This window comes from Bolinopsis microptera, chromosome 5 (genome assembly GCF_026151205.1).
Source record: "Bolinopsis microptera isolate Bmic1 chromosome 5, MBARI_Bmic_1.0, whole genome shotgun sequence".
In the NCBI taxonomy this organism is placed as follows: Eukaryota; Metazoa; Ctenophora; class Tentaculata; order Lobata; family Bolinopsidae; genus Bolinopsis; species Bolinopsis microptera.
Genome location: NC_087076.1, coordinates 23451503 through 23523591, shown reverse-complemented (window position 1 = coordinate 23523591; position 72089 = coordinate 23451503). Strand labels below are relative to the sequence as shown.

The 72089-nt window shown below is 38.7% G+C and overlaps 5 protein-coding genes across 5 annotated transcripts; 2 read left to right on the top strand and 3 right to left on the bottom strand.

Annotated features, from left to right (window-relative positions):
* Nucleotides 1-1979: 1979 nt before the first annotated feature.
* On the bottom strand, nucleotides 1980-3224 carry LOC134815573 (craniofacial development protein 2-like). Its single transcript, XM_063824113.1, has one exon. It carries the CDS (start codon nucleotides 3222-3224, stop codon nucleotides 1980-1982), a length of 1245 nt encoding a protein of 414 aa, XP_063680183.1.
* Nucleotides 3225-4790: 1566 nt separating this feature from the next.
* On the bottom strand, nucleotides 4791-5780 carry LOC134815572 (somatostatin receptor type 5-like). The gene has a single exon (XM_063824112.1). It carries the CDS (start codon nucleotides 5778-5780, stop codon nucleotides 4791-4793), a length of 990 nt encoding a protein of 329 aa, XP_063680182.1.
* Nucleotides 5781-21822: 16042 nt separating this feature from the next.
* Nucleotides 21823-37757, top strand: LOC134815571 (uncharacterized). Its single transcript, XM_063824110.1, has 2 exons — nucleotides 21823-22518; nucleotides 37563-37757. Exons 1-2 carry the CDS (start codon nucleotides 21823-21825, stop codon nucleotides 37755-37757), a joined length of 891 nt encoding a protein of 296 aa, XP_063680180.1.
* Nucleotides 37758-38787: 1030 nt separating this feature from the next.
* On the top strand, nucleotides 38788-39454 carry LOC134815570 (uncharacterized). Its single transcript, XM_063824109.1, has 2 exons — nucleotides 38788-38842; nucleotides 39117-39454. The coding sequence occupies exons 1-2, from the start codon at nucleotides 38788-38790 to the stop codon at nucleotides 39452-39454; spliced, it is 393 nt and encodes a 130-aa protein (XP_063680179.1).
* Nucleotides 39455-64885: 25431 nt separating this feature from the next.
* On the bottom strand, nucleotides 64886-70544 carry LOC134815568 (adhesion G-protein coupled receptor D1-like). The gene is made up of 4 exons (XM_063824108.1): nucleotides 70527-70544; nucleotides 70167-70384; nucleotides 65221-65383; nucleotides 64886-64897 (listed from the first exon to the last, which is right to left on the bottom strand). Exons 1-4 carry the CDS (start codon nucleotides 70542-70544, stop codon nucleotides 64886-64888), a joined length of 411 nt encoding a protein of 136 aa, XP_063680178.1.
* Nucleotides 70545-72089: the final 1545 nt, after the last annotated feature.

Here is a 72089-nt window from a genome sequence, read left to right as displayed (position 1 = left end):
TTTGGACGGACATTACATGAACGGACATAATTATGAACGGACATTAATATGAACGCTCGACTGACTTACTGACTTAAGGCGGGTAGTATTCCCGAGATCCATTGACAACAGTTCTCCACAGCTTTCTGTCCTCCATCAGTCTAGCTATCTCATCTACTGATTTCAGCCCAGTATCTGCTTTTAGGTTATCTAGTAGTGTTAGGTAAGGTCGCCCCCTGTTAGTATGCCCATGACTCGGCTTCCAGAGGATCAGTTTGTTCAGTGTCAGCTCCGGATGTCAGTGAGCATGACCTGCAAGTCTGAGCCTTCGTTGGGTTATCTTGGAGCTGACTTTAGGAAGATCACCGTACAGACTGTGGTTGCTGACATGGTCTCGATATTGATTGATGTTAAGGGCCATTCTTAACATTCGTGTATAGCAACCATCAACCATCTTCTCCAGCCTTTTCGTCATAGTCCAAGTCTCAGAACCGTATAGAAGCACCGACTCGACTAGTGCTGTGAACACTCTGGTCTTGATAGACTTTCTAAGGTTAGATTTCCAAAGTTTTTTGAGAGTGTGGCATGCTCCCCATGCTCTTCCTTTCCTAACCCTGATATCACTCTCACTGTCTCTGATTCTAGAACCAAGATAGGTAAAGTCTTCCACGTGCTCTATTGTGTTGTTACCCAGGGACTTGATGGTATCAGGGTTCTCGATGTTCTGAGTAATGAATTTGGTTTTCCCTTCGTTCATTTTAAGTCCCACTGTAGCAGCAACTCTTTCTACCTCTAGCATCAGCATCTCTGCCTCCTTTACAGTATCTGCTATCAGAGCAATGTCATCTGCAAAACCAGTGTCTGTTATCTTCTCCGCCTTGACTCTCCTACTCCGATAAGGCTTAATGGTAAATCCTATTTCAGGATGCTTGCTTAAGGCTTGTCTCATGCAATAGTCAAGGGCTATAATGAACAAGTATGGTGCTAATGTATCCCCTTGAAGAACTCCTGCCAGGATATCAAATAGCTCGGTATCCCCATCTGGTGTTATAACTTTGCCCTTCGTGTTGACATAGAGAAGATTAATGATATCTACAATACTGTCCGGTATTCCATAGGCCTTAAGTATTTGCATAAAAATTCCCCGGTGAAGTGAATCAAAGGCCTTCTTAAAATCAACAAACACCATAGCTACCGGTAAATTTCTCTGTCTAGCCCCCTCTAGAATCCTTCTGAGTGCCAAGATGTGACTAGTAGTGGACCGTCCTTCCCGAAAACCATTCTGAGTGTCCCTAAGTACCCCCTCTATAGCCGGCTGGATCCTATTAAGCACCATTCTATTAAGAGTCTTAGCTACGAGAGAAGTCAAAGATATCCCCCTCCAGTTTCCAGGGTTGGTCAAGTCTCCCTTTTTGGGGACCGGGATGATGTTACTTATCCTCCACTGATCTGGCGCAATACCATCTGTCAGGGCTTTGTTGCAGAATGACAGCACGATTTCATCCAGGTCGCATCTTTTGAGGACTTCAGGTGGTATGCCGTCATCACCTGGTGCTTTACCTTCTTTTATCCTGTGTTTAGCAGCTTTAAGCTCATCCACAGTAAAAGGTTCTGTACTGATGCTGAGTCCTTCAAATTGATTCATGATCCTAGGATGCTCGTTTTCCACATCCGGTATACTCCCTAATAGATTCGTGAAATGCCCAAGCCAATTTTTCTTCCTTTCTTCGGCTCCGTTGCCCCTTATTTGAGTTGCCCCCTTGGCCTTCCTGCCAGTTATCTCATTAATGACATTCCAACTTTCTTTGTTTTTGCATCTGTCTGCAGCCATTTCGACCCTTCTAACCTTGGCAACTAGATCTTCTTCAAAGATGTCCTGGTACACCTGATCCAGTTCAGTTTTTAGTAGCTTAACAGACAGTCGACTGTCTTCACTAGGATCCCGGTGATAGACAGTCTCTGCTTGCTGCAAGGCTGTACGCACGCTTTGAACTCGCTGATCACCCGCATAAAGCAGAGTACCGATTCTTGACTTCTACCGCATATCTCTTCTGAAGGTCTTCATCCGATTTAAGTGCTCCCCAATTATACCAGGTTTTCTTGGGTTGCTTTTTTGCTCGTCGAAGAGATAGCTTGATCTTAGACAAAACAAGTCTATGATCAGTACCCAGTGTACTAAAGAAGCTGTAGACTTCAGTATTTTTGACACTGTTCCTCCACTTCTTCCTCACTAGAATAAAGTCTAACTGAGACTTATTCAGGGTTCCATCCGATAGGTGAGTCCACATCTTACCCCGCTTCTTTCTGAACCTGGTGTTTGTAATCTCCAGATTACATTCCAGGGCAGTATCCCGAAGCAGTTCCCCATTTCTGTTGGTTCTCTCATGGAAATACCAACCAAAGTCATTCTCGTCCCTCTTTGATAGGTGAGCGTTAAAATCCCCAATCATCTCCAAGAAGTTGTGAGCAGGGATCTGTGAGACTGCACAACACCTTAGATCGGTATGAAACTTCTCTGCTGCTTCTACACTATCTGCCTCCGTAGGTCCGTAGACACAGACGAAGGTTGGTTTAGGATTACCATTTAGAGATATCTTAAGGATTCTCTCCGTTACTGGTGTTATCTCCGTAGTTGCGTCAAATGCCTTGCTAGTTAGGATGAATCCCACTCCGCCCACTGCTGCCTGGGCCCGATTCCTAGTAGCTGATGAAGTAATTAGATAGCTGCTCTTGCCAACTCTCTCTACTTTGACAGGCTCTTCATGGACTATCCTGTGCTCTTGGATACCTACAATCTCTGCTCCACTCTTCTCGAAAAGATGTACCATCTCCAGTTTCCTCTGAGCAGTTCTTATCGTTCTAGTGTTAAGAGTGCCTACCCAGGTAATGTCGGTACATGAAAATAAACTTTTTTTGTTGTTTTCGTTTATGTTGGGTGTTTCAGGTTGATTAGGCTCATCATTCACCAACCTTCCATTCGGATTTAAGTTGGTGAAATCATTACCACCTTCACGTCCAGAAACAAAAGTAGGGGCTGATACCCTAGTGCTGTAAGAACTATTCATCATGTTTCTTTTCTGTTGGCTATGTGACACGTGAGCCACCTGCGCCACTGGAATGGCTCTCTTGATAGCTACTTCATCAGTAGATGTTCCCACATACAGTAAATAAAACGGAAAGATGACAGATGGTGCTCCCATAGTTCCGGAATCTGTTACATCTTCATTAACCCAAATCACCATCATCACGGGCTTGTTCTGAGGATGCCCGGCTTTTTTTCGGGGGTGCACCCCTAGATCCGCTGTGTTCAGTTACAACTCCATCACTGAAGTTGCATGCAGCCCCACCTCGAGCAGGATGTGGCTCTTCACCACGCACAGACGGTCTGAATGTACAGAGTTGAATCTGCAGCATCCTAGGTTTACCCGTAATAGAGCAAAACCTTTGGGGTCTAAACGCTCGAAGGCATTCAAAACCATCAAAAATCCGAACTTTTTTCAATTTTTTGACGGTTTTTTGATTTCAGCAAATGATTTTTAAATCCATTTTTTATACAGTAAGTAAGAAAAGGAGTCATTAAGCAGTAAAAAATGTTAAAATATGTGTACATGATCAGTGTCTAATGTCACATATCATCTTTATCAAATGGGGTTTCGTGCATGAAATAGTCCATGCTTCTGTGATTTCTAGCTTTATGGAAACCTTTTTTATCAAACTACCCCGGTCCTGCATTTCAGTGTTAACTTTTACAAGCCATTCGGCGTGAATCGGTTTTATCTTAGACAATTTTAGGTTAACCTTAACATCACGTGGAGCTTTCCTAGCACTGTTTCATTACCTCCCCTCAGTAATATGAACTATAATAACGTCGGACAATGTCCTTGGCAACACGATTTACCGTAATATCTAGAGGCTGGAACAAGTTTGTCATGTTGGCGGGGACTATAGCTCATGAACTATGTTTTTGAGTGCCATAATTTCGTTGACTTTTTCCGCCAAGTGACCCTTGATAACATCATATACTAGTAGAGTTTTATGTGCCTCCGGCAGACCAAAGAGAACCTTTCCGTCGTTAACTTACGGCACAATAAAGTTCCCATAGTTGTCATATTCTGGACAAAAAGTTCGAAATGGAAAAATTTTTGAAAAAATTTCAACGGACTTTAACTTGGACGGACATTAATTGAACGGACTTTATTTGAACGGACATTAAGATGAACGCTAGGGCCTCCAGCGTTCAAGTAATGTCCGTCCAAATAAGGTCCGATAAGGTATACTTATAGTTATAGACTAACAAGGAAACTTTCCAAAAAATTTAGAGCATATCCAACCATCAGACATTGTGTTACAGCTAAAAGCAGCGTATTTTGCCCCATTTTCATCACTATAGAAATAAAACAACCTCTGAGATTAAAAAATTTAAGAATTATATACGTAAATCTACATTTTACGACGAAACGTTCATTATGCCAATGAAATATAATCACAACGATCATTATACATATAAATCAATGGTCCTTAAAGGAAACAAATTGTTCGCTATAATTTGAGCCTATCAAAAATACAATTTCGACACGTACCAGGGCTTAAAATGACAATCATACCACAATCATACCACATACTTATTTTCTTCAATTCATAAAGTTATTTATTTTATCACCATCAGACAGTATCAAGAACTAAAGGCATTGCAAAGGTTTTTAAAATGCCATTGCCATGCACATTGTGTGCATTGCCCCACTTCTCTCCCTCGATAAGAAGCATAGACCAGCAAGCAGGGTATAACCTGGGTAGGAGGCAACGTTCCAGTATTAAGGCAGTAGTCTATCTCGCTCTCTCGCCTGCTGAGCGGTGCGCTGATCTCCGCTGGAAACAAAACGTCTCCTGATGGAAGCAAAAACCACCCTGATCCTAGACTTCAGGAACTCCTGGAAGCTGGTGAGACTGGCTGTGTAGATGAAGAAGTTAGCAGGGGCTTGCAGATACAATATGAACATTGCAAACCTAGTATATGCAATGTAGGAAGTCGGAGTAGACTCTGGCTGGTTTTTTGGATGTTCAAATAGGTTAACAATTAACGGGACAGTTGCTATGGCATAAACCACCACAGTGAGAAGGACCGTTCTGATCCCCTGCCATTGGAGACCTCCAGCTCTTCTATCTGCAATCTTTTTTGCCAGGAATAGTAGCATAACGCTGCTCACTGTGATGATCCCTGTAGTGATGAGTCCGACTCCTCCTATAACTACTCCAAAGACATAATCAATCTTGGACTTATCAGCTGGAAGTGCATAGTCGCAATTGTAGCTCACGTAGCTGAAGTAAGCACCCTTTTCGGCAGCCACGAGCACTCCAAAAGAAGACATGCATGAAAACATGACCAGGGTCGTCAGATGACCTGCTCTCTTTGAAAAATGAACTGCTCTCAGTGGATATTTCACGATCAGGAACTTGGCAAATGTAAGGGCACCGATGAGAAGAGCGATTGTTCCCCCAAAGCTGCCCGAAATGAAGAATCCTGCAGAGCAAAGGAAGTCACCGAAGACCCAGACATTGGCAACAAGTGAAACTGCACCAGGCAGGAGTCTAACGATGGAGATGACCAAATCAGCGACAGCAATGTACTGGATGAATACCACCATTATCTTGTGAAGCTTTATAGCGTTGTACCTCATAGAGCCAATGAGGATGAGGGTGTCTCCTATCAGGGATGATAGGAAAATGAAGGACGTGTATGCAGAGAGAACATACCTTTCAGCTTTGTCATGAATTCCAAATCTTGTGTAATTTTCGTACTTCATTTCGCGACTGGAAGTCGTACTTTAAAGTAAGCACTGACACAAACACAGGCCGGGTCACAAATGAGAAATGCAAAATTATTTAACCGCGGACTTGGACTTTTAGTAGTATGTCGTAGGTACATGACAAAAAATTTCTGGGGACCCCAGGCTATTAAGTTCATAAATATGGATTCGGCAGAATGACAGGCTGAGCACCGCCCAGTAATATTATACCCCTTACAGTCTAGTAGCAGGGTGTATTGCATGGAGTGTGCACTGTGCACTTCGATGTACTGAGTTTCTTGCTACTCAATTGGGAATTAAATAGGTCACTCAAATATTTATATACAAGCTATGAAGCAACATAGGGTCTATTATATTGCTTGAGTTTAGAGATATTTATTAAAATTGGTTTACCTTCGCTTCGTGCATCCAAAAATAATAACATCAAACAAAATCCTTCCAGCTATTTTAGGCGGTCTTCGGCTCCGTCTTTCAACCTTTCAATCTTTGGTTACCTCAAACTAATAATTCTAGTTTTTTGTAGCATCCTCTGAATGCTACCTCTTGCTTTCCAATTTCTAGCATTTGGATCACTTTGGATCTTCCCGGCTGTATCTAACATTTTCCAGCAACAAAACTACATCAAAGTGCACACTCAACTACACCGCTGCTACTGGAGTATTTACTGTTTTTCCAGGCATTAATGATTAAGACTCATCGAAAGTCGTTCAGCAGGCATATTTTAAATTCAAAACATTCTGATTCAATGTCAAAGATGACAGGAATAATGAATAGTACGAGGTGCAGTGTGCACGATAAAAATAAACTTGCTCGGATTTTCAAAATGTTTGTACCATTGTTTTTTAAAGAGTATAAGCCTTTTCACAATACCAAATTTGTTACACCTTTTTGGAATTATCAGTGAGTTTCGCATAGGTGCCATATTTGAGCTTTTGGAGCTTCAGTAAGTGTAAAAGTCCGTAATTTGACGAAATTCGTTGATTTTCTGTTTTCGTCGTATTATTTTGGCATATATTTGGTTCCTAGAATGAGATCATTTTAAAAATTTGTAAAGACCTTCCAATTGGACTTTAAAAACTTTAAAAAGGGGTTGCAAAAGGCCGGTCACAAAAGGCTCTTTCTCCGGCCGGAGTGCACCAGAGAGAGGTATACAACGTTTAGCAAGATTCGATTAATCAGTAATCACTCTGCACTCGACTGTACGTAGCTATGTAGAGTTTCTGTAACGTGAAGTTAGAGATATGTCTGTAGTAGTGAACCCTTCAATCCTTGTCTTGTGTGTGGTTCTATCATGGTCCTGGGATGTAACAGGTAAGTGATGCACATTGAAGTAATGTATCTTCAAGTGAAATAATATAAGGGACAATTATAATGCAATGTAAAGGTCTAAGAGAGCTGGGCCCTTCACGAACTTACACACTTACTCTGGCTCTAATACTCACGTGGCGTTTGTTCTCTTATTTATGGTAAATCTTACCTGGGAATCTCAGGTACCTGGTACATCTACTAGTACATCTACTGTTGGCTTTCTTCACTATATAGCCTTTCCCTCCGGTTGCCATGTCCATTGTTCGATTTCGCGATACTAAGTATATTAGAATCAATGAAACAATAAGTTTTGAATATTAATGAATACACACAAGGGTATATCGCTGTGATATAATTTCACAATTCAGCTGCCAGATGTCTTGCTACTACTTATAGAATTAGAATAGAACCTCAGATATAAATTATAAAATGCAATGCTTTTAATAGCTACATTTTCTTCGACACCTTAGAAGCCTTGATCGTTTACAAGAACGTGGACCATTAATAAAGAGCCTGGTCAGATTGCCCCACATAACTGAATTGTGAAATTTTATAACAGCGATATACCCTTGTGTGCACTCATTAATATTTAATATTCATTATATTTCGTCGCAATGTATAGTGCCCTGGACCTATGCGGTAAGTTTGATCTTACCTGGGGACCCTGCATAGTGATTAGTCGTCTACCTCACACAGATACTCTTATGTAGTAAGATTATGATTTATATGGCAGAATCGTTCATATATACTGCCAGCCATAAATAAAAGAGAATTAATATGTAGACGGGGGGGGGGGAGTACACTACAGACAGTTGAGCTTTTACTGCTTTTCACAAATTCTTCAACGACCTCTACAACCAAAAGTGCAAGGATCCATCCCACCGTGAACTTCAAGCCCACAACGCAAGCAATGATGGGAGCAGCCACCCTGACCTACCAACTGAAGTGGAAAATCTTAACATGGAGTTCACTCTACAAGAGCTTGAAAAGGTGATCAACAAACTCAAAAACAACAAGAGCGTATCACTGGACCTAATATCGAACGAGATGCTCAAGAACTCCAAACTTTGCCTAAGGAAAGTTCTTCTCAAGTTGTTCAACGGCTGCCTGGAACAGGGGACTTACCCATGGAATTGTTCGATAACCACCCCTCTCCACAAGAAGGGCGACAAACAGAACCCTGACAACTACAGGGCGATAACTGTTGGAAGCTGTCTAGGGAAGCTATTTGCTTCTGTTCTCCTTGAAAGACTTATCGACTTCCGCAAAGTTATCTGCCCCGATTTCCCCCACCAACTTGGCTTCAGAGCTGGTGCACAGTGCTCGGATCACATCCTTACAATTACCACAATCATTGAGAAATACACGAAAAAGCTCAAAAAGAGAGTGTTTGCTTGTTTTGTTGACTACCGGAAAGCGTTCGATACGGTGTGCAGAGAAGCACTCATGTATAAGCTCAATCACCTTGGTATCGGAGGGAACTTCTTCGCTTGCCTTAAGAACATGTACAGCAACTCGGTGACCCGCATCAAACTGATCCAAAAACTATCGGAGACCATTGATGTCACCATTGGAACAGAGCAGGGGCATCCAATGTCTCCTGAATTGTTTAAGATATACATCTACGACCTCTCCATCCATCTAGCAGCCCTAGAAGATCTCTCTGTCCCTGAACTTAATGGCTTCCCAGTCAACCACCTGCTCTGGGCCGACGATCTCATCCTTTTAGCTCTTGACCACCAAAGCCTTCAGAAAGAGCTTAACTGCCTAAATGATTTTGCAAACAAATGGGAGCTATCTATCAACATTGATAAGACTAAAATAATGGTCTTCAACTCAAGCTCGCGGGTGCTAAACTGCTCGTACGGGTTCAAGCTTGGACAGCTCGACATCTCTCCAACAAGGTCCTACTGCTATTTAGGTATCCAGCTCAGCCTCAATGGATCTTTTAAATGCGCCATGAACGAACTGAGGAAGAAGGCGCTTCGAGCATTCTTTTCGATAAAACGCATGGTAGACACCAGAGCTCTGACCACCAAAACCATGCTAAAGCTAATTGACTATCTGGTGAAACCGGTAGCAACTTACGCCTGTCAGATATGGCTACCCTCGACTCACCTCATGAAAGAAATGGCGCGTGAACCCAGCCAAAGACACAACCTATCAAAAGTTGCAGCAAAAGACACTCTTGAGACAACACACCTCAAAATGCTCAAATGGGTACTGGGTGTGCACAAGTTACGGGGATACAGGAAGGATGCCCTGGGCCCTCTCAGTTCTGCCACAATGCCTCAGATACTTTAGAAGACTTTCCAGAGCTTCTTCTGAGACGAACAGTGTCAATTTTTTAGTATCTCAAGCGTTTCAGGAACAGAAAAATCTTAACCTCTCCTGGTACGAGAAACTTAGCTCTGTGGCTCATTATGAAACAGAAGCAGCTCATGGCACCATGAGGGATGTCTTTATCAATGACTGGAGGGTGGACCTGGGATCGCAAACCAAGATGCAGTTCTACAACAAAATCAGGCCAGGTAGTGCAGTTGGTTAGCCAGCTTTGCAATCGTGAGATTGCGGGTTCAAATCCCACTGCCTGCCTGGTCGTGGGGTGAGTGTCGTTGACATTCAGCTAAGGATCGTGAGTGGTCTATGCAGCCCCCCGGTCTACTCAGCCGAATACTCGAGAAATCGGGTGTGAGGGTTAAATGAGGAGCTGCACATTGCAGCAAAGTCTCGGGCAAAGAAAGTATGGTACACACTACCTTAACCGTCACTGGCTAAAAACAAATCCTTCGGCTTCCTGTAATTGGCTGGTTGCACTTGTGTAACAATATGGCTGTTGGAATACTCCGAAGTAAAATAAGTGTCTAGATAAAAAAAAGGAGGAATTCGGAGAAGAGCAGTACCTCGATCTGAAGAGCAGGCAATTCCGAACGAATACAGCTAAAATCCGCTCCAGCAGCCACGACCTGATGATAGAAAGAGGGCGTTACACGAAGGAGGCCGGAGTCTGGCCAAGAGCATGCAGATTCTGCTGCGATAGGGATCACGTTCTCGGCTTCGAATACCTTCCCTTCTTTGAAGGCACGATTATTGAAGACGAGGAACACTGCCTTACTGGGTGCCCCATGTACCACTCAGTACGATCTTCTCTCTCAGATGACCTTAAAGGGCTTTTACTTCTCAGGAACTACAAAGACATGATGAATTCAGCCCACATAGAAGAACTGGGCAAGTTTCTCAGCAGCTGTCATCGCATCAGAAATCCGAAAAAGACACCAACATCGTCTTCCACTCGATCTAACACATCCGGTAACGATTCCGAGTCACTGTCTTAAGGACATTTTAACTACCCCAGTGGCCCTTAAACGAGTGTTCGAACTGTTTTCATTTGGAGTTACAGTTGCATAATTTACGCCCGTCTTTGAGTTTGTGTGTAATCTTTCCTGATAGTGTATTTTTGACTTTTGGAGTAATTTTGTGAATTTTATGAACCATTCCTGCATAATTTATTACCTTGTCGGTGCATTATCCACTTTAACCAGGTTAAATTATTATATTTGATCTTATTTCTTTTTCGTTCAGATTGTAGTGAAGTTATTTTTTTTTTAACGTGTTTTGGGTCTTATTTATGATTTTCTTTAAAATTATTTTATTTATTTCATTGATGATTGTCACGACGGGTTCGTTAGTGTTCCCCCTGACTATTTAAGTTTAATTCCAGTTTAATTCCAGTTTACTGAGATAAAAAGAGAAATATGTAGACAGGTGAGCTTTTACTGAAATACAAAGAGAAATATGTAGACAGTTGAGCTTTTACTGAAATACAAAGAGAAATATGTAGACAGTTGAGCTTTTACTGAAATACAAAGAGAAATATGTAGACAGGTGAGCTTTTACTGAAACACAAAAAGAATAATGACAATGTACCAACACGATAAAGAGTTTAGCTAGATTCAAGCCGCTAGACACATACTATTTGCAGTCGAGATTTCTTCACGGCTGTGGATACTGGATATTGACTTAGATCATCTTGTTATATTGTCATCTTGTTATGTCGTGATCTTACCTTTAGTTTTGAGAAATACCCGGCTGAATGGCTGATGTTATTCAGTGGGAGCGGGACTGCCTGTATCCCGTGCAGTTTGGGTGGTTTAGTCCCAGAAAGTGGCATTACATTGCTATTTGATACAGTTTACCGGTATTTGTTGTATCTTGAATCTTAGTGGAAGAAGCCCGCACTTATGTGTTGCATCTGGTAGAAATGTACATATGGATATATTGGATGTCATAAATTATAGGCCAGGTTGTTGAAATTAAATGGCGAGTTTTCCCATCCCTCCGTGGCGTTAAAGAAACTTTTAGTTTGCCCTTTCAGTTACTGTCACTGTCACAAGGGTGGGACATTGTCAGCCTAGCCACTATATACGGAGAATAAACAGGAGTGTTATAAAGTTTTTAAAGTAATTGTTCAATATTATTACTACACAGCTCGTAAAGTACACAGGGGATTTATTTAACCCCAGTAGTTTCGCTCTTCATAACATCGCATTGTTTATCGTCCCTGGAATATAATTATAGCTGTGCTAATTGATAAATGTACATGCTGTGTCTTCTTGTCTGTCTTCATGTCTAATTAACATCAAGTTGCTGTCGTTTCACGACATTACATTATATTATATTAAAAGAGATAATTATTTGATTATAGCTGAGTAACAAGACTGAAAGCAAAAACATTGTACATTTTAGAAAATCCTTACAGTTTTGACGGGGTTTTAGTCTTAATTTCTATACTACGATATATATCATACGTATAATATCAGTGCATATTTGAACGGGTGATACTTGTGGAATATTTGTTCCAAATATTCCAAGACCGTCGACGAGTCAGCTCGGCGCGCGTCTTGTACCTATTGGTACCTATTAGTAGGTTATTTTCTTACAATGCAGGTATAATTAAGATCCATTAACTTAATTGAGGGTGATTAGTCTTAATACTGGCTCTGACTCTCTCTACTTAAGGAAAGTTCGCACGAGTTGGACCACGTTTTTAAGATATGCATAATATGATATTTCACATTTTCATATTTCAACTAATTGAGGGTGACATGATTAGTCGTACTACTAAATATCTATGTGGTTACTATGGTTACTATTTGGTTACTATATTGTCTGATATAAGACTCGGTACACTTTTAATAATTGTAATCTGACTTTTGTCTTGAGCATGTGCTCACACGTCAGCAGTGATGTTTTCATTCATGCTTCTATGGCATTTTTTGTATATTGTTAATTTTTGTGTGATTGTTTTTGTGTTTCCAAGCCCGGCATGGGATATATGATTTTCCCATTCTGCCGTTATACTTTGGCACATTACATTCTAATGGTGCAGTTTCCTTCAAATTTAAGACCAGGTGACTGCCAGTCACCTTAGAATGTAATGTGCCAAAGTTGGAAAATGCTTAACATCCTCAAAACCTTCATATAACATGAATTCTAAAATCGTGGTTATAAAAACTTTGACAATGCAGGACTGCAAGATACTATGTCATTATACTATTATAGTTGTTGAATGCCGATGGATCTACCAAAAATAGGTTTCTCAGTAGACCAAACAGATAGTTGATACTGTATGATTCCGACAACAAGAGTGCTGCGGCCCGCCAGCTGACAGCTCACCTAATCACTTGTTAGACTCTGCCACAGCCAAGCGACTAATAGTGAGGGGTTAAGGTACCATACTGCATACGGGAATAACTCTCTCCATTTAACCACCGAGAACAGGTCCTAGCCAACTCCGACGTGCTCCAACTCCAAAAGGGGTCCATAATAAAACACAAGGTTTTATTTTAAAATCCATCATATGTCCTTACTCGTTATTAACGATCTTTAGGTAAGATATATTAAGGTCGCCCCTTCATGCTTTGCATCAAAAAGGCAATTGTCACTTGATAATAATTGATAATAATTGGTGGAAATGGGTTGTATTTTTTATTGGATGTGGATATATTTTAAAAGCATAATTGATGTTTTGAGGGCGGGGGTTTCCAAATGATTACACTAGTGTAATTTTGACACAATAGCTATGTGTAAAACTGATTACGGATGGGGGGGGGGGGGGGGGGGGGTGAAAATAGTCCAAAAAGTGATTACGTTATATGTGAACGACCCCTTAATATAGAGTCAGAAACTATTTCCACCATTTTAAGAGCCCAAAGCACATTTGTAAAATTACACCGTTAAGATACTTCGACAAATAAAGTTCGCCAGAAATCACACTTGTCGAACTTTGGTACGTGACGAACTAAAGTTCAGGTAGCGTACTCTAGTTCGATAAATATTTTCCTTCGATTTTCTGTTTGTGATCCAAACTGGCAAGAATGACCGTCGGCCATTATACGAAAATAGTATAATATTAAGGGGTATTAATATAATAGTAATACCCTTTTACTATTACACCCACTTGAAACTATTTTTTCTTCATTTAGAAATTTTGCAGGGCTTCTAAAACTTGACCAAATCGATAAAAAAGTCAAAAGGGTTACATTAAATGAATTTAAAAAGCAAGCGACCGATCTCATTCTCAGTATCATTTTGAATCTGAGAACGGTAATTAAAATTGATATCATTTCTTTTTGTTTGGGAAAAGGAGACTCTGATGGCGACGGTCCACTGGGTTTGGTAAAAATTAAAATCAATGAATAAGAGGTCATGGCTTTTGTTCACCAATCTGTTCGGTCGTGGTGCTGGCTTTTAATAATGAAAATTATCTTTATGTTTTATCATACAAGTGAAACACTTAAAATAGGCTGACATACGGATATATCCATGGTATAATCATGATCGGTTTTGTTCACATTTTCTATTATTCACTGTACCATAAAACGATTCGTTTTTATGCCTAGCTTTTCTGCTAATTTCTGCCAATGAATAGTATGCTAATATTTATGCTAATTATATGCTAATTAATATAATTTAATACTTTCAACACTACTATATAACAAATAAAAAAATTTAGGCATGTACGATGGCATGACGGGGTAGGAAGTACAGCCGATCTCCTGGTATGCGGGTACGCTGGGGTTCCTGAAGTTCACCCTTGAGTTAGGCTCCTCTCGCCCAGTGCTTGCACTGGGCAGCAACGCCCTCAAACACGCTGTAAGCTGATCTTTTACTTTGATTTTATCCATAATTTTGCTTTCAATGATAACATGATTGATGTTAGTCACACATTTACAACTCTGATATTGATTATTGCCCCTCTTATCATTATTCTAGCTAAAGTTTCACTGGCAAAATTTACTTACGCTTGGCAAAATTTACCTAGAACCACTTGTACCATTACCCATTTTCTCTTGCCCTTTCTCCTTCAGGTAGTGTTTAGTGTTGTGTGTGGTTGCCTACTCTGGGGTGTTATGGATGGTTCCCTGGCAAACTTTGCTGCCAGACTCGACAATCTCTGATAATAATGATAAACCTTGAAGAGATTTTCGACTATGTTAAAGCTGCTTCAATTGAGGATCTGCAAAATATCCTCAACTGTGTCCAGAACGAGCTCCCTAAGCGTGAGGGAAAGGTGGACAACTTTGTTTTGCACCTAGAGGACTTCTGTGGTGATGATGTCCTCCTTGATGCAGTATGGGTGGAGTGTGGGTCCTTGAAGATGAACACTGGGGGGAGAAACAAGGCTCAAACCGCTTGGTTATGCTCGCAGGATCAGGCCTATACGTACCCGGACACAAACCCAGTACACTCACCACAGGATATCAGTAGTTTCCCTAACTTCAAAAGGCTGCTGAGTCTCGTTAACTCAAGCACAGAGATAACTGGACCTTTTGGACTCCTGTCTGGTGATCAAGTACAATAACAACCAGTCCAGCACCTCGTTACACTGTGACGACGAGACACTCATCGACCAGGAGAAATCGATATGCTCTTTCTCCCTGGGGTGTGAACGGACACTTGAGTTTTACGAGGGTACAAAGAAGAATCCTAAATGTGCCAAAGCGATAAGGATGAAGAACAACAGCCTTGTCGTAATGAGGCCTGGGACACAGCAGAATCTGAAGCATGCGGTGCGTGCAGAGCTGGCTACTGGTACGAAGGAGGATGGTCAAGACCAAGTGCGATACTCCCTGTCTTTTCGCGCAATCGTGAAAACTGGCAGCCAGGCCAGCTCTGAAACCAACAGTGCCAGTGAGACTAGTACACCTGCTTGTGGCATTAAAGTCAAAGAACCTGTGCAGAAAGTCACGTTGGTTGCTGGAGACTCTTTTGCTCAGAGATTGGACTCGGACAAGCTGGGAAAAGGGAAAGTCAAAGTCGATAATGTTGCACAAGGTGGAGCAAAGATGGACAAGGTCCAGAAGCAGCTTGAGGACTATTCTGCTGCACATCCCGATGTTCAGGTTGATAAACTTTTAATTAGTGTTGGTACGAACGATATTAGACGGGTAGACGATGTAGGCATAGTTAGAGGGCCTCTGAAGCAACTCTTTAGTAAGATATGCCAATTAATTCCTTATTGTAAGGTTTATGTTCAATCTTTATTGCCATTACCCTTAACGTCTGATGATGATAGATTAACTAACAAGAGGATAATAGACTTTAATAGGATTTTATATAATGAGTGTGTATTCAGGATGTTCTTCTTTATGGATGTCTTTTATCCCTTCACTAAATTCAAGAGAACTTATAAGGAACCCGTTAGGAGATTTGACCCGTTATTTGAGAGCAATGGTATTCACCCTAATCCTCAGAAAGGAATGGGGGTGTTGGCTAGGTCTTATATTCGTGCCATACACAGTAGATATTTTAATCCCTTTGTATATCAATAGTTTAACCTGAGCTGTATTATGGACCTTGTATAGCTAGTTATATGCAGATGTAGTCTGGCAAGTATACTTACCTGTAAATTACCGTAGACGTGGTACAGGTAGTATCTTTGACATTTTAGACAGCTGCATTGATCCTAGCTTCTTTTTATATATATTCTATGTTTTATTCATATGCCATTTCTCACTCATCATCATCACTAGTGCGGGGGTTAGTGGGTTGGCTTTTTCTAGAGTCACATATGATTGCCGAGCCTTTGTACCAACATATCCAGTGCCTAACCTGTGCCGATATTTTACTGTATATTTCCTTCTACACTTAGCAAATATGTATTATTTCCGGAATGATTATAGTTTCGACGGCCTTTACAATTTCTGCCATGTTACAATTTATAGGAATTTAAACTTTTTATCTACTGGTAGAGCTGGTTTTGCACTAACTGGATGCATAATTTGGTTGTTCTTGTTGAATGGTATTTTGATAGTTTTTGTAAATCCTGGAATCGTAAACCCAGGACCCCCTCTTATAGATATTAGGTTGGGGAATAGTAAGGTATTGAATGTTTACTTTCAGAATGTTCAAGGCCTTATTCCCTTCGGTGAGCTTAATAATGCCCACCCAATGCTTGATAACACCAAATGTCTTGAGCTTTCAACTTATTTTAATGAGGCAAATATAGATATTGCAATACTTAACGAAACTTGGTTTAAAAACTCCATAGCTGATAGCGAATTCCTGCACCCTGATAAATATAAGATATTTCGCTCTGACAGATCTAAGAAAACTCATCCACCTGATCCCTCTAATCCGACCCGGTTTAGGAGAAATGGTGGCGGGTTCATGATTGCTGTGAGAGCAGACCTTCAATTATCTTCGAAAGAAATCCGACTTAAAGAGGGGGCTGAGATTCTTGCTGTGGAGTTTACAACATCAACGGGCATTAAATTTGTTATCTGTACATGTTATCGTGTTGGTACACTGGGCTTTGCAAATCATGAAAAAATTCTTGGATCTCTGAAAACTCTTCTTCGGAGAAGAGGGCTAAGCAAAGTATTTATCCTAGGAGATTTCAACCTGACTGGAGTCTCCTGGTCTACCTTGGCCGGCTCCTGTCCTATTGAGCAGATTTTTGTTGAATCTTTTGTAGACCTTGGCCTTCGGCAATGTGTACTTACACCCACCCATTGCAAAGGCAAAACACTGGACCTTTTGCTCACAAACTCTGACTCTAATATCAGTGACCTAATGGTAGGTGAGCGAGATAGCGTCTGTAAGTCTGATCATTTTCCAATCAACTTTAAGATCAACATTAAGGTAAATAGGAAGAAGCCGGTTAAGCGTATGTGCTATAACTATAAAAACGTGAACTGGGAGAGGCTAAACCATGAACTCCGGCACACAGACTGGAATGCATTGCTTAGTGGCACAGAACCTGAAATTGGGTGGAAAAAATTTAAGGAAAAACTTTTCAATATCACTGACAAATTCATCAAGAAATGCTCAGTTAAGACAGATGGACAAGATCCATGGTTTGACTCAGAGTGCTATGATGCATGGCGCAAGAAAATAAGACTGCATAAAGATAGACATAAAAGCGATAGAGCCCAAATAGCGTTCTCCCTTGCCAGGAAAAACTTCAAAAATGTGGTTGCTCAAAAAATGCGAGAAACATTAAATGAATCAGATGATAGCGCTCTAATTGTAACAAAAAAAATTCTGGTCATATGTAAAATCAAAAACAGCTAGTCAAAGAATTCCTGAGTTTGTAAGCTACAAAGGCATTTTCCGCAACTGCCCAGAGGACCAGGCCAACTTATTTAATGGCTTTTTCTTCGAGCAGTTCTCTGAAGCATCATTATACGACATAGATATTGATTATTCAAACGATTGGCGCTTTGATATTGCATTTGACCACCAAAGGGTTCGCAAAATCCTTTCCAATATTAACCCTAACAAAGCTTATGGGCCTGATGGTATTCATGGGAAACTTTTGAAAAACTGTGCTGTTGGGCTTGCATACCCATTATCACTACTAGTAGGAACCCGTCTAACCCTAAAGTGGTGTCAAGACTCAAGAGACTAAATAATTATTACCTATTTAATTCGCGTTTTTGACACCACTTGGGGGTCCAAATTTTGGGCTCTAAAACTCCTATTTCTTGGCCAATTTTTTATTTTTTCATGCTGATTTGAAGGCCATTAAAGCATTTGACCCAGTCAAAAAAGTTTCAGTTGTATATCTTTTAAGGTTTTTTGCGGAAAGTCGTGTTAAAGTTGATGCCGTGGTGTCAGTAAAATGGCACAGATAAATATATATATATACTATTTTCCTAATATCTCCTAATATAACTTTGATCGAACAAGCCTAAATTCATGATGCACTATAAACTTGATTTGAGACAGAAATTTTAGACAATTTATCTGCTTACGTGTAATTTCAAACTCTTATCAGTTACCATGTCTTTTATCTAATTTTTATCAGCAGATTTATAATAACATAAACCCGCCACGCAAAGGGTTTATATAACAGATCATCCCGCGCTAGCGGGATGATCTGATAAACACATACGAGTGCGCGCAGCGCACGAGTTTTGTGTTAATATGTAATCCCGAAGCGCCAGCTGAGGGATTACATTTATTTAGCCCTGAGCGTGAAGTGTTTATGGATTATAATTATCTCCGGCGATTTCGACAAGGGATTTATACTTTAGAACACGATTGGAAAGCAGTTCATCAATCTGAATGTCAAACCGATCTGTCATAGTGGAGCAATAGCTTGAACGTTAGCATGCAGGAACAAGAGCTGGAAGGAGAGCAAGCAAAACAATACTATTTTTAGGGCACGGACAAGGGTAGCTGGCTAGTCGCCAACTTCTCACGCCACGCGTTGGAGAAATTCCAAGAATTAGCTGCTTTGGCAACGTTCCCAGGAATTTGCGTGTAAAAGAAGTGGACGGTTACGATGTTTCATATCACGTGGTGCGCTTTCGTGTCACGTGGTATAGACTCGGCGTATGCTATTGGTGGCACGTGGTACGCACGTGACGCGCCCACGTGATCGCGCGTCTAACTGTTCTACTATTATCGAGTTCTAATCAGCAGTATCATTGATTATTGTAAGTCGGAGAATTGAATGATAAACATCAGTTACGACTAAAAAGCGGGCCGGGTTTATACAAATTTCCGGGGCGGGATGATATCACCTTGAGATGTTTATCTAACAGCGGGCCGGGCTGAGTGATAATATGATCCCGCGTCGAAATCCCGGAGATATTTATAAATCTGCTGTTCATTTGTAGTTATTACCTTGCTAGTTATGAGTAAATTTTTGCCTTCCATCAATTGAGTGCAGCTTTCAGTTTTAAAATTTTCAGTTTATTCAGATTTTTCGTTTTCGATATTGCAAATTTTTAATAAATCATGTTCAGATTATGGTGATAATGGATGTAAAGGTACTTCAACCGAATTAACAATCCAACCGTGTGTATGACGTGTCCCAGTAGCCAATCATAATATATATATATATATATATTTCATGGCTGGACTTCTACACAATAAAAGAAAGCGGTTGTGATTAGATCTTCGAAAGTCTTTGCATCGTTTATTTACATCAATTCTCAAATTACTTGTTATATAGTAGTGTTGAAAGTATTAATCGATATATATATATATCGTCTCGCTTTATATATAGTAACATTATTTCATTCATGTTACAACATTGGGACATTACCTAGGGAGTGGAAACTGGGACACGTTGTACCCATATATAAAAAAGGTGATAAACATGAGGTTTCAAATTATAGGCCAATATCCCTTACATGCTTAATCACCAAAGTTCTTGAACGCATAATTAAAGATGAGTTACTTGCACTTACTAACTTACATGATCAACGATAAACAACACGGTTTTCGAGCTGAAAGATCATGTGCAACTAATCTTGTAGGTCTATGTGACAGCCTAGCTCTCTCACTGAATGAAAATATGAGAACAGATGTAGTCTATTTTGATTTTGCCAAAGCCTTTGACTTAGTTAACCATGATCTTAAATTATTTAAGCTAAAGAGCAAATTTGGTATTGATGGGAGGCTACTGAAATTTCTCACTGATTATCTAAGAGACAGGCAACAACAGGTCTTGATAAGTGGTAAATTTTCTTCCATGAGAAACGCCCAATCTGGTGTACCAAAAGGGTCAATTTTGGGACCTTTGTTGTTCATTATGTTCATTGATGATATATCAGTGGGGATTTCACCAGGCACACAACTGTCACTGTATGCCGATGATACTAAAATTTGGCGTGAGATTGTTTCGGAGTCTGATATCCTGCGACTGCAGAAGGACATTGATTATCTCCATGACTGGTCACTTTCTAATAAAATGAGATTTCATCCCGATAAATTTAAGGTCCTCACCGTCGCAGGAAGGATATCCGAGACAGTTTCCCTCCTTAGTGTCCTACCACTCTTTAACTTTGTATACTCCATGGGAAGAATCGCACTTGACTATGTCGATCATGAAAAGGATCTGGGTGTTTTTGTGACCAAGAATCTCGACTGGCAAGACCAGTGATCTAAAGTCCTTTCAAAGGCCAACCAAAAATTAGGCATGGCAAGGAGAAATTGCTATTTTGTTCAAGATGTAAATCGTCGTAGAGTACTGTATCTCACTTTAATGAGAAGTCAATTTGAGCATTGCTCAGTTATATGGAGACCGGTCACCAAATCCCAGATAAGCAAGCTGGAGGGCCTCCAAAAGCGTGCTATTAAGTGGATTCTTCGCGAGGAGTATATGAGTTATCCACCATCCACATACATTCAAAAATGCAGACAGCTTAAGATTATGCCCATAGAAGACCGCTTCGACTTTCTTGAGCTTATTTTCTTCTTTAAAATTGTGAAGCAACATATTCCTGTCACTTTACCCTCATATTTGCAACCATTTCAAGGCCACTCAAGGTTAAGAAATAGCCACATGGACCCCTTATGTTTTGTAAGCTCGATCTTACCACGAGCAAGCTCTAACGCTTTTGCTAAGAACTTTTACTTTAGGACCCATTCCAAATGGAATCATATTCCTCTAGCTATACGTGAGATAGAGACTATTTCTGAGTTCAAAAGCAAATTGACCTCCTACATGTGGGATAAAATTCTGCCGGAGGACTTTGATTATGATCTAGATTATTCCCTCGAGACAGAGATGTGAGGCAGTTTACCTAACGCTAAAAATATGTTCATAAGAGTTTAAATCCCTGTTGTCTGTATTTCTCATTTCTCATTTTAGTGCATATCATCACATCATGGATTTCACTTTATTATATGATTTTATTGCTTTTGATATGTTTGTGTGTTTCTATTTGAAATTCTATTTTAAATTCAAGATTTTCGTGGGCCCATACTTGTGCAGGAGGTGCATTTTGCTCTCAACATCTGTGTTTTGGTGACCCTCAGGTCCTTTGATTACATACATTTTGTCTTAGAAAATCTGATTTTATCGGAGTCTTATACTTAACTTTTGAGAAAATTTAATGTTGTTCATTCATTGTGTAAATTTGTATGTAATTGATCGATTTGAAAGATTTCAATAAAAAATATGCTAATTTTTATCCTAATAACATTCTAATAATATGCTAATAATATCCTAACGAGTTGTTATTTTAGGAATCACGGGTCAGATGGTATCAACGATATATTCCACCACACAGCAATAATAGTATACTAATACTACTACTATAGTAGTACTACTAGTAGTAGCAACAAGATGCAGACAAATAATTGGGAAGGTTCAGCCACACTGTCAACTTCTTCCTTCACCTCCACAAACTGGGAGGATATTGATCGTAAAACTCTTCATGGAATAACGGACAATTACGTAGAGCGGACTATTTTGATAACTTGGGCGATGACAGTTTTAGTTTTGTCACTGATTGGAGACAGCATAATACTAGTGAGCACTGTAAAGTATAACGCTATAAAGCTGCACAAGGTAATAGTAGCTGTGATGCAGAACCTTGCAGTTATTGACATTCTGCTCGCTCTGTTCGAAGTGTTACCCACCACCGTGGCACTGGTTGCAGACGGTGGGGTGGTCGGAGTGTTCCTCGGACATGTTGGCATCCACACCAAGAACATGTGTGTTTCAGCGACTGTGCTGTTGAACTGTGCCATGACAATCCTAAAGCTGGTATATTTAAAGTATCCTCTGAGAACTGCAGGGTTGTCAGCAGTGCTTGGTCACAAGATATGCGCGGCTCTGTGGAGTCTGATGTTGTGTTTCTATCTGCCCCTCATCGTGGGCAGCATGTTGTTCATCAGGGACGATATCTACTTCGACTACAAATCTTACACGTTCTCCTACAACGAACACTTTGCTCCAATATGGTTGAACTGGTACACTTTAATCTGCTCTAGTGTTCTTCTCATTACTCCCTGTCTTGTCCTCGTGGTCACATCCGTCCTCATCTTCGTAGTAGCGCACAAAGCAGCATCTCGACATGGGGGGAGACTGCGGAGAGAGGGTGCTGTAACAGTGCTGCTAACAGTGGGGGTCTTCTTTATCTCCTTCCTGCCTATCTGTCTGGTAGACCTGGTCTGGAACGTTAACAAACGTTTTCATTTCAATATCACATTCCTTAGGGCGGTACATTTCCTTACTTACTTAAACATTATGGCTAACTTTTTTGTGTATTCCCTTACCGTGAGAAGCTTTAGAGCGTTTTTGAGTAAGAAAATATCACACATCTTCTTTTTGTTTGGTTTATCCAAAGGTAAAGGGCCAATAACGGGATCGTTCACAAACAAGGGTTCAAATCAATTAAAGTACAACAGGTCTAGGACAGGATCTTGCCCCAACTTATCATCAAGCAAGCACGTCAGAAGTCTTCCCAAAATATTTTCATCGTCTCATCTGGCAAGCTAAAGCACATCAACTTAAAGTCTGCATCTTCCGACGGTACATTCAGCAGTTAAAAACCGATTTCTGCTCAAGTCAAATAGATCAAGTACCTGACTGGTATTTTACTTGAAAATGCATAATTTTTAGTGTGTACTTTTAACTTTGAACTTTTACAGTTATTGTTAAAAATGATTATTTGCTTTCCAAATGAAAATAATCCTTTTTTGCCATGTTGAAATTCATCAAGGATGGAGCTAGATACAATTCCTTATACTCTTATAGACTGTATCGATATTTTATCGAGAATCAATCGTTCTCGTAGAGCATTTAAATTATTTCAACAGGTATCGATTTTTATCCTGATGCAATGTCTTATTGTCACCTATTTACTTTGTACTCCTCAGTCTTCAGGATGATGATTAATCACTCTACACTCGACTGTAGACTGATTTATCATTTATAGCACGCTCGCAGTCCTCACCCTCTAAAAACTTCCGTTTTCAATTTTTACTTTACGGTGTAGTACTTTTCCTTGTGTTGGACTTGAAAATGTGTAAACATTTAAAAAATAACCTATGCGGTCCTACTCCTGCATTGTATTTATGGACACGTTCATTGAAGTTTGAGGATATTGGTAAATTTCTAAAATAGCGTTTTCGACGATAGTGGCTTGATTTTAGCATCTATTAATCTAGCGTGTTCATAAGTTCTGAACATTAGCCACGTGACCCATACTCCCATACGCACTGCTCAGAAATAAAATGTATTGCTTTTAGGCACTATTTTTTTTTTATTTGAAAATTCAATTAATCATTATATATATAAATCAAGCGTTACATTTCAGCCATGCAAAATTACAATGACATATTTTGATTACTAAATGATAAATGGTACTGCAATATAAGTTGCTTAATGTTTGGCCGGATGACAACTAACGAGAAAAATAAACTTGATTATATAATAATTAATTCGGCTGAACCAACACATAGCAAGAGCCACATTAACGTTGGGGCCGTCTAACAAATTTGAATGACAAACATTAACAAGAAATCAAACATATCATAAATAATTATAAGGATTTTGTTCATTACAATTCCGTCAGAACTGATAAAGAAAAAAGAAAAGGACAAGCAGATAGGAAATTGGACGGACAGAATTGTAACCAACAAAAACAAATTTCTGAGACTCATAAGACTGATGAGCTAATCTGGCCAGACTGTATCGGCAGCCCAGAGGTACTTGATCAGTTTGGCCTTAAAAGTAGAAATCCGCTCTGACTGCCGGATACATACTGGTAGACTATTCCATTTCAGCATAGATCTATGAAAAAAGCTATTTCGGAAGGCATCCGAGCAGGGCACAGTGGTACTCATGTAAGTTGAAGTATCCGACATATCAATTATTTGAGCATTGTGCCTAGTGTATCGGGTGCCCTCTGGACGGCATAGGACTATATATGTAGGGAGCGAAACTGGAATTATGCTATTCACTATTTTTATAGAAGGTCATAAGATCGTTATAAATAAACTTCTGTTTAACAGGGAGAATATTTAGTTTCTTTTGATCTGTAGCAAGTTTATCGTCATTATAACTGGAGTAAGGTTCACCATTGATCCATTTAATAGCCCTCTTTTGGATAGCAACAAACTGTTGAAGATGAGTTGCAGATTGTGGGGACCATATGACAGAACAATGTTCAAATATAGACCTAATTAACGCTAAATAGAACGATCTTTTCTGCCTTTTATCAATAGTGAAATGACATGTTCTCTTAAGTAGTCCAAGTCTAGATGTAGCTTTGGAAACAAGCGCTTTACATTGTGCACCCCAATTAAACCTGGAGTTTATTGCAACTCCTAAATCTGACTGAGAGGGCACAAAGTCAATATCACTTCCAGAAAGTTTATAAAAGAAGGTATTGAATGGCAAGTTATCCAGCACGTTTCTTTGCAGGGACACAGAGAGGGCTTTGCACTTTTGTGGGTGGAACTTCATTCGATTTCTCACTGACCAATCATATAATCTATTGATGTCATTTTGGATTATGTGATGGTCAGGGTAACCAAGAATCTCCCTCCAAATTTTAGTGTCATCTGCATAAAGGGCGATATTGGTGCCTTCAGAGACACAGGAGAACATGTCATTTATAAATATTAGAAACAATAAAGGGCCAAGTATAGAACCTTGAGGGACACCAGACCGAACTGGTAGAGAAGAAGACGTTTGGCCTCCTATCACTACTTGTTGTTGTCGCCCCTCAAGATAGGACTTAATAAATTTAAGCATTAGTCCATCGACATTAAAAATATTCTTTAATTTACTTAAAATGAGGTCATGCGAAACGCTATCAAAGGCTTTCGCAAAATCAAAATATATTATATCAGTCCTGGACCTGTTATTCAATGCAAGTGCAAGATTGTCCGTGAAAGGTATCATTTGGGTTGTGCATGAACGTTCATTAACAAAACCGTGTTGTCGGTCATCCAACAGATCAGAACATGCAGCGTATAATGCAGTCTTTATGCACCTTTCAAAAACTTTCATTACAAGAGATGTTAACGAGATAGGCCTGTAGTTCTCAACCGAAGACTTATCGCCCTTTTTGTGCACTGGTACTACAAGTGCCAGCTTCCAATCAGGGGGTATGCATCCGCTCGAGAAAGACAGGTTAAATAAAACACTAAGTGGGTATGCAAGGCTTTGGGCACAGTTTTTGAGGACTCTCCCATGAATCCCATCAGGGCCAGGGGCCTTGTTAGGATTTAACTTTTTAAGAATCAACAGAACATCTTCTCTACTAAACACAAGACTTGAAAAACAATCATCACGAAAATCTATGTCAATGCCATAATCGCTCTCTTGAGAAAACTGCTCATAAAAATATTCGTTAAAAAGGGCAGCTTGATCAGATGGATTGTTTCGAAAGCGATTATGATATTTGACAGTTTCAGGGATCCTGGTTGACTTTGATTTAGATTTAACGTAGGTCCAGAATTTCTTGGAGATAAGAGCATCATCGGAGTCATCCTCAACACTGAGTCTCATTCTTTCGTCCATCAAATTTTTAAATTTTGTGCGAAATGCACGAAACTTTTGTTTATGAGACTCAGAGTTGCTCCCCTTATGCCTTATTCTCCATTTCTCCTTATTTCGTAGGAGACGATCACATTCGGAGTCGTACCATGGGGGCTGGAACTGAGACTTAATGGTCTTTTTAGGGATCCATCGGTCACAGGCTGCACCGAGAACTCCTCTGAATCGACTCCAGGCAAGATAAGGATCATTACACTCAAATATACTATCCCAATCGATGCTAAATAACTCAGAATTCAGGCCCCTAAAATTACCTTTACTATAATTAAAGATCTTTCTTTTAGGCTGCTTAATATACTTGGTCTTAATATCAATGTCAAATGTGATACAAAAGTGGTCGGACATACACATTTCGTTTTGATCTAAAACTTTAACATTCTTAATAAGGTTTTGAATGTTAGTGAACACAAGATCTAAGGTGTTGCCTGACTTGTGAGTAGGGGAGCTAATAAGTTGTGTATGTCCGAGGTCATCAGTGAGAAAATTTACAAAGCTAGAATGTAGCTGGCAAGATGACTGACCATCTGGCCAGGAAATCGAAGCCAAATTAAAGTCACCTACCAGAATGTGCCTTTGCAATTTTCTGGCAGATGCTAAAGTAACAAAATGTTTCTTGAAAGATTCAAAATTATCTAAGCCAAGCGTTCCTACTCTATAAAATGTTGATATACAAAAGTTTCTTCCACACTGAGTCTTAATTATGATGGATAATAATTCAGCTTGAACACTAACTTTAGAGAACTTTAGACTCGAGATATCAATGTCTGTTCTATGGGCAATCAGAACACCACCACCGTTTTTTCTGAATTTCTTGGGCTGGGTTGCATCCACTGGATGCGATCTTAAGGATCGGTCAAGCCTAAATACTTTGTATTTGTCAGGGAGCACCTCATTACTGAGAATGGAATTTTTCAGCCATGTCTCGTTTAGAATAATGATGTGAGGCTTATGTTTGTAGATATAACCATGGAATATAATGTAAAAAATGTCACATTTTTGTGACATTGTTTATTATAGCTGCCCAATTAGCATTTTTTGGTCTAAAATATAGTACATTAGGTCAATCTAACAATTATGATACAACATAGGCCTTAAGGGCACGGCAGTGATCGAACAGCTTTAAGGCAATATTTCGTAAACTTTGTCACACTCAGAATACAATACCTCTTTTCTACTGTGAGGTGTCCTCAAAACCCTTTCAACTTATTGTTTGATGGTTCTTCTGCCAATCATAGCCATAAAATATGTTGTTTTGAAAAGTTAGCAAATATCATGCACTTTGTTATTGGGAAATGATGTAAATTCTGTCACATTATATGGAATTTGAAATTCTGGGTGAATTTCCGAAATAATTTATATTTGATTTTGGTTAGGCGGGAAAACTCTATATAAGCACGATACACGGATACAGTTGATTCAAGTATAGGGCACTAAGGCAGTTGATGTGAACATCGTCACAAAATGATACGACATCGTAAATAGGTTAAAGTTGGAAACAATGATTATAGAATGAAATAGTCTGTGATTAACATATTACGTACATTATAAAATGGGCATTGGTTTTTATATTTCCTGTATCCCTGTATTGATCATTTCAGACTATAATTAGGATTGTTCACGTGAAAGAAATTGTATCTAAATTTTACAATGACGTATGTAACGAAATTTATATTTCTTGACTCTATTTTGAAGAACCATACCTCGGTTAGAATTCAATTTTCTTCCAGGAGTTATTGGTTGGTTATTGTTCAGCTATTAGCAACGGCGCAGTAAACATAATGAACGTTTATTTTACCTCACTCCCGATAATTATTAAAAATCTAAAGTCTAAATTAAAATTCTAAGAATGCTAATGCTATATCCTAATCCTATGGCTATACCTATCCTTTTTTACAACCCTGCTAAAAATGGCGAGGTTTCAACTCCATTTGCGAGCTGAAATTGGCATCACCAGAGGGTATTTTATTTTCGATTTTCAGTGTTTTTTTGTCTATGTCCTCGTTGCCGGGGGGGGGGGGGGGGGGGGGGGATTTCGTAAAATAATATATATAGATCGTATAAAAATATAGTATAGATCTTATACTTATACTATATTATGATGGTGACTTTGAGTCTTTCCTTACCAACAGATATGAAACTTTAAGACTCAATAATGAATAATGAAACTAGCATAACATAACATATAAACTAAACATAAATAAACATTGAACCTGTCAACAACATTTTTTGATAGGTCCTGTTAAAAATATAATAAAACTGTATTCCACTTTTTTTAAATAACCAAAATATTAACATGTGCAAAATAACGGCATAAGCATAAATTCATTTTGGGTACATGCTCTAGTATAATTAAGTTTGTGAAACAATGTCATCCTGATCTTTTTCGTTAAAATCCTTAAATTCCATAAAAGTTTAAAGTTCATGCTTCGGTCATATCTGTATAACATTCAATGTATTTTGCGAGTTGATTCGTCAGCTTTGCACCCCTATATTTCTCTGCGGATTGAATAATGTATTACATTTACAGTTAAACGGGGAATACAAACAAAAACAAACCAAATTGGAAGTATATTTAATTTTACTTTAACATTAGAATAGTTTCTCTAACAAGATTTAATTGTATCTTTTGAGGGACAGAAATTATAAAATCTTATTAAAACCACAGTTACTTTTCAAATGCTTACACATAGTGGGTTGTTTGTTTTTTTAAATTAACTTGGAACATTTTTTCCAAAATTTGTACAGTAGTCCCTCTCTATAACGCGGTTTTTAGGATAAAAGAATCAGCGTAAAATGACCACGTTGTACGTTAATTTTATAATAGAGGGAATCAGCTATTCTTTGTTATCGCAATGGCAGTGAGATAAAGGTCACCCCGGCTACTTAGGTACTAGGGGGTTCCATTGTAGTAGTAATACGTATAAGAATCCCTATTGAGCGTCAACTGGACTGATTGCCGGTCAGTTTTTAAAAGGTCAGTTTCACAACTCCCTAATGGCAGAGTTTAAAAGTAAAATACTGAAAAAATAAGTCGTACTCAGAGCGTATCCGACGTTTTGAGTGTCTGGCTTCTTCATCAATTTCTTGAGAGTCTTTTTAGTAATCTTCTTACCAAGAAGTTGTTCTGAAATATTGTGATATATGTTACAAACTGTTATCCGGCATCAGGTTCATTTAACCTCATAACGCAGCACAAACTATACCGTATCAGAACACAACACCAACTATAGCGTATCAGAATACAGCACAAACTATGTCTTTTATTTAGTGTACCTTATCGGTCATAATTCCACGGTCCACGGACATAGCTTTCACGCCGAAGACCAATTAGCGTGAATAATTATGTCCGTGAAAATAATGTCTGTGGCATTAAGGTCCGTGAATAATCAAGTCCGGTAATTATTTCCATTTATTTTAGTGTGTGTGTCCATACATATGCGTAGATATGTGTGTAGCCGATTACTATATTAGCTTATTAGTATACTAGGACAAATATAATCACTCCTCAGTCACACTCACAGTCTAGAGTTCAGAAAAGTAGTAAAACACTTATTAAAAAATCACCAACAGTTTTCACAATTTTCTAGAAATGTTTGGGTGGTCATGAGCTTGAATAGTTATGTCCGTGAAAAATTTGGTCCGTGAAAAACTTGTCCGTGATAATTATGACCGATTAGGTATACATAACACAGCACAATCTAGCATATCAAAATTCAAAACACAACAGAGTATATTATATAGTTATACGTACTTGGTACACTCCATGTTGGTTGTTCCGGACATTTAGCAATCTCTAATTGGTTTTTAACTTCCGCCAGTTCTGCCTTACACGTCTCTGTGGGAATAAAATAAATAACATTTTTAGATATTTTACAATTCTTCCCTCAACATTGTGTCTCACGATAGATCTTTATTAAAGCAATGATGTTGTTTTCAAAAATTCAGGATAGAATTAGAAAAAGGATATGGACCAAAACAAGGATAATGGATTGGACCTAGGATAAATTGAAGTGGCCATAGAATAGGCCTCATTGTATCACAGTGCCGGCAAGCACGACCGCCGCCATTATACTCACTATACTATTATACCACCTTTACTGTTTTTTCTGTCATTAATCCTCATCAGAAGTCGTTCAGCAGGCATATTTTAAGTTCAAAACATTCTAATTCAATGTCAAATATGACAGGAATAAGAAATACTAATAGTTATGTGGAGGTTTTTAAGAAATTTTGCAGGGCGGCTAGATGTTGACCAAATCGATTTTTAAAAATTTCCAAGCGAGCGACCGATTTCATTCTCGGTATCATTTTGCATTTACGGACGGTTATTCAAATTCATATCATTTCCTTTTGTTTGGAAAAGAGAGACACTGGCAGCGGTCCACTAGTCTAAATAATTGTAATCACAATGCTGTGGGTCAACATAAAGATGCTAGATTTTTCATTCGTATTTCATATCTTTAACTATGGTAATTCTAACATTCACGTTGCTACTTAGTGAATGATCGTTTATAAGGTTAAGATAATCAGATTCTGACTCTCATTAAACTCTCAATTAAGCTGTTTGGAGGGGAGTTGCATAGAATAAACTCAGTGGCAACTCTGATATTGATGACTTAAACTTTTTATCTGTTTATATCATTGCAAACAGGCAATTAGTGTCTGCTACTTTTTTTAAATTCCCGAAGTTCAGCTATAATTACTTAAAATTATACCTGTATTTAAAATGGTAATTTATATTTATGGTTGGCCACCGTCCTGGGTATCAGATGAGAAAAATAGAAGATCACATTCCATCACTTTTTATGGTACTTCCGGGAATACGAGCTGCTTATACATATGAGCAGACAGCAGATACACGATATGTATTAAAAAGAGAAATACATGATTTAGGATGTACATTGAATGATAGTCGCAAAACGAATTCGTTGGTAAGACCACTTCAGGCACTAGCCAATAAATTTTTGTTGAATATTATAACTAGAAACCAGGCAGCAGCTAAACGGTATTTGGAAACCTGTTTATCTGTTAGTTATTTCTAACTGACGATTGGGTTCAGTTGTCGTTTCAAAGTTAATTAGGAAGACTGATTAGGTTTAAGATTATTTTCCCAAGCTACCCTGTCTAGAAAAAGTCCAAATTGGGTTCAGTTGTCCGGTAGTCAACTGCTCTAATGACACATCTGATGGACAGGAAAGCAACACAGGGAATGATTCATCACAAACCTCTTCAAATTCATCCGAAACAAAGTCAAGAAGAGTTCAGATCAAGAGTAGAGGAGCTCTTTTCAACGGATCACGGAATGGCTCTCTGAGCTCCGGTAGAGATGACGATGAAGATGACGATGATAAGAATAACAGTAAAGTACCACGGCTGCTTCACCAGTGTGAAGCTACTGCACTGAAAGAATCCGAAATGACTGAACATGATAATCATCAACCCGATGACACCTACAGTAACCATGAAGCCTCCGCTCAAGCCCATCAATGGAAGTCTCAGACTGCCGTGGCCAACTCCACGCAGATAAATCTCAACGAATCAGTTTATCCAGCGTTTGATATGTCCTTACTCACTAGGCTCGATGTGGAAGTCTGCAAAGAATGTTTCCCTGTTCGGCCGAAACTTACATCAAGACAAAAATGGTAATACCTTCGAAAGACCGACTGAAGATGATCCAAACATATAAGAAATCAGCAATTTAAGTGGTTTATCGAATATATCGGAACTGTCCTTTGTATCTATCCGAAATACCACTTTATTGGAGGAGAATGTCCCAAGGAACGGGCATACCACTGACACTGATACTAATGAAGTTGACATTGGCCACCATGATGAAGAAGACGGACATCCATCAGCTTTCTGAAGACCTTAACGAGCTGGAAGAAGTTGAAGTGCCTATCATCAATTCGAAATGAGTAACTCACTTACTCTGGGCTGATGATCTAATACTGCTTGCCCTAAATGCGGTGAGTCTCCAGAAAATGCTTAACACTCTCGAATCCTACTGCCTTGCGAGTGGGGCTTGTCAGTTAACATATCTAAAACAGCTATCATGGTTTTCAACCGTGCTGGGAGGATACTAAAAGAAAGCAAAAACTTCACTAATCACTTACGGCCAAATATCCATCTCCTCTGTCCGAGAATATACCTACCTTGGCATAACATTTACTCTTACTGGATTACTGGAAGTATAGTTTGAAGCTAGCACAAGTGAAATTGAAGCAGAAAGCTATCATAAGCTACTTCTCACTCAAAAGTATGATTGACCTACAGTCAATTAAGAAAACTGTGATATTTAAGCTTTTCGACGCCTTAGTGCTTCCTATCGCATCTTACGGTTGTCAGATATGGTTAATTCATGACGGCATTCTCTTCCCGGAACAAGTTCCCTCAACTCAAAGAAATTGCCAAAGATCAGATCGAGAAAGTTCACCTCTCCTTCCTTAAGTGGACTATAAGCGTCGGTAAAAGAACCTCCAATGCAGGAGTGTTGGGTGATACCCTCTTGCTATTGAGGCCAGTCCCCAAATATTTAACTATGTTCGAAGACTAGAAAGCATGGAAACTTCCGGATCGGAATCCTTTGTTCGATATGCATTCACAGAACAAAAGAAATTGGGCATATCATGGTACTCCGGCATTACGTCTATGAACGAAAGGCAACCCATTCAAATACGAGATGTTCTCCGTTCTTGCTTTAGAACACAATGGGATGAAGAGAGACAGCTCAACAGAAAACTTGGATTCTACAATTCGATTAAATCAAGTTTTGGTTGCGAAAAATACCTCTCTCTCTATCTTCCATACAACCAGTCAAAAAAAACTAGCCCAAATAACTAATAAGGACTAGCTCTCACCGCCTAAATATTGGAACGGGACACCATGGACATGTCAGAAGAAACAACATCCTAAATCGTATCTGTAGTACATGTTCCACTAAGGACAAGAATACACTGAGTACATGGCAGAGTTACCCTTCTTTGATCCCATAATAGAAGATGAGGTTCATGTGCTTAGAACCTGCCCCCTCTACCAAGACAACAGGGACCGCCTTAGCCCTGAAGCTAAAACCAACCTCTTCGAGGGAATGGATCTCATATTCACTCAACCAAAGCTTTTAAAAGAGATTGCTAAATATTTAGTTGATATAGAATATAGATGCACTTCGTTTCCCGAGAGACTTAGCTTAAATTATAGTATATGTTTCTTTACGGTTTTTGTATCACTATCTTATTTTTATTTATAATTTCATTCTTGTATTGTTAAGCCAGGAGTGTTAGGGCTCCTCTTGACCAATTGACATTTAATCCGTTTAATCCGTTTAATCCGTTTAATCCGTTTAATCCGTTATTTATGGTAGTTACAAGAGAATGCGCGTGAATACATGATCAATGATATTTAATACCTGCTCTAGTGCTCTCGTCCAAAGAGTGTTAAGGTTTTAGAACTGTGAATAATAGTAATGCATTAAAGCATTAATATCACTGAGAAATAAACAGATAGGGTTGAATAGATTAACAAATTAACCTATTTCACATGTTGGAAGTTCCGAGAGTTGATCGCCGTCACAATTTATGGTTGGGGATCCAGAGATTAAGAACCCTTCGTCACAAGTTACCGAGTAAGTAGATCCAGATTCTATTGTCAGTGTATCCGGAGAAACCACACCGTTATCAATAGTTGTCTTTTTACAGACAAGTACTGAAATACCGAAATATATTTAATCATTAAGTGGTAATCGAAAAATATTTAGTTTCTCGATTTTACAGATTTTTGGTATCATTGTACAATCTTTCCCCACACTGTGGGCCCACCGCGCACAAATGACAAATGCACTCGGCCGGCCATACCATGGCTTTCGCGGCCACGATATATATACTAATATAGTGGTGATTATATGAATCGCCACTATACATCGACATCCACAGACTACATACCTTATCGGACCTTATTTGGACGGACATTACTTGAACGCTGGAGGCCCTAGCGTTCATCTTAATGTCCGTTTAAATAAAGTCCGTTCAATTAATGTCCGTCCAAGTTAAAGTCCGTTGAAATTTTTTCAAACATTTTTCTATTTCGAACTTTTGTCCAGAATATGACAACTTTGAGAACTTGATTGTGCCGTAAGTTAACGATGGAAAGGTTCTCCTTGGTCTGCCGGAGGCACAGAAAATTCTACTAGTTTATGATGTTTTCAAGGGTCACTTGGCGGAAAAAAGTCAACGAAATTATGGCACTCAACAATATAGTTCATGAACTAGTCCCCGCCAACATGACAAACTTGTTCCAGCCTCTAGATATTACGGTAAATCGTGTTTCCAAGGACATTGTCCGACGTTGTTATAGTTCATATTACTCAGGGGAGGTAATGGAACAGTGCTAGGAAAGCTCCATGTTAAGGTTAACCTTAAGTTGTCTAAGATAAAACCACTTCACGCCGAATGGTTTGTAAAAGTTAACACTGAAATGCAGGACCGGGGTAGTTTGATAAAAAAAAGGTTTCCATAAAGCTAGAAATCACTGATGCTTTAAGCATGGATTATTTCATGCACGAAAACCCATTTGATGAAGATGATATGTGATATTAGACACTGATCATGTACATATATTTTAACAGCACTGAGGAGCAAGATGTCAAGATTTATTGGGGTGATGTACAGGATAAAACATAAATTGCCAATGAAGGCCCGTTTACAGATTTTCCAAAGTTTTCTTCAGTCCCATTTAAACTTCTGCTCACTTGTCTGGGGATTTGCTTCAAAATCTCGTATAGAATCTCTTTTTGCTAAACAAAAACAAGGTATGAGGGCAGTTATGGCCGGAAATGTGAACTACTACTACAAGGACGGAAAACTGCCAGAGCACACAAAACTAGCATTTAAAGAACACGAGGTCTTAACCGTTCAAGGGGTTATCGTTAAAAACGCACTTATTTTACTGCACAAAGTTCAAAGTTCGAAAATGTCTATTTGTTACCTAAATCGATTTCAGAACTTTTCCCTCCTAACACACCCAAACAAGGAACGACACACGAACAAAACTTATACTGGTTATCATTACTCACAGACTGACCTGAGATCTAGCATCTTTTTTAAAGGCCCAATGCTCGCTATTTTCAGAGCAAAACACTCGCATTACATGCCCGTCCAGAAATATTTTCTATCAACATATATACAAATTCGTCAAAAAAGTACTACTAGACCTTGCAAAGTGCTGCTGCAACGACGAATGGCCACCATTTTTACTCCACAACCTACTGATTACGTAAAATCACAAAGAACACAGTCAATAATCACTCAATAACCAACTCATACAGCTCAAATTAACAACTGATCAGGACAACATTTCAAACACCTGCCAGACAGTGAACTTCTTTCCTTATATCACTGCCACATAGCGCATATCTACACTGAAACACACGCCTAAGCGTGAGGGCAGCATCATAAAGTTACAATTATCAAATATGTTTTGCAGAATCAGTGCCAGTCGACCTCGACCAATATAATTTTTAATTGAATAGTTTTTAACGATAACATCACAATTTTAATTTGGCGTGCCCCTCGGGATAATATTTAACTAATTCATTATAAATTACTTGTGAGTAAACATTGGCGGTACTAACGGACCAGTCCCCAAGCAAAAAACATTTTTTTACTGCTCAATGACTGCGTTTCTTACTTACTGTAGAAAAAATGGATTTAAAAAACATTCTGCTGAAATTTAAAAAACGTCAAAAAAATGAAAAATTCGGATTTTGATGGTTTGATTGCATTCGAAGCGTTCATATTACTAGCCATTCATAATTATGTCCGTTCATGTAATTCCCGTCCCAAATAAGGTCCGATAAGTAGTCAAAAGTATTTATAGTTGCAAGTTGCAGCCCGCGGCAAGCAGGCTTAAGATTCGAAAGTACCCTTTTAGGGATGGTGGTTCGCTTTTATTTGAATATTGGATAAGTGTCAAAGTGTGTGGCGGTGGTGTTTCACATACAATATTTGCATTTCTTCCAGAAATCCTTTCGAGCCATCTGTGAGGACCTCATAAACGTATAGTAATACCAATTAGTGTACAAATACTAAACTTTGCTTGGTTTGATCGTCAGTATTTTCAGTCTATGTTTATTCGCACACATTATTGCATTTTTTCTAAGATTAACAATAATTTTCAGGATGAACCCCTTCGGTCATCCCAATTTTTAGGAAACAACAACTACTCCATGTGCAGGCACTTTGTGATGTTTCCTGATCCAGCGGCTACCCCTTTGCCAGCTGGACATGCTGTGCAGTAGAAGCTGCGATAGCGTGCTAAACTCCATTCATCTGCCGGACAGGTTGACAGCCCAGTTGACTGATCCCAGAACTCGCCCCGCAACCACAATCGTCTGCTAGTATAGTCGAGTTAGGCAAGTATTTATAGTTGCAAGTTTCAGCCGCTGGCAAGCAGCTTAAGAATCGAAGTACCCTTTTAGGGATGGTTCGCTTTTTATATTGAATATTGGATAAGTGTCAAAGGTGTGCGGGTGGTGTTCACAATTCACATACAATAGTTGCATTCATCACAGGAATTCCGTTCGACTTCTGTGATGGGACCTCATAAACATTTAGTAATACCAATTATTGTACAAATACTAAACATTGCTTTTGAACGTCAGTATTTCAGTCTATGTTTTTTATTCGCACACATTATTTGCATTTCTAAGATTAAACATAAATTTCAGGATGACCCCCTGCGGTCCCTCCCAATTTTGTAGGAACACTGTTGTTATCATGTTATATTATTCCTTACTAATTGATTTATCTATTAGGGTTTATGTCTGGAAAGTAAGTGTCTCTCTTGTTCTAGTGTATACACAGCAAATGGCGACGAGGATGGCATAATGTTGAGATTGATGATTCTTTAAATTCGTATAGCCATAATGTTGAGATTGATGATTATTTAACTTCGATGAACTATAATTGACACGGTTTTTAACTAGTACTGTGGAGAGTGAACCCATGATTAATCTGTTTGTTAACTCCCATCCCAGTAGAGATGGAGCTTGAAGACTGGGGTCTCATATGACCATAATTAGTAGAATCTGCACTGAAAGGGTGCAGAAATGTAGGGTTTGAGACTGTCAGATCGTATCATAAGGTTCGCTAACGGCCGACTAGTTGATAACATAAGGCAGGGTTCAGTCGAAGTAAGTTGTAGTGGTTTGTAAGTATCTAATTTAACGGTCCATGTAGTCGACCAGCCATTTCCCTCTTACTAGGAATAGACTGGATACGCAGGTTTATTCGGAGAAGGATTGGCTTATATAGTTCGATGTAGAAGGTACAGGTTACAGGTATTAACATGGTGTACGATAGCTCTAAATGTGCTAGCCAGATTAGTTCAGGAAGGATCCTATTCCAGAACGGGAAACCGTGACATGACGATTTCTTAGCAGGGTCAGAGGGAATTCATCTTCGAAGACGGTGTTGGGCTGATCATGGATTTTCCGAGCTAAACATACAGGTGAAAGAGGCAGTATGCCAGTTTACAGGAATCAAGACTTAGCCTATTCCTTGGCGAAGAAAAAGTTAATAACGATCTCAGACGTCAAGTAACGGGAAAGGTTTGCTGAGAACGTTGAAACACAGCAGGTATGCAAGCCCGACGTGTCGTAGACAAGCCAGACGGAGCAAACGGATTTTGTGGGATTACAAAGCTACTGTAAATCATCACTGGACGCAAAGCATACCGCTACCGACGAGGAAGAATGCGTTTACCCCATGAGAGGCGGGAAAAGTTTACTAGGCAGGATATTAGACAGGCTAACAATCCAGGTTGAGCTCAGCGAGGAAGCTAAGGAAATCTGTTAACTCTAATACCCCTCTAGGAATATTCAGCCGACGAGACTTTCCGTTTGGAGTGGTCAACAGCGATGGCAATTTCATATAAGATGATAAGGCACTGTTCGGGATACTAACACAGTATGCAGGGTTGACGATATCTGCATCACGGTTCGCAACGACCACGAGCATAGAGATAACGTTACCAAGGTGATTAACAGTTAAGAGCATGCAATATCGTTGCAGATTAGATAATGCGAGTTTTATAAAGATTCGGTAATTTTACATAGGTCATAAAGGTTAGGTATCGGGATATCTCCAGTAAAGACATGTAAGACCTCAAGGGAAGCACCTTATCCGAGAACTTATCGAGTTAGTATCGTTTATAGGCGCTATTAATTATTACGCTAAGTTAATACCGAATAAGTCCGAGAGAGCTGAAACCACTGATACAGACTATACGAGGTCTGGTGTCAAGTGAGTTTTCGGAACCGGAGCAGAAAAGGGCGTTTGACACGCTGAAGCAAGTGTTTATCATCCGACAAAGTATTGGTACAGATAATCCCAGGGCTTACCAATAAAAGTGGATTCTGATGCGAGAAATCTTGGTAGGAGCTTGATCAGCAACACCTACCCAGACGGAAGAGAACGGCCGATAGAAACGCGTCGAGGTCACTAAATCAGCAGAGAAAAACTCTACGGGAAGATAAGAGAAGGAGCTCTTAGTTTAGTATGGGCGGTAAGAAGTTTCCCGCTACATATTCGCCCGATAGTTCGAGTTAGTGCGGTTCACAAGCCCCTGAAGTTCCTGCAGGGAGAGAATAAGCAGATTCCCGAAGGGAAGTAACAGGATACAGAGATGGGAAGGTTCTACTTCGCTAGTTATCATGTATACGCTAAGTTAGAACTACATCCAATCACTGAATGCGGAGGTTTGTACCAGGTTGTACTTACGCGTACGCAGGATGTTTTACAGGTTTTAACTGACCCAGATATCGGTTGATTTAGCAGGTTACCAGTTAGCGATATATTCTTAACAAGTTTTCGACGACAAGCCACCATGAAATCCACAGACCAGATCCTACGTGCACCAAAACAGATAAAATCCTTAGCAGGTTGGTGAGATACGTTCAGGAAGGTTGGAGTCACGACGGAATTCCCGACCTACAATCTTACTATCAGAGGAAAGAGGAGCTGTCGGTAGAGAGATGTTTGTTGTGGGAAGCTAGAGTAGTTGTTCCTACTAAACTGAGGGATAATGTACTCAACATGCTACACGCTTGTCACCAAGGGATAGTAAGCATGAAGGCTCTATCTAGATCCTACGTTTGGTGGCCGGGGGAAAACGAAAATATCGAGAAACTATCGAAACATTGTGATACTTGCCAGATGAATCAGAAAACCCGCAGAAAACGACTCCACATCCGTGGATACCAGCTACGAGAGCTTGGGAGAGGATTCACATCGACTTTGCACAGCTATTTGACAGGCAATGGTTGGTAGTTGTCGATTCGTACAGCAAGTTTCCAGAGATTATCGATATGGGACATAATACTAAAACGGAAGCCACGATTAGAGAGTTAAGAAAACTCTTTGCTGTGTACGGACTGCCGAGATTAGTTGTATCAGACAGAGGACCGCATCTGGTGCGAATGAATGGAGATTTCTTAGAGAGTATCGGGATTGATCACGTTGCCAGTATCCAACCTGCTACTCCCGTAATGTAACGGACTTGCTGAACGGATGTGCAGCGGTTCAAGAAGGCTCTGAGACGATGCAAGGCTACCGATTCAGATTATAACAAGAATCTGCAGCTTGGTTACTCCACGTACAGAAATAACTCCACACTCCGTGTCAAAAGACAATGTATGTCCCAGTGCTCTGATGTTTGACGTACGTACACGCACCAACTATCTTTACTTATCCGTGTAAACCCTTATACCCAAAACCGGAACAGGAGGTTGTAGAACAGGGTATATTAGAGAGTTCAAGGTAGGTGAACCAGTGTATTACAAGGACGTCAGACAACCAAGCTGGCCATATAGGTACAGTTCAAGCTCGCAAGAGCAAGGTTTAGAGAATTCTGGGGGAGAAAATGGCGGAGTGGACAAAACATGTGACCAACTGAAGGTTAGACAAGCCATACAACCAGCAGTGCGTAGCACACCCTAGCAATTGAATCTAGTCTTACCTAGTCCGCCAGTACCTTGTCATAGCTTACCAAAGATTGTGCATGATGACATGTTTTTGAGCCACCCAGTGGCTGAACACAGTCCTGTAAGTAGTATGCTAGTGCACCTAACACGACCGATCCGTCGGATCTCGAAAAACCCCTTCAGATCAGTGGAAATTATTCTAAGTTAGGGGGATGATTGACGTCTGTGTCGGCCAAATTTAGCTGTTGTAAGGATGACGCCGTGAAAAAAATTTCAACTATTTATTAAAATTAAAACAATTGAACTTTTGTAGGACGGACGGTTATATTTTCTGATATTCAAAAGGTATGTGGCTAGAGGGGGGTTTATAATTTTGAGAGAGTCGTTGATTTTGAGAAGGAAGGGAAAGGAGTAAACTCCGCGTGTTAAATGCATGTTTCAATCTCAGACAGCCGTTTCAACTTCACGAGTTTTTTAAGTTTTTATTTCACGTCCCAAGTTTTATATGGACGCGTGGAACATTTAGTCAGCCGCAGTTTAAATGTGTGGTTTACGTACCCGCATAACACCTAATGTACGCAACTTTTATGTTTACAAATCTTTGTCGATTACCGCTGGTTCAAAATGTGTTCACTTTGAGCAGCCCCGCACGCGAGTTTTTTCACTTTAAAAATTAATCTAGCTTTCTGATTAAGGTGGAAGGGTGTTGTATCTTGATATATTCCTGTACTAATTTGATTATTAATCTATTAGGGGTTTATGTCAGGAATAAGTGTCGCTTCTTGTTCTAGTGTATACACAGCAACAACAACGTTACTCCATGTGCAGGCACTTGTGATGTTATCCTGATCCCGGCGCAACCCCGTTGCCAGCTGGACAGCCGTGCAGGTAGAAGCTGCGGTTGCTCTAAACTCATTCATCTGCCGACAGGGTTGACAGCCATTTGACTGATCCAGAAACTCGCCCGCCAACACAAATCTTCTGCAGTATGTCGGTTTAGTCAGTATTTATAGTAGCAAGTTTCAGCCGCTGGCAAGAGCAGCTTAAGATTCGAAGTACCCATTTTAGGGATGTTCGCTTTTTAATATTTGAATATTGGATAAGTGTCAAAGTGTGTGCGGGGGTGTTCACATACAAAAGTTGCATTTTCATTCACCGAGGAATTCCTTTCGAGCATCTGTGAGGGACCTCATAAACTATTGTAAAATACCAAATATTGTACAAATACAAACTTTGCTTGTTGACGTCCAGTATTTCATTCTATGTTTATTCGCACTCAATTATTGCATTTCTTAAGATTAACATAAATTTCAGGATGAACCCCGTCGTCCCTCCAATTTTAGGAACAACAACTGTACTTCATGTGCAGGCACTTTGTGATGTTCCTGATCCAGCGCAACCCCCCTTTGCCAGCTGGACATGCCGTGCAGGTAGAAGCGCTTTGCTGCAAAACTCCATTCATCTGCCGGACAGGGTGACAGCCATTACTGACCAGAACTCGCCGCAACACAATCTTCTGCAGTATAGTCGAGTTTAGTCCAAGTATTTATAGTTGCAAGTTTCCAGCCGCTGGCAAGCAGCTTAAGATTCGAATACCCTTTTAGGGAGGTTCGCTTTTATATTTGAATAATTGGATAAGTTCAAAGTGGTGGTGCGGTGGGTGTTCACATACAATAGTTTGCATTTCATTCACAGAATTCCCTTCGAGCATCTTGATGGGACCTATCATAAACGATAGTAATACCAATTATGTACAAATACTAAACTTTGCTTGTTGACGTCAGTATTTCTTGTCTATTAATTTTTATTCGCACACATTATTGCATTTCTAAGATTAACATAAATTTCAGGATGAACCCCTTCGTCTCTCCAATTTTTGGAATACAACAAACTTACTCCATGTGCAGGCACATTGTGATGTTCCTGATCCAGCGGCTACCCCTCTGCAGCTGACATGCCCGTGCAGGTAGAAGCTGCGTTGCTGCTAAACTCATTCATCTGCCGGACAGGGTTGACAGCCAGTTGACAATCCAGAAACTCCGCCCGCAACACAATCTCTGCAAGTAGAAGTCGAGTTTAGGTCAAGTATTTATAGTTGCAAGTTTTCACAGCCTCTGGCAAGCAGCTTAAGATTTCGTAGTAGCCCTTGGAAAGGATGTTTCGCTTTTTATATTTGAATATTGATAAGGTGGTCAAAGTGTTGCGGGTGGTGTTCACATACAATAGTTGCATTTCATTCACAGGAATTCTTTTCGAGCCTTCTTCCTGTGATGGGACCTCATAAACTAATAGTAATACCAAATATTTGTACAAAAACTAAACTTTGCTTGTTATGACGTCAGTATTTCATCTATAATGTTTATTCGCACACATTATTGCATTCAAAGATTAACATAAATTTCAGATTACCACCCTTCGTCTCTCCATTTTTAGGAAACAACAACTTACGCCATGTGCAGGCACTTTGTGATGTTCCCTGGATCCAGCGGCTACCCATGGCCAGCCTGGTCATATGCCGTGCAGGTAGAAGCTGCGTTAGCTGCTAAACTCATACACAGCCGGACAGGGTTTGACAGCCAGTTGACTGATCCAGAGACTCGCCCGCAACACAATCTTCGCAAGTATAGTCGAGTTTAGGCAAGTATTAATACTTTTAAAGAGGCAAGTTTTCAGCCGCTGGCAAGCATGCTTAAGATTCGAAGTATCCTTTTTAGGGATGGTTTCGCTTTTATTTGAATATTGGATAAGTGTCAAAGTGTGTGCGGTGTATTCCACAGACCATAGTATGCCTTCATTCTGGAGGTCCTAGCGTTCACCTTAAGTCCGCTCAAACAAAAGTCAGGTTCAATAATGACCGTCCAAGTTAAAGTCCTTGAATTTTTTTCAAACATTGCCATTCGAAACTTTTGTCCAGAATATGACAACTTTAATTGCAGTCAATTTCATAGCATGCATCACTAACTTGATCTAAATTGTTTGCCCATAATTAAATCTACGAGGGAAAAACAAAGCAATCACTTTATTTTGTTTTTATTCCTAAATATACATTTTCCGCAAGACTTTGAGCGTTTTGAGGTGATTTTTAACGAGGAAAATAAAATTGGGTAAATGAATATACGACAATAATTGTTTTATCGAGAACATCATATGTCGTATGTTCACGACGAAAAGGTTCTCCTTGGTCTGCCGGGGCACAGAAAACTTTTCTATATATGCTGTTTTCCAAGGGTCACTGGACGGAAAAAGTTCAACGAAATTATAGAACTCAACAACATAGTTTATGAGCTAGTTCCGCCAACATGAATAACTGTCTCACATTTCCAAACCTCTAAATATTACGAAATCGTGTTGCAAGGAACATGGTGTCGCGACGTTGTTTATAGTTCCTATACTCAGGGGAGGTAATGAACTCAGTGATAACATTAATTAATTTTGTTTTCTCGGATTTACAAATTTTTGGTATCATGGTATAGTTCTACCTACTAACGATGATGAGATCAGAACAACACGCCATAATCTGGGAAAACTTGCATTGTTGGAATATCGTGATTTTAAAACGCGGCATTCGGAACAAAAAAAGTGTTACGAAAAAACGGCGTTATTTTGCTGAAATTTGGGCTCAGCGTCGGACTGTTTTTCCAAAAGCGCATGATAAATTGTAATAATATGATGCAATCATGATAATTTCTGGAATCTAAGTACAAAGAACTTTTCCAAACGATAAGCATAAAGTATGACATACGTTTTAACAAATATCCGTGTATTTGTAAACGCAATAATATAAGTCAAGTCAGAAACACGCGCCTACTCGCACACATTTTTGAAATATAACTCCAGCTAGCAACAGCGCAAAACAACCGGAGTTTCAGTAAAATGGTGCCAAGAAGACTGTGGCACGCGCAGTAGACCTATTGCACGTGAGAAATGTTTCAGTCAGTCGACCTTGTTTGGCCCAGTTTCGTTCGTTACAAATTTTGACCTGTAACGCCATTTTGTCGCATTTTGACAATTAAATCGTAATTATCGTAAATTATCGTCAATGCCACGTTGAGCCAAATTCCACAGAGAGCTTATAATTTACCTTCCAACACGAAATAAACTTTGCTAAGGCCATGAAGGTACCTAATGGCCTACTTTTTTATTTTTTTTTTTGTCACGAAAATCAAGTCATTCTGTGACATGTAGCGTCCTTTTGTCACTTAAATGGTGACGTTGACTCAGAACATCGGAAACTTCCATCAGTAAAGCTAAAAGTATTTTCCATTCTAAAATACGTTACTTCAAGATAATTGCACGAAATGATGAAATAAGTGTCGAAAAGAACCATTTGATTGAACGTGTCTTCAACTTTAAGTGTATTACGTCGCGAAATAAGCGATCGACCGCGCAGATTACCACTAATGAAACATATAATCTGGGAAAGCTCCACGTGATTTATTGTTAAGGTTAACCATAATTGTCTATATAAAACTAATTCACGCTGAAATGGGTGGTAAAAGTTTACACTGAAATGCAGGACCGGTAGTTTTTTATAAAAAAATGTTTTCCAAAAAGCGGTATTACTGATGCTTTACCTTTAAGCATGGGAAATTGATGCCCGAAAAACCCTGATGAAGATGAATATGTGAAATAAGACAATAATCAATGTACACATATTTTAACATGTTTTACTGATTAAAAACTGCTTTTCTTGCTTTTCTGTGTAAAAAGGGAGTTTAAAAATCATTTGCAAAAATTGTAAAAAACGTAAAAAAAGATGAAAAACTTCAGATTTTGATGTATTTGATAGCCTTCTAGCGGTCATATTAATGTCCGTTTCACACACTTATGTCGGTCTAGTTGACCGTCCCAAATAAGGTCCGATAAGGTAATATACTGCAATCTCCCTTCGGGTAATAATTATCATGATAGACCTTGTTTCCTGCGTGATCACAGCTGGTGGAATTCTCACAGAATGGGAAAAGCGACCGACCAATTTCATTCTCGGCATCATTTTGCATTTACGCGCGGACGGTCATTCAAATTAATATCAAATATTTTTGTTTAGGAAAGAGAGACACTGGCAGCGGTCCTTTCAGTCCTCCTCCCAATTCTCGTTTTGGTCCAAATTAATTGTAACCAAATTTGTTTGTGAACCATATTTATTGTGATCCAAAATTTATTGGCTTTAGAGTATGTCTATTTCCACAAAAATAAACAATTTTTATTTTGTAAAATAAACAACTTACGCTTACGGTTATCCTTTGTGGTAAAGGAAAGTCTCTGCAGGCTCATTCTCTCTAATTCCGGCCCGCGTTGGAAGCATCACCTTGGCCACAAAGTTGGTGCAACAGGTAGATCTGTAAATTGGTGAGAGTTGGTTGTCTCATCGACCTGTAATATCCTAGATCAGATTGCTGCACTACGATTCCGTCCCGAGAAAAGTTCAATTCAATATAAAGATTTAAAATATCTTGTACATATACAATTTTTTGAATGTTGGAAATAAACTGACTAAAAAGACTGTTTCAACTTTTACAAGCTTTACTTTATATCCAATCACCTCTACCCAGAAATTTTCTTCACTAAAAAAAAATAAGACTAACCGTGGTCCAGTGGCAGCACCAACTGCTTGCCATCCTACATTGTAGCCTATAGGCTCCTTCGACAGCATCCCAAGTAAGATCAACGGTGTAAATTCAGGGACAGCAACGAAAGTTGATTACTCCAGCCATGGGGGGTTCTGCAGAGTTTTGTTGGTTAAACTTAAAGCAGTTTGCATGGCTATTGATTATAATCAAGACTAAAGTTATTTGTGCCTTCAAGATGCAATGGATAATTTTTACAGATATAAGCTCTGAAAGCATTGTTCAATGCTAGAAAATACAGGTTTGTACATTGTACAAATTAATGTTTCAGATAAAGGAGCAGGGCCAAATAAAAACAGAAAAAGCTTATTCTAGTTACCAAGGATGTCAAGAATTAATTCAATATGAATTTTCCATTACGAGTAACATAACATCCGAATCCCCCTTGCATCAACGCTAGTAACAACTTTTATGATGTGGGTAGCATGCCTAGGGCTCGTCATCACGAACGAAGTAAACTCTTGCTTCCGGATCTGAAAATTTAGGAAACTCATTTTTTAATGGCTTAAAATTATTTCATAGTATTTATTAATCACAGTGCAGCAAGCCAGCGATTATAAAGACTCATCGTCGTTCAGCAAGCATATTTTAAGTTCAAAACATTCTAATTCAACGTCAAAGATGACAGGAATAAGAAATAGTTATGTGGAGGTTTTTAAGACATTTGCGCAAAATACGCGCCAGGCCGCCACCCACATGACAGGAGGAGCAAAGTGCAAAGAAACTGCTACTAACTGCTACTAACTGCTACTAACTGCCAGTTAGTAGCAGTTAGTAGCAGTTAGTAGCACTTTGTCTTCCTGTGCACCCCTTTTATAAGTTTATAAACTTATAAAAGTAAGTAGTGGTATTGTTTCATACATATCATGGAAGGGATCGTTTCATGCTTCAATTATAATGCGCCTGTTTAACTGCAGTCGAGCACTCTCTTTGGGAAACCAACAACTATTTATCACAGGGCTGGAGAGCATGACCGTTGCAATTATACTCGCTATACTATTTACCCATGGCCACTATACTATTATACGGGTACCCCCTTTACTGTTTTTCATGCATTAAGATTCACCGAAAGTAGTTCAGCGGGCATATTTTAAGTTCCAAGTTCGAGTGTGCTAAATCACTCTACAGTCGATCTTCGAGATTTTTCTAGAAGGGCCCCCGACAGTTGAAATTGAAACCAACTAGGATCGATGTATTTTCGGACGCTGATTCCGAATCACCCCACATGACATAGGGTTAAAAAGCTCCCCGATCACGTGATATGATTATGACCGTATAAGGAAATTGGTCTAATTTCTCCTTAGGGTTAGGGTTTCAGCATATGCTTTTGTTAGGGTTGGGATCAGGTTAGAGCGTTAGTGTTTTGAATAGTCAGTTGAATAGTTATTGTTAAAGATAACAGGAATAAGAAATAGTTATGTGGAGGTTTTTAAGAATAAGAGATCTGCAGAGAAGAAAATTTTGCAAGGCGTCTAGATGTTGACTGTAAAAATCAAAATTCAAGTTTTAGGAGTATCGGGAAGTGGGTTTTCTGAGATCCCTGTTTTACAACAGATTGTCTTGAAGTATATATATTTATTTATTTATGTATGTATAGCTGTATAGACGCTTTGTAAAATCCGGATTGTAATATTGTTTATGAGTCGCATGGTTACAATGTATTCTTGTGTAAATTTGTATTGATCCCGTTTGATGCGACAAGGAAAATTCTCTTATCAGGAAAGGAATTACTCAACGTTTCAATGTTACAACATCGTACTCATGATTTAAAATTATTTTTTCACATGAAGTGAGCTGATTAGAGCTTACACTTATATAGTTATAATAGTTACAGTGAATGGAAATCTAGCGTCCGCCAAAACGAAACAACGGGATACGGGCGCAATTCTTGTTGTCGTATTGTTCTATCATATCTCAAATTTCTGATATGGAATCATGCTGAAAATTTGTAAAGACCTTCCAATCTGTCAAAAGTGTCCGAAAAATTTGGTGGATGTCCGGCTGAGATGAGTTGATAAAATAATGAAAATTTTGCAAACGCTGTAACATAGCTGTAATGTTTGATGATTGGATTGATATGCCTCAAATTTTTCGGGCAGCTTTTTTGTAAGTCTATCAGTAAGCTTATCAATTTTTGTTGAAATTGGATTGAGGGAAGCTGTTACTCGATGTGCATTTGTTTGAAGAAATTTGTGCTGACCGAAATTAGCGCTAAAAAACCATCCTACAGTCGGCATGCGCGGCTCACTGTCGACGGCGCACTACTAGTTTAACCTAGTTAATCATTTTATGGTTACTTTTAGGAATAGGATTAGGGTTAATATTAGTGGTTTTGTAAAACCGTTTTGTTTGGCTGCAAAACCAATACCATGAAAACCAAAGTCACGTAATAATTTTAAGGCGAGCGAATAAGTAAAAGCCAGCGCCGAGACATTTAGCTATTAGTATTACTGTCGCAAACCGACATTTTGATTTAGCGCTAAATGTAAACTGTCGGAAACCGACATTCACGCTATCTAGCGCTAGATAGCGTGAACTGTCGCAAACCGACATTCTCCGCTAGATAGCGACAGATAGCGCTAAAAAATAGCGTAAACTGTCGGAAACCGACATTCACTCTATCTAGCGCTAGATAGCGTGAACTGTCGCAAACCGACATTCTCCGCTAGATAGCGACAGATAGCGCTAAATAGCGTGCACTGTCGCAAACCGAAATTTATCGAGCGTGCTAAATCACTCTACAGTCGATTTTCGAGATTGTTCTAAAAGGGCCCCCGACAGTTGAAACTTCAATCGATGTATTTTCGGACGCTGATTCCGAATCACACCCCATGACATAGGGTTAAAATGCTCCCCTGACGAGATATTGGCGAACAACTGTCTCGATCACGTGATATGACCGTATAAGGAAGTTAGTCTAATTTCTCGTTAGGGTTAGTAGTAGAGGCTCTTACGGGCAAAAAGACGTGTTTTCTGCTACGATTTTAGAGACCTAACCGCTAATTGGACACAATAGACCAATAGTATAATGTCTAAGGATCGATAATATGTTAAGAAGTATAAATTTGGCCTTATTAGTCACGTGCTATACCAATGCGCGTTTTAAACTTTGACAGTCTATTACTCTAAGGCAAATAGAGTAATTATATTCATATTTTGTCAGCAATAAGATCACATTATTTTCTATTTAGTGTGAAAATATGAGCTAGAACGGACATAATCTCGCTGAGTTATAGCTGTTTGAAATTTATGATGAACGCGCGGGTGCCAATTGATAACAACTAAATGCTTTTGCGCGTAGTGCGCGTCGAAAATTTGGCAAAAACGCTTGCGGAGTGACAATATTCAAACTTCGATAAAGTATATGAAGTGGGTACTTCTCGGAAAGGAAAAATTTAGGCAAACACGATGTGACTATTTTTGGGTTGATTTAATACAACTGCAAAAAATTATTCAAACTTCAAGCAAAAAAAGTCAAATTTTTACCACTTTTTTGGATTTTTACCCCCAAAAAAATAGAGGGATTTTTCACATTTTTATATCATCTTGTGCGGCTGTGTTTTAGCTATCTCCATGCAAGTTTTGCCGACATGCCAACAAAATTAACTTGTTCAAAATATCAAAAAACATGGTTTTTTGGCCTATTTTTGGCCCAAAAATCGGTTTTTTTGCAATTTTACCCCCAAAAAGTCAGTCCAATCATCTTAAAACCACTTTCAATCGATTCTACGGTCAAAAATACGTCTAGTAAGGTGTATCTGGGGTCCCTAGCGTATCGAGCAGACAATGCCCGTAAGAGCCTCTACTATAGGGTTTCAGCATATGCTTTTGTTATGGATTGGGTTAGGGTTAGGGTTGGGATCAGACTAGAGGGTTATGGTTTCGAATAGTTTTTCAGGGCCAGCTAGAGAACGGGTTGAAAAAGTCACGTGACAGTCGAGTGTAGAGTGATTAATCATCATCCGAAATTTATCGCTATATAGCACTATCGATTTAGCGCTAGATGTCGTCAGGTGTCGCGCGATTAGCGATTAGCGGCATTGTCGCTTATTAGCGCTATCTAGCGTCATTTAGTGTCATCTAACGTCATCTATCATCATCAGGAAACATTTCACGCTAGATCAAGATGACGCTAAATGACGTTAAATGACGCTAGATGACGCTAGATATCGAATTTCAACTATCAGTAAAAGTCCAAATGTGGCAGGTAAGACGAATTAAACACTGTACTTTACCTTCGAGCATACCATTTTCGCTGTACTGTTTATCGCTCCAAATGTCTAGTAATGTTTCTGATGTTTCTCCCACCAAAATGGATCCAAACATACGCCTTCCGGGTGTCCAGTTGCAAGAAATGGTCACAGTCTGTTTCCAGACGACGGGTCCATCAGCCATTGATGGGGTCACGGTTAGCACGATGTCAGAACTATAAAAACCTGAGATCGTTAGAATTATAACTTTGTTATACCTTATCGGACCTTATTTGGACGGACATTACATGAACGGACATAATTATGAACGGACATTAATATGAACGCTCGAAGGCATTCAAAACCATCAAAAATCCGAATTTAAAAAAAAAATTTTGACGTTTTTTTAATTTCAGCAAATGATTTCTAAATCCATTTTTTATACAGTAAGTAAGAAAAGCAGTCATTAAGCAGTAAAAATGTTAAAATATGTGTAAATGATCAGTTTTTAATATCACATATTATCATCTTCATCAAATAAGTTTTCGTGCATGAAATAGTCCATGCTTAAAGCATCAGTGATTTCTAGCTTTATGGAAACCTTTTTGATCAATTAAACTACCCCGGTCCTGCATTTCAGTGTTAACTTTTACAAGCCATTCGGCGTGAAGTGGTTTTATCTTAGACAACTTAAGGTTAACCTTAACATCACGTGGAGCTTTCCTAGCACTGTTTCATTACCGCCCCTGAGTAATATGAGCTATAAAAACGTCGGACAATGTCCTTGGCAACACGATTTACCGTAATATCTAGAGATCACTGGAACAAGTTTGTCATGTTGGCGGGGACTAGTTCATGAACTATGTTGTTGAGTGCCATAATTTCGTTGACTTTTTTCCGCCAAGTGACCCTTGAAAACATCATATACTAGTAGAGTTTTCTGTGCCTCCGGCAGACCAAGGAGAACCTTTCCGTCCTTAACTTACGGCATAATAAAGTTCTCAAAGTTGTCATATTCTGGACAAAAAGTTCGAAATGGAAAAATGTTTGAAAAAATTTCAACGGACTTTAACTTGGACGGACATTAATTGAACGGACTTTATTTGAACGGACATTAAGATGAACGCTAGGGCCTCCAGCGTTCAAGTAATGTCCGTCCAAATAAGGTCCGATAAGGTAACATTTACACACAGAGTTTGAACTAGCTATAAAAAACATCTACAACATTGTTAGAAATAATTAGGGGTATTGATTTAAACTTTAGTACTTACAGGCAAATGCAGGGAGGAATAAAAGGACGTGGAACACGACTTGGGTCATGGTGGCTGCAACTGAATGAATTACGATCAATAAACAGAATAGATTTATTTTTAGACGTTTATTATTATTGAAATAGATTGCAATAGAATGATACACAATGTTTAAATGCATGCGCAGTTTAAAAGTAACTTAAGTTTGTTACGGAATGATACGAAATTAAACCTGTAAATGCTCTCTAATTATTTTTTTAGTTATGAGCTACAACTTCAGTTTGAATTGACCGAAGTGCATGGTGTCTTAATTTATTTAAAATCTAATAGATCCTAATTTAAAATATTCTAGAATGTCGTTTTTCTAATTGTAACACGACTCGAAACCAATGACTCTTGTTGTGATCGTAGTAACTAGTAAGTCAGGATTCTTTACTCAAAATTCGATGATTTCGCTCAATCGACAATCCTACCTATCATTTGAACAAACATTTAACATCCGAACACCCAACCTTTTACCTGGCAATTTACAACAATTTCAATAACCTTTAGTTTGTGTTAATTACACGTGTACCTGTGTGTACGAATTGTTGATGTTTTGTGTTCAATATCTATAAATTTATCTTATATTTTATAATAATGACGTATATCGTCAGTACTACTAGGAGTAGGACCTGTGACTACCATCCTCCTGTAACTAAATTGTTACTCTGTCTTATTTTATTAGACAGAGAAGAGTCAAGATTTTGTTCAAAATTCAAAACTAAAGTTTTTTGTATTTTATACTTATATTACAACCTGGATCATTTGATACATTTGGTCGTGTTTACAAATAAAGCTGGTATGTAGAAGAGATAATATTATGCTTTTGAGTTTTATCGTCACTACTTTAACAAGATTTCTTAGCGTTATAAGACCGATTAGTGCTTTTAATTTTTGTCTGATAAGTAGTTCCAGTCACTGCTTATCAACTTTACTAAAGTGTTCAGTTTGTTTCATACTATACTATAATTTTCCGAGTGGAGTTGTACCCCATCCATAATTACTTAAATGCTACGAATTTTGACTGATTAAATTTTGCCTTTGTTACAATTTTTACGTTTGAGTTAATAAAATATGATGATTATATATGAATTTTACTTGATAGAGCATGCTTATCTTAAAGTTAAATGCTTAAATGTTTTTACAGGCTCTAACTATTAGATTAGTCGATAATTCGGCAGAGTACTTGCTTTTTTCTGATTCGATTAATTTAATTTAAATCTCAGGCATTGATTAATCATCTTTTGTACCATCCTAACTCTGGTGAACAACGTGGAAAAACCAATCAACGACTCAACGAGATGTTCTAAAATTCTTGATTCTTGAACCTTATTTAGCCCTCAAAAGACCAACTATCAGTCGAAGTGATTTCAAGAGGAATATAGTTAGTCGTTTCCAGTGAAAGAAGTGTTAGATATGTACTATATAGTTGCAGATTGCAGAACCTTAACAAACCGCTTTGCGCTTATCGTCTGGAGAAATAAATGTAAGCACGGACGTTTTTATATCATTGGCCAATAAGGCGGTTTATAGAAAGTGTTATATGTTTTGTTTCAATTTTCCATAATTTTATGTACTTCCAAGGTCACACTCACCTATCAACACACTTAAACGCAGGAAAATAAGCACAAACGCACGTTTCCCAAAAAATGCACGCACAAACCATCTGTCTTAAGGGGGGGGGGGGGGGGGGGGTGGGTTTGGACCAAATATGGGCGTGGCTGCCCCGCGGGCACCGTTTGGCGGTTGGGGTCCGGGACCCCCTCAAAAGTTCGGTCACCGGTCCCAATTTGTTGGACAACTGCTATCTCGAAACCAAGTTTCACCAAAAAATCAGGGTGAACCCCCCCCCCCCCCCCCTCTTAAAGGGTGGACACAAGTGTAAATCACATGACTTACTTCGAAACATGGCGAAACCAAACAGTATCCTAAATTATGAACTTGTAAGCAGCACACAATTTATTTTTAACAATAACATATATATATGCCCTTGAGGGCAAAACAGTTATTCATGCATCCTTTGACATAGAGGCTATGTTCCCGATTATCCAAAGGAGGTAGGATTGGATCAATGTAGGCTCCATCTAGACAAGAGAGAGGACCCAATACTCTCTACAGATTGTATAATAGATGCCTTAGAGACAACTCTAAACAAGAACATAACAGAGTTTGAAGGTGTCATATACAAGCAGAAAAAAGGAACTGCAATGGGACCAAAGAACGCTTGTGCTTATGCAAATACAGCCATCGACAAGATAGACAGAGATGTTATGGAAGGGACTTGGAGCCACCCTCCTCTCTTATGGGCCAGATACCGCGATGATGTTTATGTCCCTTGGACCCATGGATAGGAAATGCTCGAGGAATTCCACTTATGGCTCATTTCTAGAATGCCAGGCATAAAATTCACGTTGAAGGTTTAATTAGAGGGCATTGAATTCTTAGACACTTTTATATACATGAAAGCAGGCCAACTGCATACCAAACCTTACAGTAAGCCACGTGATAACCATGCTTTCCTAGTTCCCACCTCTTGCCATCCTACACATACCATAAAAAACATACCTTATAGCACTGCACTTAGAATCTTTAAACTTACTTCTGAGCATGATGAGTACAAGCACGAGCACAATACACAAGCTATCTTGTGGCAAGAGGTTATAGCAATAGCTTAATTAACCAGGCCTTTGATAAAGTGGAGACCAAGAGCAGGCTCTCTTACTATCAACAACAGAGACATAAGGAGGTTGACAGTAGCAAAGGGAGACTCATTCCCCTTGTAACAGATTTCAACCCAGGTCTCCGCAACATAGGACGGATACTTAACTCCCACAAGCACATCCTTCGTCTAGATCTCGAGCTTTGCAAGGTGATTGACCCTGATGGTATTTTCACCTCTTTTAGAGGGACAAAAACACTTCATGAAATTCTTATTCATAGCAAACTCCCTCCTGTTGAAGAGCCAGCTGTAGAAGATCCAGGCCACGCCTCTCTAGACACAGCTGAGGATTCTGATTCTGGAGGTTGCTTCCCTTGTGCTAAGAAATGTGATCTCTGCAAAAACTTCCTGAAACCATCAACTACAATCGGCAGTTTCCACACCAACCAAGTATTCAGTATCAAAGGACGATTGGATTGTGATACCAAAAATGTTGTGTACATAGTTAATGATAATAGTTGTAAGTTAAGTTATATAGGATGTACTTCAGACTCTCTAAAGGTTAGATTTAGGAACCATAAATTCCACATTAAAACTCAAAGAAGGACTTGTGAACTTTCCTGCCATTTTATAGATAATGAGATTTTGCACAATCTTGACCGTACCACCACTAAGTTGTTTACCAGTACTTTAAGTAAGGACATTAATGTTTCTATTATAGAGCAAGTTGACGTTGGGAATTTTGAGTAATGTGTCCAGGATAGACTAAGTATATGGAGTCACCCTGTTTTCCTTCTCCCACGAGGATCTCATTGTCGGATCCTGATACTGCATAGCTGAACCAGTATCTGCTTTTATCCAGGTAGCTCTTCTTCATCCAAGCGCATACAGTCAGTCCAGTCAGCTCAGGAAGGTCAGGGTTGAAGCTGATGTAGTTTGCTGTGCTGGCTGTGGGGAAGTTGAGGATCTTGTTGTGGGTTTCTCCGTTACTGGTGACCAGTCCCACCACTGATAGTTGAGTTGTCAGAGCAAAAATCATCCTGTCGTATTGGAGAAAGTGAATAGTAATAATGAATTTATCTTTATTGCTGTCTGTTATATACGAATGTTTCATTGGTTGATGGTCCCCCAATCCCCTTCCTCATGAGATTGTTTCTGCACCACCTTCAACATTTATATGGGTGCTGGTCAATAATTTTCCGTTCAAATCGTACGATTGTCATACGCGTCCGCGACAAGAACAGCAAATAACAATAAGGGAAGGTAAACGGAGAATTCTATACTTCTTTTAATAATAGATTCTATGAGGGTAAGTGTTGTATCTAAAATTTCAGATACTTTATCGTAATTTTGTATTTAATAGACACAAATATATCGTGCAGAGAATTGACACTGCAGCTACACTTTATTTTCAATTTATATTATCTTTTACAATGTTCACTCATCTAGTAACAATTACAAATAATGCCACTTTTCTAGAAATATAATAATAGTTAACTGTTCCCCTCGCGTCAGTGCTTCATGTTATCATTATTTGGTTACCAAAATTTAGTCCACGTACAAATACAATTTACATTCACTAGCAGGAACCCGTATCACTCTAAAGTGGTGTCAAGACTCAAGAGACTAAAATAATTATTACCTATTTAATTCGCGTTTTTGACACCACTTGGGGGTCCAAATTTTGGGCACTAAAATAATTATTCCTTGGCCAATTTTTTATTTTTTCATGCTGATTTGAAAAGCATAAAAGCATTTGACTCAGTCAAAAAAATTTCAGTTGTATATCTTTTACGGTTTTTGCGGAAAGTTGCGTTAAAGTTGATGCCGTGGTGTCAGTAAAATGGCACGGATAAATATATATATATATATATATCGTCTCGCTTTATATATAGTAAGATAATTACATAAATATAATACAGGGTGGCCCAGAAGTAACTGCCCACACGCAACCCATTAATAACTCACGTAATTCTTCTTATAATTGCACAGAAATTTCAAAGATTATAGATATGGGTCAAACTTAGATTTCCTGAAAGTTTGAACGCCACTCCCTCTTTTTCACTATTGTCACCATAAAGTGAGAACGCTTTCAGCTATGAACTTTAAAGTTTCTAGACACATTTGGCTTGTTAATTGAAGTGCTTTCCCAAAATTTCAAGTTGTTTTTTTTTTCACAATTTAACCGAGTTATGACCCTTTTAAGATCTCGCAGATACGTGATCCAGCACTTAATCGGTGATATCTTCACTCAATCAATGCCCTGATGGGTTGAAGGCTGCTTATAGGACAGCAACCGAAGCGCTATAACGCGAATTTCTTCAGTTTTAAGGAACGTCACTATCAGTATTCGCTCAAAGTGATCAGATCGTCATCCACCAACATGCTCGTTACCGCCTAATGAGTCTCAAATTGTTGCTGGTTACAGATGAGATTACTGATTGGGTGACGAAATCACTGATTAAAGTCCCGATCGCTTAAAAACGCCCACAGATCTAGTGCTCTTATCATAATACAACATATCACGGTCAACCCTCGTTGACCGTCCCTTACTTAATCCCTAACCTAATATAGTTTATCCAAATCAACCATCGTTGATTCTAACTGCACTGTAACGACAGGCCCCATCCGTGCTCTCCAGGACCTAACCAAGACTGGTCCTGGTCTCTTATAGTCCAGCATCAATGACCCTCTATCGAATCGGGCAAACTCAATCTGACCTTTTTGACCTTTCCACCTGTTCTTATATAATGTTCTGTTCATGGTTCTCCTCCCTTTGAGAAAGTTCCCGATACCCAGGTTTTACTCAATTAATCCACTTGTACCTTTGAGCCTCACCAAAACTCTACCAAGTTTATGCTTCGTCACCCCTGCTCGCATTAATATGCCCTTTAAGCCTCACCAAAACTCTACCAACTTTATGCTTTGTCAACCCTACTTGCAGTTTGCACATTAATATGCCCTTACTTACCACCGGCAGCTAAAAACCAAAGCTATCGATCACCTGTAGTTCTACTACACAAAAGACCTCCCGAGAAACGCCCCCTGCTCCGATCCTAACTGGAGGATTGGTTACACATCGGAGGGTGGGTTTTACGCATCGGTGGATGAATCACACCTATGCTGGCTTCCAGAAAAATGTATTCTACCAATTGCTAATATTATAAATCTATAATATAAAACTTAACTTCGTCATCAATAATACTACAAATATTCACTGCGTACAACTATGGACATTTTATTGTTCAGGCCTAAAAGAAATATCCATCCTTCTTATTATGAAGTCATGTCCTTGACTTTCCCGATCCATGACTCAAAGTGCCGAAGGCACAAAAGAGTCAAGGACAAGGGTTAGCGATCAAGGTTTTTATTATTGATATGGTAACTTTGCGACCGTATGTGAGTGCGTGATTGCGTGCGTGCGTGCGTGCGTGCGTGCGTGCGTGCGTGCGTGCGTGCGTGCGTGCGAGCGTACGTGTCCGCGCGCCAATATGTCGCCCACGTTCTTAACTTATAGCATGCGCAAAGTTATTTTGCGAGATATTCTGAATTAAATAATTGTTGTCGCGCGGCATGCACTGAATTGACCAAATAAACTGTCAATTTCACCATTATATGTACGTATCCCATTATATATATTAGGCACTTATTGATAGCATATTGTTATTATTGTTAATATTATTATTTTGCACAGATCCGTGTCAAGTTGCATAAACAATAAAGTCGAATAATAAACATACGGTTACACGATTTTCAAATTCAATGTGGAATTAACTGGGTGGCGCTCGGCCTGTCACTCCGCTATATTTGCATGCTTATAAACAGCAAAGACTTGGGACACAGGTTATATTGAATATAATAAAATAAGCCATCACGGATCGGGAAATTGAGCGGCCATCCACAAAAGAAAAGCGGCCGCATTTCTTGTTGGTGATGTACTGCAAGAGTTCCACCGTTTCCCTCGTCATCTTAACACCAACAAGACTCCCTGAAAATATAAAGATTGTGTCATTAACAGTATCCTGGGTCTGAAAAGATTTAACCCGACCATTTTAAGTCGTCAATAACAAACTATTACTACCAAATTGACTAAAGCCCCAAAATTTGGACTAACAATTAAAACAATGTTATATGTTTACTTATGATTAAAATATAAAATTAATATAATATTTACTTTAACTTATGATATCGTGCATCAAGGGTGTCACTCCCAGATCTGACCACCAGTAGGAGGATGAAGCGTAGCATGAGGCGTCACTGAATTTTGGTTATAAACGTACCTTAGGCGTATTATCAATATCGGACTCTATTTCTCTATATGAACGGACATTAATTGGACGCTGGAGGACGGAGGCCCTAGCGATCATTCTAATGTCCGGTCAAATAACGTCCGATAAGGTTGAATTGTGGTGGTAATGATGGCACACATCAGCGTTTTAGTCAATTTGTTCAATACTTGTACCTGTGGCAGGTAACTTGCACACTTGTTTTTAACTTGAGAACTTACACTTATATATAGTTATGCAGTTACAGCTTTACAGGCTACCATAAGTATTAAATAAGTGATTATCTTTTTGCTTTTTATCATTGAAGTTCATGTACCAGACTACATCTCGTCAGCTACTGTCCACGAGGTAACTCACCTCTCTACTGCCGTTGCCGTGGTAACTCACCACTCAACCAGCTATACGACCTGAGTAAGATATATATGTTGCAAGACTTTTAATTAAATTCCTTAGACTCACGGTGGAATTTTAAATTTATCCAATCAAACATATGAGTGCGTGTGTGTTCACTCTTTATTAACGATCTTTAGGTAAGATATATTAAGGTCGCCCCTTCATGCTTTGCATCAAAAAGGCTATTGTCACTCGATAATGATTGATAATAATTGGTGGAAATGGTTTGTACTTTCTATTGGATGTGGATATATTTTAAAAGCTGATGTTTTGATCACATAATGGAATGAGCGATACTTTCTATTGTCGTAAAGTTAGTTCTGTGTATTAAACAGCAAACCAACATACTGATACAGTCAACAGTGCATAAAATTAATGGGATAAAGAAATAATAGACGTTGCCACAAATTTAGAGATCTTTGTTGAAATGCGATTAATTTACCCAGCAAATTCGTAGTGATCTCCCTGCACTCAGGCAGTTCCCAGTTCCTGACGTTAGGGGTAGTTATTACGTAACCAGCCGAGGGTGAGGGGATTTCCAATTGATTTCACTTGGGGGGGAGGGGAGGGGTTAAAAGAGTCCAAAAAGTGATTACGTAATATGTGAACGACCCCTTAATATAGGCTCGAAACTATTTCCACCATTTTAAGAGCCCGAAGCACATCCGCGAAATTACATTAAGATACTTCGACAAATAAAGTTCGCCAGAAATCACACTTGTCGAACTTTGGTACGTGACGAACTAAAGTTCAGGTAGAGTACTCTAAGTCTAGTTCTATAAATATTTTCCTTCGATTTTCTGTTTGTGATCAAAACTGGCAAGCACGACCGTCGAATAGTAATACCACTTTACTATTACACCCACTTGAAACGATTTTTTCTTCATTTAGAAATTTTGCAGGGCATCTAAAACTTGACCAAATCGATAAAAAAAGTCAAGTTTCAGAAATATCGGGAAAAGGGTTAAATTTATTAAATTTAAACAGCAAGCGACCGCGATTTCATTCTCAGTATCATTTTGAATCTAAAAACAGTAATTAAAATTAATATGTTTCCTTTTTGTTTGGTAAAAGGAAACACTGATGGCGACGGTCCACTGGGTTTGGTAAAAATTAAAATCAATGAACATGAGGTCATATGGGATATGCGCGGCTCTGTGGAGTCTGATTTTGTGTTTCTATCTGCCCCTCATCATGGGCAGCATGTTGTTCATCAGGGACAATATTTACTTCGACTACAAATCTGAAATCTTACACGTTCTCCTACATAACAAGTACAACGAACACTTTGCTCCAATATGGTTGAATCTGCTCTAGTGTTCTTCTCATTACTCCCTGTTTTGTCCTCGTGGTCACATCCGTCCTCATCTTCGTAGTAGCGCACAAAGCAGCATCTCGACATGGAGGGAGACTGCGGAGGGAGGGTGCTGTAACAGTGCTGCTGACTGTGGGGTCTTCTTTATCTCCTTCCTACCTATCTGTCTGGTAGACCTGGTCTGGAACTAGTTTTCTTTTTTTACCGTACATTGTAGTATGTGTTGGACTTCGATTTTCATTTCTTTCTTTTCTTAATAATTCGGCGGCTGCTTTTCTCTATTTTTTATTATATCAGCAGTACCGTTTAGTTCATTCTACGTTTTATTTGGAGCTATGTTATTTAAAATTGCGGTGCTAAACAGAAACTCCCACAACACTACTCAACTCACATTCTTTGAATGTATTAAACGTTATCTCAACTCACAGTCACATAACTCTATTTGCCGTCATCTCCGCTGTGTTTATAATATATAATATATTCCTCTTCCCTCTTCGTAACCCGGATTAAACAACAATGTTCAGTTTCATATCTTTTTGTGGAATGAGGTGCATTAAACTGAAAAAGTAAGTATCATACAATTGACTTATCAATTTTAATAGATTTTGAACCAATTATTTTGTGAAAAGTTTACATTAAGTTTGACAGATGGGATGCATGTGAATTTCCTCAAAATTGTTACAACGTAGCTTGAGCGCCGCTCATGGTCAGTTTATTATAAATAGACAACGGTTTCTGGTGCACAATAAAACGATCAAATGGTATAATTAAAATGATTAAAAACAAAATCGAAACAGTTTTAACTCGAGTACTGGACGTGACAGGTGTGCCAAACCTGAAAATTTGTAAACATTTAAAAAGTAATCTATGCGGTCCTGCATTGTATTTATGCCTATGGGATAATTAAAATGCAAAAAGATATTAACTTCGAGATTTCGTGATATATCAACTTTTTATACAAAACATGCAGCACGTAATATCTTGGAGTGCAAATATAAATAATATAAGTTTTTAACTTTACAAATTGGTAAACAAATTATTAAGATAAAAACACTTTTTTTCTCGTCGTTAATAACAACAGTGCGATAATTTTCGATAATGTACATAATTATGCACTGAATGTATATTATTATATAATTATATTGTATACAGTGATCAACCTTTGATTAACATTTAACACCATGGTTCTATCGCAATTTCGGGTTGGATCATAGATTAATTATAAAGTTATTAGTAGTGTTGACTGTTGAAAGCATTAAAACCCTAATGCATTTTATAGTCATAATGGTTGTTTTTGATCCCATACTAATGCTATTAATGTTTTTGCATTTTATTTCGTTAATTTAAAACAGTCCTCCAGCTAAAACGACAAAATATAAATATATTAAGTTACAGTAGTTCGGGATCGATTAAGTACCTTACGGAAATTAATTGGACGCTGGAGGCCCTAGAGTTCATTTTAAATGTTGAAATAAAGTCTGTCCGTTGAATTTTTTCCCCAAAAGTATTCCACTACAAACTTTTTTTCCAGGATATGAATAATTTTTAATTTCGGTCAAATTCAATTTATATAATCGGACTAAATTATATCAAACAACTGCTTTTCTTGCCTTGAACAAATTTCAAATTTTTAATGCTTTGGCTGCATCCGAGATTTCAATTTCAATGCCCGTTCAAAATTCTGTCCGTTCACGTGATGTCCTTTCCAATAACGTCCGGTAAGCTAGAGAGAGATATAATCTGAATAGTGTTAGTTCTGGGGACCTTTCCAATAACGTCCGGTAAGCTAGAGAGAGATATAATCTGAATAGTGTTAGTTCTGGGGACCTTTCCAATAACGTCCGGTAAGCTAGAGAGAGAGATATAATCTGAATAGTGTTAGTTCTGGGGACGAGTTGTGAGACGTGGTCGTTTCGTCGCTTCGTGCATTATCATGCTTTCTTCGCTCGAGGAAGTTTTTAACTAGTAGTAACTAGTAGTACTATCGGCATAAAGTCTCCAGGGCGAACCTCTTCTATCAAGGGTTCGCATTAAGTGTCCAGGGTGAACATCGTCCATCAAGGGGTCGCGACATCCATTTCAATTGATGGTGTTGTTCCTGCGGTTGCTTGATCGAAGCGGGTCAATTTGAGAGTATAGCCTGTAAAAGAAATGACCCATCCAAAGAATTCAAAATATTTTTGTGCCTTGAAGGACAAAAATAAATAGTATATGAAGGAATCTTCCATGATTTCTTCAGGTGGAAGGAATTCTTTGACGTCACTTTCTTCTAAGAAAAAGCCTGTGTGATCTTGTATTAGCTCACAAAATGTGTTATTGTACACGAAGTCCTTCAGCAAGGGGGGACAAATGACCCAGAACGCTTGTCCAGCCTGAGTGGAAAGTTCCTCAGGTGCCAATAAAACCCATGTAAGGTCGTCTACCAAAAGCTCTTTGATAAATTCACACGTTTTTGGTGATTCCAGCATGAGTTTTAGTTTGCCTGCTTTGAGATCAGCGTCCTTAGATGCATTCCATACATTTATCATGAGCTCACCTTTTCTCGCTTTCTGCAAAAATACCCTCAAAAGTTTTAGTTCGATGTTGTCCGCTTCCGCTTGAGATATTGGCTTGAAGTCTCTTTTGTGAAGCCAGCACGAGTAACTGTTCTGGAGTGAGACTTGGACCTCTGGGGGCACAGGTTCTATCGATTTGTTGAGCAGGGAGTCTGAGACAGAAGTTGTGTTGTCCGTTATAGTTGATGGTCCTAAACCAGTTATGTTATCATTGGCGGCTATCTGTTCAGTCATTGCGCTTGTTTCAAGTTCATCTGGGTTGTTAAGAGCAGATTCATTGACATGTATAATGACAATATTTGGTTTTGCAGTGGATTCTGTAGTTAGAATGTCGTCAAAGATTTCATAAACAAGATCGTCTGGTGCTTCAGACGATTCTTTCTGATGGTCCAAATTGTGTTCGTCAAGGCTGCAATATATCCTGTCCTCGTCTTCAACTGGATCGTTCTTTTTACTAGAAACTTCAACTTCTAGAGGGCTCAAGCTTAGCGAATGCATTTGAACGTCAGTAGAACGGCTCACAGACTCCGTATTTTCATTCGCACTTGTTGACTTAGTATTCAGCAAATGGTTCGAAAATGCAAGCGGAGCACTTTTATCCTTTCGCCTATCTGAAATTTGTTTAATCATTTCACTTTCCGTCTCCAGGAATTGGTAAATTAATAATTCATTAACATTTCATTTTCTTAACTGCTCCTGGCAGAGAACAAGCATATAATATCATTAATAACAAACATGAAAAATGGTAATAATATTAATCAGAATGGAATCATAAAGTGTCTCCACCTTTGTCGCCGGTGCTTAAACCAGAATTTGACAGCACAGGAGCGTTCCTTTTGTATTGTTTGAATTTTAGTTTCCAGAATTTTTCGGTTTCTGAATCCAGCAAAACGTTAATCAGGAATATGAATAAACCCTGGAGTAAAGATTTGATTAAAATAAATATGCTGAGATGCAATGTGAAAGCTGTAATGTGAATGAATAATGGCAAAAAAATCTTGTTTACTTGATAAAGGCCAAAAGTACCATACACTCACTTTCAGTGCAGCACTCAAAGTGTCGAAACATTTAAAAACGTTGATTAAAAATTGTTTAAACTAACGGTTCAAACTTCAAATAAACACTATACTGTGCTGTTAATTACTGCTAAACCAATTTTATTTTTATAACTTCACTTGATTTTGTAATATTTTTTTTTGGAATTATAGTAGTTGTTCTCTTACTTGAGGAGCGTTGAAAAAAATAAAAAGCCACCTTAAGACAAGGCTGATTTTACCATAGTTCGAATCATTCATCAAAAGGAAAAATCCAATGATCCAACTCAAGCCGAGCATTATTGACACAGCGAGAGCTGACCGAAGCTGCCTCTGAAAATAAATGATTGATAATCTTTATTAGGCGGTGCACGATAAAAATAAACTTGCTCGGATTTTCAAAATTTTTGTACCATCGTTTTCTAGAGACTGTGAGAAATTTCACAGTACCAAATTTATCATACCTTTTCTGAATGATCAGTGAGTTTCGCCTAGGTGCCATATTTGATGGTGCGCGGCTTTTGGAGCAAAATTAGGTGTAAAAGTCGCGTAATTTGACGAAATTCGGTGATTTTTGTCATATTATTCTGTCATATCTTCGGTTCCTGAACATGAATCATGCTGAAAATTTGTCAGAACCTTTCAATCATACTTAACTACCGAACTTAATTTAGTTGGAAGAGATTGGCCTTGATTAAGAGGTCTAAAAATGACAAAATAGGTATAAATTCTTTGATAACTCAAATTCTGAGCATCGAAATCGCTCAAACTAAATTAGGTTCAGTAGAACATAAGTGTTTACGTAAGCTGGCCAAGTTTCAACAAAATTGTTATATGGGAAGTATTATAACTTTTCGATTGTTTCCAAAATAATGTGCTGGCATGGCCATGGCCGAAATAAGAGCTAAAAAACATTCAATGGTCAGCGCGCGCGTCTTATTGTCAATGGCGCACTGCCTATCTTTATCAAATGATCTATAAATCGAAAAACTTTCAAATAAACATTCAAAATTTAATACACTATGAATATCGTATAGAATGATATTTTTACTTCATATATTTGCATTCCGCATGTGCCAGCTCATTAAAATAATAATCTGGGCAACAAAAGATTCAGTAAATCGTTTTTTCAAAATGACTTAAAACCTATCAAAACCCGACCAAATTATTTAATAATTTGGCCTCAAGAACAGACAGTCATACGGAAAGATTATAGTTTTTTGTGCTAGACTGAGATGTTTATATTTATTTTCTCGATCTCGAAAATATTCTTTTTATTTTCAGTGTCGATTTTTTCAGTCATTCCTATAACTAGGTAGTGCGCCATCGACAGTGAGCTGCGCGTGCCGACTGTAGGATGGTTTTTTTGCGCTAATTTCGGCCAGCACAATTTTCTTCAAACAAATAGATATTGAGTATCTTTCAGCTTCCCGACCTCCAATTGCAACCAAAATTGGTAAGCTTACTCATAGACTTACAAGGAAAGTGCCCGAAAAATGTAAAGCATATCGAACCATCAGACATTATGTTACAGCTAAAAGCAGGGTATTTTGCCCCATTTTGATCACTATATCAACTCCGATATCCACCAAATTTTTCAGACAGTTGTGAAAGTCCTATAGGAAGGTCGTCGCCAATTTTCAGAATGATCTCATTTAAGGAACTGAAAATATATCCGAATAATACGACAAAAATCAACGAATTTGGTCAAATTACGCGACTTTACAGCTACTTTTGCTTCAAAAGCCGCGCACCATCAAATATGGCACCTAGGCGAAACTCACTGATCTTTCCAAAAAGGTATGACAAATTTGGTATTGTGAAAATTCTCACAGTCTCTAGAAAATAGTGGTACAAAAAATTTTAAAATCCGAGCAAGTTTATTTTTATCGTGCACCCCCTACTATAACTACGGTTGCAACAGACAACAGTCAACAACAAATTTATAAATAGATCAAAGTTAATTTACTAAATTTTAAAACTTACGATTCTCAGTTTGGTGTTTGAATCGCCAGTTTGTTGAGCCTTAGTCTTGGTTGCTATCAAAATAACACGTGCAATGAAGATGAACATAATCCAGTTGGAAGCTACTCCTAACACGACAGGTCCATAGAAACTAACTAGTCCGTAAGGGTACTTGATGAAGCATCTGGAAATAATATAGTTACGTTCAATATGTAAAATATTATATTCTTTACTTTAAATTAAGTTTATAAGTGAGTGAATAACATATTTCGGAAACGTATCAGTGTCACTAAAAAAAATGTCGGAAGTTATGTAAAAAATATTTTATGATCACTAATCATTAAATATTTTTTAATTACAAGAGTATAATAGTATGTCACACCTATTTAACTGTTACGTTTGAGTAGTCGTGCCATGGCTAAATCTAACTATGACAAGTGGTGTCGATTAACATTTAATAGGTGACACAAATGGAAAATTTTAAGAAAAGACGGATCAAAACACAGATCCAAGGACAAGGAGACCCCACTTAGTAGAGGCTCTTACGGGCATTGTCTGCTTGATACGCTAGGGACCCCAGATACACCTTAATAGACGTATTTTTGACCGTAGAATCGATTAAAAGTGGTTTTAAGATGATTGGACTGACTTTTTGGGGGTAAAATCGCAAAAAACCGATTTTTGGGCAAAAAATAGGCCAAAAAACCATGTTTTTTGATATTTTGAACAAGTTAATTTTGTTGGCATGTCGGCAAAACTTGCATGGAGATAGCTAAAACACAGCTGCACAAGATGGTTTAAAAATTTGAAAAATCCCTCTATTTTTTTGGGGGTAAAAATCCAAAAAAGTGGTAAAAATTTTGACTTTTTTGCTTGAAGTTTGAATAATTTTTTGCAGTTGTATTAAATCAACCCAAAATTAGTCACATCGTGTTTGCCTAAATTTTTCCTTTCCGAGAAGTACCCACTTCATATACTTTATCGAAGTTTCAATATTGTCACTCCGCAAGCGTTTTTGCCAAATTTTCGACGCGCACTACGCGCAAAAGCATTTAGTTGTTATCAATTGGCATCCGCGCGTTCATCAAAAATTTCAAACAGCTATAACTCAGCGAGATTATGTCCGTTCTAGCTCATATTTTCACACCAAATAGAAAACAATGTGATCTTATTGCTGACAAAATATGAATATAATTACTTTATTTGCCTTAGAGTAATAGACTGTCGAAGTTTAAAACGCGCATTGGTATAGCACGTGACTAATAAGGCCAAATTTATACTTCTTAACATATTATCGATCCTTAGACATCATACTATTGTGTCCAATTAGCGGTTAGGTCTCTAAACTCGTAGCAGAAAACACGTCTTTTTGCCCGTAAGAGCCTCTACTAACTGTAGGACCATACATGCTATTGGCTTGTGCATGGCCCAAAAGGTTCCAGTTGTCCAGGAAACTGTACCCAGCTGGTCAACTAGTTTTGAATTCAGACTAGGCTTGATGAGTTCTGGGGTTTCTAGAGGTAAGATTTGATGGTGCCAGGTTTGTTCAGGCGGACATGGAAATTATGCGATGAATATATAGGTATATAAAAATCATATCAATATAAAAATAGATCCAAAAATAGATAAAAGATTCACACGGCAGTCAGGAAACTTCCAGACAGGATGCTTTTGAAACAGGTATAATTAGCGCTTTTGTAATTAATTGTATGCAAGGGATGGGATGCTGATCAACTAAGCTGGTTCAATGCCCCAGCTATTTAGGGGGAGCCACTCAATTTCACGCCCAGGTGTTGTCAATTGCTGGGTTTCCAGTAACAGCTTTTTAATACGGCTCTTGATAATTGAGATGGGGGAGGAAAGGTCGGAAAATTTACTAGAGCCAGGGACCATGACATTGTTTTCATTAGGAGTGCATTTGTCGAATATTTTATCAACCAAACTGTTCCATATAGTCGTACCTTTGAAGACAAAATTGTGTTTAGAAATGTCAAGTTTGTGTCGGGGGACCCGCATAGTTTGGCTATATGTTCTGGAACTTGTTTGGAATAAACTTGTCAGAGAGATGGGTTGATGCAGTTTCAAAATTTTAAACAGTTCAGTGGATATATGTTGGGTGTTATACAGGTTGTGGATTGATATGATTTTCTCGGTATTGAATATTGGCTTTGTGTTTTCCAAAGCAAAGCTCCTTTTTGCGATGTGTTCACTGTATGGTCTTGCACGTGCACATGTTTCATAGTACTCTGCCCGGTCAAAGCTTGGTTTGCTTCCAAATAGAAGGCGTACGCATCTTTTTTGGATGGAGAACAGTTTAGATAGTCTATGAGGTGTGACACCACCCCAGCTACTGATACAGTAGCTCATATGAGACTTGAATAAGGAGTCATACAGTTTATGGTACTCTGTTTCTGGAATAAACTTCATAATACGTTTAATTATAGCTATTCTTGTAGTTAGTTTACATTTTATATTATCTAGTTGGGGTTCCCAGGATAGTTCATGGTCTGTGATAACACCAAGGAATCTCACCTTATCTACTCGTGTAAACGTGGTGCCTGATAACGTGAGTGAGTTCTCAGAGCCATATTCACGAGCACGTGCACAGGACGAGTACCGGCCAGGTCTGAATAACATGTAGACCGATTTGCTTTGGTTAATGTGCAGCAAGTTAGATTCCATATAGTTATTTACAGATTCAAGTACTTTATTAGCATTCAAATAGGCTTCTTGTTCAGATTTTCCAGCAACAAATATGTTCGTGTCATCTGCAAACAGTATGAAGTGTCCAAGTTTGCTAGAGTTAGTAATGTCATTAATTTAGAGTAAGAAGAGGAGAGGGCCTAGAACTGATCCCTGTGGTACCCCATATTCAATTTTGCAGTGATCAGAGTGTGTATTTTGGAAATCAACATACTGCTGTCGGTTACACAAATAGCTTTCAATTAGGTCAAGACAGGGCCCTCTTATGCCATAGTGTTCAAGTTTGACAAGTAATTTTCTGTGGTCGATTGTGTCAAACGCTTTGCTTAAGTCAATAAATATGCCGATTACATGATTCTTACTTTCTAGGTTTTTAAGAATGTGGTCAATGGAGTAATTGATGGCATGTGCCGTTGAGTGGTTGGATCTGAATCCAAACTGTTTATCGTATATGACCATATGAGAAGTAAAGAAGCTATATAGTCGGCAGTAAATTACTTTTTCAAATATCTTACCAAAGATAGGTAGTTGGTATACGATACAATAATGTGACGTGACATGATGTGCGCATTGTTTTTTTTTGTTTTTTTTTTAAATAAAAAAAAAATTATAAATATGCAACCTACTAGTACTAAAACCAATGGGGCCCTCCCCGGGGTCATTCCTCTCGCATTTGCGAGAGTCGTCCCAACGGTGTAAAAGGATGTCAGGATTTGTTCCCACCAAGCTCTAACATCGGCCTTCACTGAAAGTGAAGGTAAGTTTTTTGAGAGTGGAGGCCGACCGTCAGCATGGGATGCAGGGCCAAGTGGGAAACAACGTCAAGGCCACTTCCTACATGGGCCATGTTGGTTTTGGCAGATACGGGTCCGGGACTCTAGGGCGTAAGACTCTAGGGCGTAAGACTCTAGGGCGGCGCCCTACAAAACAGGACTCTAGGGCGTGAAAAATCTTGGGCGTGAAAAAAAACAGGACTCTAGGGCGTGAAAATTTTTCTAATTTTCTGCGTCTATGAAGTCAGCTTCGTGGTTGTGTGGAATTGCAGGTGTCTCCGTGAGGCTCAAACCCTTGGTTCAGATTCACCCCTTACAGGATCCGGCTTTCTTTACACATCTCCAAAACTGTGACCCATCTTTTCTTAATTTTCCATCTGGAGAGTACCGGAATCCTAGGTGCAGTGCGTTCTTACTCTTGGCCGTTCTTCCTCTGATTAAAGTAAACGAAAGATCGGACATAGTGTAGTAGGAAACGAATGATAATGAATTAATGATGGGATAGATCATAGATCACTAGATCATGTTTTTATTGTTATTGTTTTGATTATAAACATCTTTCTTTACTGTACAGGGTGTGTTGGTGAGCTTTTATAATTTGACAATAAAATGTTGGTGACTGACAGCTTCCCACGCTTCCCACCTCTAAGACACTAGCTATCAGTATTGTTTACATTTAAAGTTTATCATTATGTATGGGACCGGGACTCTATATATTATGTATATAATATCAAATATGCATACTATAATAGTACAGTATTGTTTTGAAATAAGTTTAATCCGCTTTCGTTATGCTCAGTCAGTGTTACATTTCATTGGCTGTATCTTACTCTTAGGTCGAGATAAATACTCCCTGTGAACCTGTGACAACGGACATCCTTATTAAAAATGAAATTAGATTCATTTTGATCGAAAATATAAAAATTATATTTCACGCCCTAGAGTCCTGTTTTTTTCACGCTTTAGATATTTTCACGCCGTAGAGTCCTGTTTTGTAGGGCGCCGCCCTAGAGTCTTACGCCCTAGAGTCTTACGCCCTAGAGTCCGGACCCCGGCAGATACTGTGGTAATAAGATATGAAGGGAATGAGTGAAATTAAATGAAGTGAGTCAAAAGGGTGTAAGAGAGGAGGAGTTTGTAAGGTAATTTAGGAAAGGAAGGAAGCGCATGATGTGCGCATTGTTAACATGAAACAAAACCACGAAAAATATGAAGTGATCTACAACTGCAAACCACATACACTTACAGATCGACGGCGACACCTAAGATGCGCGCAGAGTATTTCAAGTTCTGCACGCTTAATATAATATGAACGATTATCACGTGCGCCAAACACCACTCTGGGATGCAATACAAGTAGAACAATTACATCGTAGGGAAATTTGATCGTGCGTGGTATACCCGCGTCAAAATTCTTGTTATTCAATCTTTCAATGAAACAATAAACTGAAGTAAAAAAGTAGTCAATAAAAGTTTGTAAACTGAACAAACGTTTTCGGATCAGCAAATGGCACTCCAGTTCCACTACTCCAAGCCACCCCGATGAGGGGAAATATGATCGGGATACCCCATCCAAACACACTGTACTTCAACAAAGCATTCCTGGTGTACGTTCCAAATACCTTGACTAAAGCGTTGTACAATATCACAGCTTCTACAATCATCCAACTAAGCTGACACAACCAGAAGTAATTCAAAAGAAACGCCACCTAAGGTTAAGAATCTTAACATTAGTTAGAATTTTACCTTACAAAAGAACTGAAATTAGGTGAAGATAACTTATAATGGGATGCTATTATAATACTAGTTTTATGTGGGCATACTTATATGTGGGCAAAATCGATTACAAACCTCTCCAGTATCCTGCATCTCTGAATCAACTTACTATGGAACAAGAAATGTTAGGTTTGGCATTCCCCTCTGCTGCTACAAAAGAATCCATCAGGAAGAAACAAATTATAGAAATAGTAAGAGCCAAGACAAGCATTAAATTCGCTTGAACTTTCTTCTTCCTCATATATTTCCTGAGAGAGTATAAACTAACATTGATCAGTATTAGAACTAAATTTCTATAACACAAGGCAAATTTGTATTCCAATATCGCTGCCATCACTGTGATTAACGTTTTCTTAATTGTTAATTGATTGTACACAGTAACTGGGAGTACTTGTTGGGGATGATTGCAGCAAGGGTCAGTAAAAGAAAGAAGAGACTCATCGCTAGCAGAATATGTGAAACGAGCTCTTCTAAAGAGTTTTCCTCGCTCGTAAACGACTGTGAGATGGTTGGTAGTCATTATTAATCAAATAATATCTGTAGTTCATAATAAACATGATTTAATTAAGTAGCTTTATTTTTTCGGATAGGCTTTCAAAATTTGTTAAAATCTATGATGACCAATTTGAATCACTTTAAGTTTGATGACACGTTAAACTATTTGATCTAATAACTTATTTACCATGAGGACGGCAAAACTGGTCAGATGATAACATGAACACATTACTTCTGTTCCTCTTCTCTCTCCATTGTAGCTTGGATTAGTGATGCAACCTTTAACACTCCAAACTGAAATTCAATGCCGTGAAATAAACGTTACGGTCATAATTTGCTCGCTCTCTGAGAGTCTAAAGAAAAATTTGAGCAAATGTGATTCTCAACTTATTTAGGTTAGGACCTGCTGTTGTTGTGTCGTAGAATTTACATTCCAGTTTGCTGGTGACTGTAGTTTTCCGTTTTGTAAAACTATGTACTTTCAGCTCGGTTTCATCCTGGTTGGATTGAGGAAATATTCAGGTAAGCTAAAAGAAATACGCGAGGTGCATGACGGATGACCCTTTATCTAAAATGTCAACACAACTAGGAAGCGAGCTGCATGACTCTGTATCTAAAGTGTCAAGTACTAGGAATGATGATAATTTTCCAACCTTGACGTTGAATGTTATGTTAATGTCTATCTGGGACAAAATCTCATCGTTTTGCACAACATTGATATCAGAAATGACTGTAGCCACAATCGAAACCTGAAAAGATAAATAGGAAATTTTGATCAGCATGCAATGATTTTTCACCTTATTATTAGTATTAAAACCATTACTCAAACTTGACATGACTCATTATCACATACTCACAGTTACAGTTCATTGTCAAGAATAGCATGGGATACGAATCTGGTACTGGTATAAAATTTGAGATAAATTGCAGAATTATTTTTTAATCGAGGCTATGTGAGATTCAAAATTGTGCTAACTGCAATAAAATGTACCTTTTTATCATCATCGTCATTGCTCTTCTTAAAGTCAGGGCTTTTCGCTATTTCCTTTGCAATTTTTTCAAACGAGTCCTCGTCTGCAGAAGAAATTGCACTGGATGGAAATACTTTGTCCGTTCCATAGTATACCGCTGTTAAAACCTGAT

Excerpts from the sequence above, each read along its gene's own strand:
- LOC134815572 (XM_063824112.1), bottom strand. The coding sequence starts at position 5,780 with ATGAAGTACGAAAATTACACAAGATTTGGAATTCATGACAAAGCTGAA.
- LOC134815568 (XM_063824108.1), bottom strand. Across the intron at positions 65,384-70,166 it reads CCATTTGCTGATCCGAAAAC|ATGCTTCATCAAGTACCCTT; the intron begins GTTTGTTCAGTT and ends TATTATTTCCAG.
- LOC134815571 (XM_063824110.1), top strand. The coding sequence starts at position 21,823 with ATGACAGTTTTAGTTTTGTCACTGATTGGAGACAGCATAATACTAGTG. Across the intron at positions 22,519-37,562 it reads TGGTAGACCTGGTCTGGAAC|ACAAGCCAGACGGAGCAAAC; the intron begins GTTAACAAACGT and ends GACGTGTCGTAG.
- LOC134815570 (XM_063824109.1), top strand. The coding sequence starts at position 38,788 with ATGAAATCCACAGACCAGATCCTACGTGCACCAAAACAGATAAAATCC. Across the intron at positions 38,843-39,116 it reads ACAGATAAAATCCTTAGCAG|ATGAATCAGAAAACCCGCAG; the intron begins GTTGGTGAGATA and ends GATACTTGCCAG.
- LOC134815573 (XM_063824113.1), bottom strand. The coding sequence starts at position 3,224 with ATGATGGTGATTTGGGTTAATGAAGATGTAACAGATTCCGGAACTATG.